At 36.9% G+C, this 72,089-nt stretch overlaps 3 protein-coding genes and 1 long non-coding RNA gene across 4 annotated transcripts; 3 read left to right on the forward strand and 1 right to left on the reverse strand.

Annotated features, from left to right (window-relative positions):
- On the forward strand, positions 10,451-40,016 carry LOC109830407 (ACT domain-containing protein ACR12). The gene is made up of 10 exons (XM_020397665.1): positions 10,451-10,686; positions 22,969-23,023; positions 24,073-24,195; positions 24,440-24,534; positions 25,512-25,590; positions 25,695-25,754; positions 26,921-26,976; positions 38,559-38,664; positions 38,742-38,810; positions 39,606-40,016. Exons 1-10 carry the CDS (start codon positions 10,511-10,513, stop codon positions 39,666-39,668), a joined length of 882 nt encoding a protein of 293 aa, XP_020253254.1. The 5' UTR covers positions 10,451-10,510; the 3' UTR covers positions 39,669-40,016.
- LOC109830406 lies at positions 28,559-30,516 on the forward strand. Its single transcript, XM_020397664.1, has one exon. The coding sequence runs from the start codon at positions 28,961-28,963 to the stop codon at positions 30,383-30,385; it is 1,425 nt and encodes a 474-aa protein (XP_020253253.1). The 5' UTR covers positions 28,559-28,960; the 3' UTR covers positions 30,386-30,516.
- On the forward strand, positions 51,293-55,790 carry LOC109830410. Its single transcript, XR_002244291.1, has 2 exons — positions 51,293-51,414; positions 55,529-55,790. It is a non-coding gene; the product is annotated as an uncharacterized LOC109830410 (long non-coding RNA).
- Positions 51,409-56,858, reverse strand: LOC109830408. The gene is made up of 4 exons (XM_020397666.1): positions 56,432-56,858; positions 56,142-56,353; positions 55,446-55,713; positions 51,409-53,872 (listed from the first exon to the last, which is right to left on the reverse strand). The coding sequence occupies exons 1-4, from the start codon at positions 56,681-56,683 to the stop codon at positions 53,552-53,554; spliced, it is 1,053 nt and encodes a 350-aa protein (XP_020253255.1). The 5' UTR covers positions 56,684-56,858; the 3' UTR covers positions 51,409-53,551.

Below are 72,089 nucleotides of genomic sequence, written 5' to 3' on the forward strand. Positions count from 1 at the left end.
CCTGAGCTTGATGAGTATTAAGGCCGAAAGCTTAGAGAGGACTACAATACAAGAGTTTGCAGAGAGCTAATGAGTCTCAAATCTGAGAGTTCAGATTGACCATACTTCAACAATCTAATCAAAGAGCTAGGAAGGTTCTACCAAGCAAGCCAATAAAGATATCTGTTTGAAGAGCATTGAGGGAGCCAATTAGCTAGTCACAAAAAAGAAGAAGCCAAGAGCCTCAAGAGAAAGTCTCCAAATGATCCAGCCTCTGGTTGAAGAGTCTTGAAAAAAATGCCAAGCTTCTTAACCAAATTGTTAGCTAAACCCATTTCACATTAGCAAAGGGATCCTATAAATGAGGCAAGGGAATACATGGGTCATCCATTGATTTATGGGATATGACCACTAATAGGAGTAAGGAGTAGCATACTCTCCCTATAGCTATGAGATGTGACCACTATAAGGGTGATGAGAGCCATGTCTCATTACCCAGGATGTGGGAAGTGGACGGCCCCACTCCCACAAGCAAGTTGTCACTCCCTGCTTCCAAAAATATAGAAGAATCGGGACGTGAATAAGCCCGTAATGTATTAGATTAAGAAGAATAAATAAAAATAAATATTTCTCCTCAACCTAATACGCTAAGCGTCAAGAAATAAATACGAATACACGGGTCCCCGATCACAATTAGCAAGAATATAATAGACAAACTCAAAACAAAACAATACATATCATAAAAGAAATATCATCCAAGACATAATATTCGTATCAACATGCCCTTATACAAAACTAAACAACTAAATGCTGAAGAGATACAAAAATACATCGATCAACAGAAAAAGAAAGAACTACAAAAGTAAACTAGGACTATCAACTAATAAAAAAAAGACTAGGCTTCGACTTTTTCTTCCGTTCTGTCTGCAAAGCACTCCTACTAAGAATACCCAGGCTCTGGCGTATCTTCCAGCTGGACCTATTCTTCCTCTAAGTCTGACGTACACCAAAGAAAACAGGTGTATGTCAGCGTGCATAGCACACGGCAAGACCCCACAAAAGAAAAGAACGAACAAAAATCCAAGCGGAAAACGATACGATAATGGAAATGACAAAAGGATGTGCAACTGGAAATTCAACAAAATCAAAATGCAATCTATCATTAAAACATGATACACATAAAGCTAACTCACGAAACCCAGCCGTTTTGTCAGAAGTTTCTGACCAGTCGACTCATGACTGTCATATGTCGACTCACGAAACCCAGCCGTTTTGCCAGAAGTTTCTGACCAGTCGACTCATGCCTGTCATGAGTCGACCCATGTGTCATGAGTCGACTCATATATGCACATGAGTCGACTCATCGATGGTTTCCTGGTTCGTTTGGATTTCTGTTTGCACAAATTCCTATGGAGTTTGGGCTTGGTTATTTATCACTTTGCCATCCACGTTGTTACACATATATAAGGGATTGTTTTAGGGTTTTAAAACAATCAAGGAAGATTAGATTGTATTTGAGAATTAAGAGAGTTTGTTCTTCAATTCTAGTGAGATTGTGAGAGATTGTAAGCTATTTAATTCCCATAATCTAGAGAATGTATTTTCCTTCGCCACCACTGAATTGTCCTTATGTTCTTGTTATTTTCTTCTCAACCACCTTTGATAATTCTGTGATCAAAGGTACTCGCACGACGACTCGTATCAAGTTGGTATCAGAGCGATCAAATCCTATGAAGGGGGTATCCTGTATATGGTCCTGACTCGATCGCAATACAAGAAGTTAAGCGAGATCCTTGTTTCATTAGAAGGGGTTCAAAAATTAAGGAAGAAGAAGATGACTGAAGGAGATAGTTCAGCGAGGCTAGAGGCATTGGAGAAACAGATAGAGACAATGAGTTCGACTTTCACACAGCTTGTCAATATCTTCCAAAAAAAGGACAAAAAGGAGGATTCTTCTTCGAAAGGCAAGAAGAAATTTATGCAGTCCATTGGAGAAGGTGAGGAATATGATTCTGATAGGGAGGCTGAGATTGTCAAAACTGTTCCGCATCAAGAGGGTAAATTATTTAAAATAGTAATTATGAGATTAATGAATACTTAAATTAATTTTTAATTTTCTATTTTTTATTTTTAAGTACTTCTAAAATTTAATTTTTATTCTTGGTTTTTTATTTTTTGAAATCATTTATGTTGATGCTCGTGAACAAATAGTCGATGGGGGTTTCCCGCAGTCAGATGCAGTTTCGATCCTGGCAACGATGAGAAAGAAGAAGATGATGAATGTTGGGGCCGACTCCTCCTCCGACTTTATACCTGATCCTGAGCGCGCGGGGTGTACTGATAACCTACACATTGGAGAAACACAGTAGTACGTGGCTAGTTTCCCCCGTGGTGCCTCTGATGATCAAGTCAGCTGATGAGCTTAAGGGAGGTTTTTTGAGAGGTCCCTGGGCCGTTGAGGTCCTTGCAGGGCATTTCTCTTTTAGGGTTGGCGAATTATTAAGAAGTGGAAATCAGGTTCGGGTATAAGAAAAAGTAGAGATCCCCTCGCTCTTACCTTCCTTACCTCCTTTTATAGCCCCGCCTCTGGGAGTTTGACCCTCGGCTTTTGTTGACTACGCGCAGGAGGCGGTTTGAAAGGTGAACAGACAGGCTGCTGAGTCATCTTTCTCCCTCTAGGTGTCGGCAGGCAACTGGAAGGGAAGTCGCTCAGTGTCAGGGGAAAAATGTCTTCTCAGTGTCCTGGACCTGACAGGTGAGGTGTGACAGTGGATAGACCAGCTACTTGGTCGTCCTACCTTCTCCAGATGGTGGCTGGTAAATGGCGGGGAAGTTATTTGAGGCTAGGAGAGCATCATGGCGATCTCTAGGATGTGACTTGTGAGTAGAATAAGCGGCTTATGTAGGAGATCCTTGTCAGAGCGTAGATCTTGATGGGACTGGTCAATGCTGTAGCGTCGAGTGACATTTGAAGTGAACTTGGTCGGATCTTATCCCTTTAGTCGATGCGGGTTGGTCCGTGAGTCATCATTATGATTCGCCGACCGGCAACCAAGTGAGTTTTGGGACGAGAGCACCATCGAGACGTTTGCTCGGGGAGTCGTCTTAATTGCGGGGGACCGACTGGTCCCGCGCTTCGAGTCTGTTATGACGGCTCTTGGTCGAGAGAGGGCTCGTCTGCTTGAATGGTCAATAGACTTGACCTCAGCTGGGCTTCTGAGTTTCTTGAGCTGGTTTGGACCATGGCTTTGTAGACCTATGCAGTCAATCTGTCAACATTTTTACCTTTAGATGGTAAATTACCATAACAATTTAGTTATGGATTATCAATTTTTAACTTGAATTTTGTATTTTTTTAAAGATAATTATGAAGATTTATTTTTATATCAAATTTAATACTAAATTATAAGTATAAGTTACTTAAATTATGTGTATTTTATATGCAAATAACATGATTTTCTTGATTTTCAAAATTTCTTGAATTCCAAATGAATGGTATTCTGAATAACCAATGTATGTTACTCAAATTTCCATATTTAATATATAATTATTAAACTAAAATTATATTCTTATTTATTTACTAATTTACTAAAAAAATTCTATTTCATTAATAATTTTTGAAATTTTTATATAATGTATATATATGATTATTTGTTAGTTGGCAACATGATCTATACACATAAAGGTTAAAATTTTTAATTTTTTATTATTTATCTTTGAAGAATAATATTTTTTATAATGAAAAATATGATTAAAAATTAACTATTATTTAGTAAAACAATGTAATTAATATTTTTTAAATAATTAAATAATTAATTTTAAAAATTAACTATGTATTAAATGTTATTATCTTCTTAATGATTCTATTATTTGATATATTATTTTGAAAATATAATATCATTATTTATTTTTTATTTACTGATTTATTTAATATTTTATGGCACTGTAATTTATAGGATTTAAAAGTAACTATTTTTTCCTCGTAAAAACTAAAATTTCCCATAAGGAATTTTTACTTATAATTTGACATATTTTTGTTTTTTACAAAATTTGTTGAATGTCTTATAGAGAGGAATAAAGAACCGGCACTTTCAACTTTCAAGAAGATGTTTAAGACGGAGAAAAAATAATTAGAAATTATTAAAGCTTTTCTCAATGTTTTGCTTATTATATCCTATGAGCGGTTGATTGATTGAGAACTTTTTTTAGCGATGCATCATTTGCGAATAATATTTTTGAAACATTAATAAACTGCCTTATATCTTAATTTCATTTAAGTTGCATTTAGGATATTTTGATTATCTTTATTTTATTCATTTGTTATGAAAAAATTAGTTTAAATAATCTTAATTTTAATTACAGCTTTGTATAAGTTGTTTAATGTCATTATTTCCAGGCGAGTACATGTTATCTAACCTCAATGGGGGTGGTGAGAGTGAGGTTCAAGTGTTTCGAAGAGGGTTGAGTCGTTAGATCTTTCAAAGTATATTCAGATAAGAGGGATTGAAATACGACGAAATATAGATGAATTGCGATAAGACCATGCAAAGCATGGCTAAAACACTAGTAGTACATGAAGTGATCAAGGGGTTCTCATAATCTTGCCGGTATCGCTATTTTTAAATTTATTCGATCTCCTTGCTAAGCTCCATATATAATTCATCCTCGAGTCGTTCCATTTTTCTCTTGAAACTTTGAATGTCTAACGACATCGTATAAAGTGTATAAAGTCATCAAGCTTCAGCATTTTTGAATGGTCATCCATGTCGAAAATAAGAAAGAAAGAAAGAAAGACACCTGTCGTGAGCATAGACACACGCTGTCAGGTTATCCAAATATTATATATTTTTCATAAGAATTTCCCAAAAAATCTATCATGTTGGTATGTAATAAAGCATTTGTCATGGAATTATATATGTTAAATAGAAGAGTTTATAGTATAAATATAAGACATACGTCTCACGCATGCATGACCATGTTTTTTAAAGTCACTATTTAACTATACTATAGACAATAATATACGCTTATACCGGTTGCAAACAATGTACCTTTTTACGAGTCACATTACCTTTTCATATTCCTGCACGTGGATAGACACACACGGATATATACTCATGCATAAATACTTGGTGTAAATGTGTAATCCTTTATTATCTATATCCAAGGCACACATGTATATACTCATACATTAATACGCGTAAATACTTCATTATCTAGATCAAGGTTTGCAGTACTAAAGAAATTCTCTTCTATAATTATCGAGAAGTATTTTTAGCATGTACGTTTGTTGTGATACCTTGTATTTACCACATTCTGAAAAACATTCCAATTATCTTATTAAATACATTTCCAAAGTATTTGGAAGATGCAGCACATTTGTAGATAAAATTCACATGTATATATAACAGAAGCACAACACAACAATGAATGATCCACTGTGTCACTTTAACTTTTATACTTTCAAATTCTATTCAGTAGTTATATATTATAGTGCTATAAAGCATTTTACTTAGCAAAAAAAAAAAAGACATTTTCTGTTGGTTATGCTTATTGCTTGCCAATTATAGGATAACACTTAATTAATTGTTGGGAATCGATCCTTGTTTAAACCTATATAAGGAGATGAAGTCGCCCTCTAATTGCAACCATCGATATGATTATTGAGTATCTCAATCACATATTTAAAATTTTTTTAATGACCATAAAAAACACATAAATCAGCTAAAATGCGTAACTAGCTTACAATATGCGCGCTTGCTAAAATTTGAATATCTGTAACGTGGCACATCATACTTTGTATGGATTTCAGGGATGCCCCATGAAATACAACAAACACCACGTTAAAAACAAAAAAGAAAAATGAGTTTTTTTTTTTAATATGGGAATCATAAAAAAACATGCTAAACATGATGCTTGCTTGCATACCTACACAAGTGTACATTTTTAACACTTTTGTTATACCATATATTGTTAATTTAAACCATCTATAATACGTTCAATTAGTCAATGTGGGACTAAAACTCACACACTATTAATTAAATACATTTTTATTTTTATTTATGGAATCCAACCATATGAATGATATCCTTTCGTCTATATCCTCCATTATTCATTTATATCAACAATGTTGTCTAATTAACATCACAAACATGTGTTGTCAAAAGACAATTTCTTTAACAACAAAGACAAAGGATGATTTATACGCCATGATTTGCATGAGACTGAATATTTGTCCGGGTTGCCTAACTTTCATTTAGGAGAATCAATGGATAAGACATATTACTTTCTTGTGCTTATGATGAACAATTTGGCTAATTTCTTCAGTATTGATGTATATTGCGGATACAAGTTGGTTGTTTCGACATCAGGTCCTATGCTTCATTGTATTGATGATTAATGTTATCCAAATCCTTAAACTATGCTTCCGTGAAATTTAGGTTGGTTAGGTCTGTAAACTTATATACGATGTAAAGTATCTAAAGAAGTTATAATCTCATTGTTATTGTATCCTTCCACAACCCTTTTAAGCTTTGCCCGTACTTTGCACCAGTCTAAATAATATTCAGTCAAAATTAGGACCTGAACAGTATGAGACCCGTGCTTTGCACAGGACCACGTACTAGTTCGGATTTAGAACAAATTTTCACTGTAGCCCGATTTTAAATTTTTATTATCAAAATCGACTGTATCTCGTTTTATTTGCTGAAATCGACCCGTTTTCTCGCCACGTCAGCGTCGTGGCGAGAAAGCGGGTCGATTATTTTTTAATCGGCTTCGTAAACTGTCGGGGTTGGCAACCCCGACTATTTAGTCGATCGCCTGCTAACAGCTTAACTAAATGGTCGGGGTTGGGAACCCCGACCAATTCGTAATGGTCCTATTTCGAATTGGCCGGGGTTCCCAATCCCGACCAATTGGCAGAGCCCAGCCAGCGTTGGGTTTTGCCACGGACGAAATGGTCGGGGTTGGGAACCCCGACCAATTCGAAGCTTATTTTTAATTGGTCGGGGCCCCAACCCCGACCATTAAGCAGAGGCCAAGGCCGAGGCAAAAAGTAGTCGGGTTTGGCAAACACGACTACTTATTCTGGGTCCCCTGCCCGTATAAAAGCCACCGCGACCTCATTCCCCCGATCCCAGCTCATTTCTCCGCCTCCCTCTTCTCTCTTCCGTCCGTTCTCCCAAAACCAAAGCTTCAGATCTCAAGTTTGAACTCGTTTCTTCGGTGGAAATTCAAATCAAAAGTTATCTACAACGTTTTTAGGTAATTTCTTCTACTCCTCTCCTCTTTTAACATGTAGAAATGTAGGATTTTTTCCTTAAAAATAATTTGCTAGGGTCTTCTACTCCTCTCCTCTTTTAACATGTAGAAATGTAGGATTTTTTCCTTAAAAATAATTTGCTAGGGTTTTCATTTATAAATGAATTTCGTGGGCTAGAGTTATCGCTGAAATTCGTTTTTATGATGATTATTATTGATGTAATTAACTTTTAGGGCATATATTGTTCAATTGTTCAATTTTAGGGTTTAGGATTTACAATTTGGGAATTAGAGTTTTTGGTTGAAATTATATGAGATTATTTGTATATTAATTTAATTTTTTATATTTAAATGATATAATTTTCTTTTGAATAGGTTGAACAATATGATGTTTATTGCTTGTTCTTATGGTGGGCAAATTAATTATGGGATGAATAATATGCCAATGTACGTCGGAGGGGTAACAACGCCATTAATGATCTCGGAATCATATAGTTACTACGACTTGGTTATGGAATTACACCGAGTTACGGAAATTGACCCACGAGAATACCGACTGAAAATTATATGCAATTGGCCCATAGCTATTGATAGAACATCCGCAGTGGAGATCTCAAACGATTATCATATGAGTATTATGTTTAATTTGGGCAAGTCGCAACAAAAAAGGTAGAATTATTTATTGAAAAGTTGCCACATAATTCGTGCCAAATATTCAAACCTCCAGGAGAATTCTCACGCATGTTAGATATGAGAGTTAATTCCGATGGGTTTCTTTCTTCTTCGAATGAAATGGAGCGGCTTAATTCGGTGGAACGTCAAATGTCATGAATAACGAAGTCTCTTATGGAAATATGGGGCCGTTAAGTGGGGCATCAATCGAAGAGGATGAAAGAAGCAATGACTCGGGAGGTGAAGAACAATATAGTGCACCAGTTGATAGCATACAATTTGTTACCCAAGATGTCGAAGATAATCCGGAATGGCCTGATGAGATCATTTAGAGCTATGCCCGTGCATATATTTTACATATGATCGGTACTATTCTGTTTCCGGATTCCACTAAGGATTCCGTGCACGTGAGATGGTTACCGCTTCTTAGGGACCTATCGGAGTGTGGCGAGTTATCTTGGGGGAGTGCAGTGTTAGCCTATTTGTATAGGGAGATGACAAAATAGCACTCGTACAAAACAAAGAATTGAAGGGCTGCCTCACTTTGCTACAGATATGGTCATGGGAGCGATTGCATTTGGGAACACCTGATTTGAGGGAGGCCCGCGCTCTCGATGGCCATATTCCTTTAGGCTGCAGGTATTATTAAGATGCATGTAACGTTAGTGTTTTATTTCAATATATACTAACCCGTTGTATATAAAATAGATGGAATGTGTCCAGATCCTGGCAAACCTCTCCAAAGGGGATATGCTTTGAGATTGTCGAAATGCACGTGCCTGACCGTGTGCTTCGACAATTTGGACTACGACAACATATTCCAAGGCCTGTGGAGAGAATAGAGAGAGCTTGGATAAAAGGTGCACATCGTGCTAATTGGGAAATAATTCGCCAAAATTACATCAGGAGGTGGGATTTAAGGGAGGAACAGGTAGTGATGGAGAGGGCTGATGCACCTGACCTAGGTGTGTACCTACGGTGGTATTGGGGGATTACTCGCCAGTGGATATTTCAGGAAAACAAAGCCCCGAAGGAGTACATACCATGAGGCCCAGTCGAGAGAGAGTTGGTAAGTGTATAAGAATAATATACAATTATTTTCTAAGTTTTATTTTCTCACCATCCACTTGATACTAATTTTCTTTCGGTTTTTATTTTATAGGTACAAGAGCTCGAAGAGCTTTCCGGAATGGCACATGACGCATTGTGCACGACTACCGAGCAGGCGCCGAGGAACACGTTCCTTCGAATGATAAAAAAGATACGGTCGGCTCTTCAGAGGACGCGTAATGCAAGCAGCGATGGACGGGAGGAGCGACCAATTGAGTACGGTCGGCGACGTCGACGAGGACACACGGGGGCAGGATCAAGCCGTGCACATGATGATGAAGCTGGCGGATCACAGGCCGGATGTTCACAGGCGGATCGAGTCGACGCGGATGTCGTGCGCTCCCAACTTCACACACAACCGAACGAGGAACTTATCCGAGCTCACGTCGAAGGTGATCGAGGAAGGGGGAGAGGAAGAAGAGGGAGAGGGAGAGGGAGAGGGAGAGGGAGGGGAAAGGCCGTTGTTGATATTTGTTAAGTTTCGATGGACTTGATAGGATGTTTGCGTTTGAGTTGCAATTTGGACTTGATATGTTGTTTGTGTTGCGATGGATTTGATATAATGTTAAGTTTGCGAATATGAATTGTACGTATGATATTTGTGTTTGCATTGTGGATTGATAACAGGAGTATGATTACATTTTAGCATGTGTTATTTGTGATTATATTTTGTACTACATGGTCGGGGTTGGGAACCCCGACCAATTCGAAATGGGCTCCGAATTGGTCGGGGTTCCCAACCCCGACCAATTCGTGCACTGGTTAAAACCAGCGGGGCTGGGCTCTGCCAATTGGTCGGGGTTGGGAACCCCGACCAATTCGAAATAGGACCATTACAAATTGGTCCGGGTTCCCAACCCCGACCATTTAGTTAAGCTGTTAACAGGCGATCGACTAAACAGTCGGGGTTGCCAACCCTGACAGTTTACGAAGCCGATTAAAAAATAATCGACTCGTTTTCTCGCCACGACGCTGACGTGACGAGAAAACGGGTCGATTTCAGTAAATTAAACGAGATACAGTCGATTTTGATAATAAAAATTTAAAATCGGGCTACAGTGAAAATTTGTTCTTCGGATTTAAGTTGGCATACTAGTATAATAACGGGGTGTGAAAAAATTCAATATAGAGACCTTGGGTTTATTAATGATTATAAAGGGAGAGCATCTAAAAGTAAGCCAAGCAAAACTTTGGTTATGATACTTGGGCGGAAAAATAATTCAATGTAGACATCTTGGTTTTAATGATGACTTTATAAAGCGAGTGGAGTGGGTCTCAGAGTATACCAGAGAAAATCTTTGGGTTTAGAAATAAAGTCGACATAAAAATACGGACAGCTGGAATCTTGTGTCAGCAATCCGAGTCAGCTCGTCACGTCACCCGCGATCATATAAAATCCCTCCCTTTCCCCATTTCCTAAAAAAGAACTGCGTCTCCTGTACTCTCAAGACGAGCCACCACCTCCCCTCGCGATTTCTAAAAACAGAAAATGTTGGTCAGCGCTTCTCTCTCCTCATCATCCCTCTTTCTCTCTCTCCCCAAATCTAGGGCTACAAAGCTAGGGTTTCTCCAATCGAGCTCTCGTCAGCTTGAGATCGCGAACGTTCCCTCGCTCTTCTATGGATCGTTCATCGCCGATCGCGTAACACGGGGGAAGATCCGAGGGTGAGCTTCGATTCGAGCTCGTAATTTATTGAATTCGCTTTCTTTAGTTGCAATTTGGCTTGTGTCTGGTGATATCTTGAAGGATTTTGTTCTGTGGATGCTGGGTTGGAGTTTAATGTGAAGCGATGAGTCGTTTGATGTTGTTTTTGATTTATTTACAGTAACGCATTACGATTCATTGTCTGGATTGATGTTTTCGTTTGGTTTACTCGCAATTAGGCTTGTCTTTGTTGATATTATGAAGGTTTAGGTCTGCAGTTGCTGATCTGGAGTTTGAACGGAAGGATAGACTCATTTATTGTCATGCTCATGTTTTTTTTTTGATATATATATATTTGTAGTAATATACTAAGATCGTGTCATTTTGTCCTCTATTTCTTGATTCTTTGCCTGGATTGATGTTTTCATTTTCTTTACTCGCAAAATGGTTATATATTGAAGAATTTGATTCTATGGATACTGATCGGAGTTTAAACTCAAGTGATGACTCATTTTCAATTCTATACTTGTGTCTTTTTTATTTATTTATAATAAGTTAGTTCGATCCTTTGTTTTGTTATCTTGTCTTGCTTCTTTCTATCGTCCACTCTTAAAAGTTATTTCTACGGTCTACTTTTATGTTACCCAAATTAGCTTTATTCGTGCACTGGCTTCTGCCTTTGTTGGTATTGGCTTTTGGTTTGTGGCTACTTTTTTGAACAAATTTTCAAAATAAACCCATTTAATTTTTTTTATTAAAAAAATCGACCCACAGCCATTTTATTTCTTAAAACCGACCCATTTCGTGGCCATGTCAGCAGCGTGACCACAAAATGGGTCGGTTTTTTTAATGACGCCTCTAAATAGTCAGGGTTGTCAACCCCGACTATTTAGCTATGTACAAGCTAAAATAGTCGGGGTTACCAAACCCGACTAATTTAGTGTCCTGTCTTATAGGTCGGGGTTGGCAACCCCGACCATTTCGAAAGCAGTATTTCGAAATGGTCAGGGTTCTCAAACCCGACCATATGGCAGAGAGCTCAGCCCAGTCGTCGAATGGAGCTGAAAACAGTCGAGGTTGGAAACCCCGACCATTTAGCAAAGGAGAATTTTTCTACGACAAAATGGTCGGGTTTGGGAACCCTGACCGTTTCTTGTACGTGCACAAAATGGTCGGGGTTCCCAACCCCGACCATTTGACAGACTCTACTTACACCCACTTTCACCTGGAAATGCAAACTTCTGTTGTTACATATCAATCCATAATCAATCCACAATGCAATCACAATCACAATAATACACATACCAATCAATAATCTTAAATAAAAATCCATAATCAATCGGATACAACCATGCAATTCACATACTAATAATCAATACTCAATCGAATACATAAAATTTAGTTTCAAACGCAAACATCCTATCAATACTCAATCAGATACATAATATTCAGTTTTAATCAGATACAACTCCCTTTCCTCTCCCTCTCCCTCTTACCCTCCCCCTCCCCCTCCCCCTCCCCCTAACACGTTCACCTTCGACGTGAGCTCGGATGAGTTCCTCGTCCGGTTGTATGTGAAGTTGGGAGTGTATGACATCCTCATCGACTCGAATCGATTGTGAACATCCGGCTTGGGTCTGCTGTGAGCCGTCAGCTTCATCATGTGCACCGCTTGAGCCTGCCCCCTTGTGTCCTCGGAACCGTCGACGACCGTACTCAATTGGTCGCTCCTCGCGTCCATCACGTCTTACATTACGCGTCCTCTGAAAAAACTAACTGTATGAATCTCTATAGTGGCTTGATTGATACCACTCAGAAACGTATGTGTAATACAATGTATTTGCACTCCCAAATTGCTTGGTCGTAACCGTTTTAACATGTGAACATGACAATTTTTGCAATTCTGGTATGTTACATGTGCATGTGCATTGTGTTCCTCGTAAATTGACGGTGTAATTATGATCATGATTGTCTGTAACCTCCCATTTATCTATAGCAAATCTAACAATCTTAGTCAATCTATCCTGCTTGATACGAGCTCCTATAATCTCTTTATTTTTTGGGGTGAACAATGTCCTCCACTTTGCTCCATCATCTCGCCGCTTGACAAAATACCGATTTAGTCTATAAAATATCCTCGCAACTAATGCCTGTATGAGCATTGTTCAAGCCCCCTTAAGTACACCGTTGAAGCTTTCAGAATAATTAGTTGTTTTCATGCAATAGCGATTACCGTCATCTTTACTTAGTACTCACCGGTCGACGTAATCGCTTCCCAAACTACTCTCAATCCAATCATGTGCAGCTTGAGATGTTGCCTTGATTTGATCTCGTATCCGATCATACACACATGTTTCGGGTGTAACGCTCGCTTGCCAAAGAAGGTTTTGTAGATGTACTTGACCAAAGCTCTTTTTAAAATTAGCTCTAATGTGTCGTAAGCAATAGCGATGATTATGATGAGAGCCAAATCTCCTGTACAATGTTCTTGAAATACCTTTTATTTTATCGGATATAAAAGTAATTTTCCTAGGAGGCAAGACATAAAAATATATAATTGGATGCAAGAAAAAAACCACTCCTAATTTTCACTGTTCTCGACCTCTACAACTGCAAAGGCCAAAGGAAATAAGCCCCCATCTGCATCTACTTCTGTAGCGACAAGCAATACACCCTTATATTTATCGTATAAGTGTGTCCCATCAATACTAAAGATCGACCGACAAAATTTATATCTCTCGATCGAAGGACCAAATACCCAAAATACAGAGGTGAATTTATGAACTCCCGGATTGACCTCGTTGGTTATGAGTTTGTATTCAGATTCATGATTGCTTCTTTTGATCGCATTAAGATATTGAGGCAGTGTCGCGTAAGGCTTCTCCCAATCACCAAATATTTGTCATCGTAATTCTCTTTGCATTCCACGCTTTGATATACGATATTTCAATCCACTTATCATGTGACACTATCAATTATGTCATCGGGCTTTAGTTTAAGCTTTCTTCTTTAATTTTGGCATAATCAACCGAGCTATATAAGAGGCGGAGGCACTACTGTGGTCTCTCTCGAACATTGGATTGTTACATGTGTGAATACCGTAGTATTTTATGATCCTAAAATACCCATTATGTTTTTTTCGGCAAATGCATATAACTTCTAAGGACATGCGTAATCAGATTCATTCCCCTCTGCCCGACCTTGCCTTTGTGTATTCATAAACAAATTGTCTCATGACTTGTGCGATTGTTTTTAATTTGCTTGAATTTGACCAATTTTTTGATTGAGTAATCATGAATAACATCAACCAATTGGTCTTTAGTCTCAAATAATTCACCAACTCTGAAAGGGACCTCATCATCTCCTCTATTGGATGAACTTTCGCCAATGCGCATATCATGTACTGTGGAAGAACGAACCCACTCATCATCCTCAAACTCGTCGGGGGTGGTTCTTCGTACTTAACATATTCATTATTAACATAAGCTTTATTTGGCCAATCCGGATTCTCTTCATCATCTTCACACACAAATTGCATGCTGTCAATTAGTGTACTATCTTCATCTTCACCATCAGAGGCGTCACTTCTTTCATCCTCTTCATATGAAGGTGGACCACTGTGATATTAAAATTGAGTCTGCTGTATTTCGCTCGAAGAAGAAAGAAAGCCTTCGGACTCAACTCCCAAATCTATCATGCGTGAGAATTCTCCTGGAGGGTTGAATATTTGGCTCGTACTATGTGTCACCGTTTCAATAAAAAATTCTACCGTTGGTTGTAACTTGCTCAAATTAAAAAAAATACTCATCGAATGATCGTTTGAGATCTCAACTGCGGACGTTCTATCACAAGTTATCGGCCAATTGCATATTATTTATAGTCGATACTCTCGTGGGTCAATTGTCGTAACTCGATGCAATTCATTAACTAAGTCAAGGTAACTATATGATTCCGATATCATTAATGGGATTGTCACCCCTCCGACGTACATTGACATATTATTCATTCCATAATTAATCGTTCCATCATAAGAGCAAGTAATAAAAATCATATTGTTCAACCTATGTAAAACAAAATTATATCATTTAAATGTAAAAAATTTAAAATATATTATCAATTACAACTCTAAACCCCAATTACAACCCTAAACCCCAATTACAACCGTAAACCCCCAAATCCTAAACCCTAAAATTGATCCCTAAATCCTAAACCCTAAAAATGAGTACTCTTATGTCCCAAATGTTTAATTTCAACTACAACAAGAATAAATTTTCTAAATAAATGATACGAGTTGCCGTGCGAGCACTTTTGATCGCGGAATTATCAAAGGTGGGTCGAGGAGAAAATAATAAGAATCACAAGAACAATTCAGTTGTGACGAAGGAAAATATCTTCTCTAGATTATGAGAATAAAAATAGTTTTACAATCTCTCACAATCTCACTAGAATTGAAGAACAATCTCTCCCAATTCTCCCATACAATCTAATCTCCTCTGATTGTTTTAAAACCCTAAAACAATCCCTTTTATATGTGGAACAACGTGAATGACAAAGTAGTAAATAACCAAGCCCAAATCCTACAGGAATTCGTGCAAACAGAATCCCAAACACACCAGGAAACCATCGATGAGTCGACTCGTGACTGTAATGAGTCGACTCACCCGAAAGCTGAACAAACCCCAAAATCAGTTATGAGTTGACTCGTAACTGAGATGAGTCGACTCATGACATATGGGTCGACTCGTAAACTGATGAGTCGACTGGTCAGAAATTTTTGACAAAACGACTGGATTTCGTGAGTCGACTCATGACAGTCATGAGTCGACTCAACCTGATGAGTCGACTCATGTACATGTATGAGTCGACTCACGAGCTAAAAACTGGATTCTTCGAATCTGTTGCTCGTCGTCTCGTTCCACGCTTCTACCTGCGTTCCACTGTGTTGTTTCACACCTCTATTCTCATGCTATCATGAGAACCATCTATCCTCAAGCTTCCATGAGGATCGTTAAGTTTCAAAGAGAAGATACACCCGTATCATAGGTCCTCCTTTTAGAAACTTAAAGTCTCGTTCAAGTTAGAACTTCAGCTGAGGAAACTCGCGAGCTCCTCATTCCCTGTTGAACCACTTAGCCTTGCAGGAACCTGACCTTGACGTCCAATGAGAAACGACTCCTTCGTTCCCCGCCTCGTCGTGGTTGTCTTCCGCTCTAATATGCAATCTTTCTTCAGCGGCTCCTCTCTATCAAACCACAAGTCCTCAACATGCGGCAAGATCACATTGTCGTCACCTTCATCATCCAGCAATGGAGGCTCAAACAACTTCAAATACTCGGCATTGATCACCGAATACATGCCTAAGTAAGGCGGCAAATCTAGTCGAAAAGCGTTGTCGCCAATCTGATCAAGAATCCGAAACGGACCATAACGAATAGACTTCAACTTCTTTCCTTCTCCTTTTAGCCTCTCCTTACCCAATTTCAGCCAAAGTTACAAGGAACCCGATGCTGATCATGCTTCGTCTTGTACTTGGTTTGTGATTTCTTCAATTGAGCTTCAACCGTGGCATGAATATGTGCAATCTTCTCTAGAAATCGCTGAGCACGTTGTCTCTCATTCCCCTCATTGCCGTCCGCCGTGGCTTCACATGAAAACACAAGATCGAACGGGCTCGGTGGTAAAAATCCGTAGCAAGTCTCAAACGGTGATTTTTCAGAAGATCCATGAATCGTCCGATTAAAAGCAAACTGTAAATATGGTAAGCTCTCATCCCAAGTCTTAGGATGCCTGGAATTGTACCCCCGTAACATGTGCACCATAGTTTGGTTGACTATCTCTGTTTGCCCGTCTGTTTGTGGATGAAAGGTCGTGCTCTTCTTCAATTTAGTGTCCATCAAACTTCACAAAGAATCCCAAAAATGCCCGAGAAACCGCCTGTCCCGATCCGAAATAATCGAACTCGGCAACCCAAAATGCTTCCACACATGCTCAAAGAACAACTGTGCTGCACCCGCTCCCGTCACGGTCTTCTTACAAGGAATCAAAATCACCATCTTACTGAACCGGTCCACCACAACGTACAAATAGTCATGCCCTTGGTAGTCGGCAATCCTCCTAGAAAATCCATAGAATTGCTCTCCTACGGTCTAGAAGGAACCGGTAGTGGTAGGTATAATCCCCTTTTCCTGTTAGAAGGCTTCAAAATACAACATAACTTACACCCTCCAACATACTTGGTCACATCATCAAGCATCCGTGGCCAAAATACATGTCGTCATAGATTGAGAAGCGTCTTCTGAATCCCAAAATGTCTTTGCACACGCGATGTATGTGCCTCCCGAATCCACTATAACCTATCACCATCCTCCGGAATGCATAGTGATGTCCCACGATACAACAAGTCATCCTCTCCAAGTGCATACTCTCCTTTTTGACCAGTCTTTGCCTGCTCGAACACACCACCAAAATCTCTACTGGATGCGTACAGCTGTACATACTCCAACGGAACCAAGGGCTGAATGCGTGTCGCCACCAATAAAACCCTTACCGGCGGACGAGATAACATATCGGCCAACTTGTTCGTCGCCCCCTTCTTGTACCTGATAATGATGTTGAAAGCCATCAAATAAGACATCCACTTCATGTGTTGTGCCTGCTGTAGCTTCGTCTGGGCATGTAAAAACTCCAACGGCTTGTGATCTGAGTGCACAACCACCTCCTTCCCCAACAAGTACACCCTCCAATGCTTAATTGCTTGATACAATGCATAAAACTCCTTGTCGTAGGTCGGGTAGTTCGCAATGGCACCCGAAAATATCTCAGTGATATTCCACTGGCTTCCCATCCTGAATCAACACTGCGCCCATCGCATAACTAGACGCGTCGGTCTCCATCTCGAAAGTCCGCTACAAATTCGGCAACGCCAACACCGGTGCCTCCGAGATCTTCCTCCGAGATCTTCCTCTTAAGCAACTGAAAAGCCTCATCATGTGCCCTTCCCCACTCGAACTGAACCTTAGCATTTGTGAGGCCATGTAACGGTGCCGCATAAGTCGAAAAATATCGAATGAACTTGCGTAAATACTGACAAGCCCCCATGAAACTTCTCACCTCAATCATTGTCTTCGGTGTCGGCCACTTCGTGATCATCGTCACCTTACTCGGATCTATCCTCCTCTGGCCTTTCCCCACGATAAAGCCGAGATACACCAACTCGTCCTTCCCAAACTCGCACTTCTTCCCGTTAATCTTCAGCTGTCCGTCCCGCAACACTCTAAATACCTTCTTCACATGAACAAGATGCTCCTCCCAGGTCCTGCTGTACACCAAAATATCATCAAGGTACACAATCACAAAATCCTTTATGAAAGGTCGCAACAAATCATTCATGAGCCTCATAAAAGTCGCCGGAGTATTGCAAAACCCAAACGGCATCACCAACCACTCGAACAGTCCCTGTTTAGTCTTGAACGTCATCTTCCAAGTGTCTTCCTTCCGTATCCTCACCTGATGATAGCCAGACTTCAGATCCAATTTCGTGAAGAACCTTGCTCCCTCTAACTGGTCCATAAGATCATCGATCCGTGGTAGTGGGTAACGATTCTTGATCGTTATCTTGTTAAGCGTCCGGTAATCCACGCACATGCGCCAACCTCCATCCTTTTTGGACACGAATAACATCGGCGACCCGCAAGGTGAACAACTCGGCACTATCACTCCCGTCTCCAAGAGCTCCTGAACCTGCTTCTTGATCTCTTCGGACTCCTGTACTGATGTGCAGTATAGGCCTATGTTTGGCAAGGAATTCTCGCCGGTCAACATAATCTCATGCTCTACACCTCGACGTGGTGGTAGCCCCGTGATCTCCGAAAACAAGCCCACATACTTGGCCTTCAGACTATCAAGATCTCCCTCCTGCAGTTTACTCAAAGTGGCCAAACATATCCTACTCAGCTGCTCTTCATAAGATTGAATAAACAACAAAACGAATTTCCTGCCCGCATTCACCAACCTCTTAGCCTGAGTCACCGTCACCAAGCTCGTCTCCTGCGGAAAAGATGCCGAACGAAGAATGACTTGCCCGTCATCCTTGGTAAACGTATACTTTTGGGCCCGCCGATCATATATCGCGTGTCTATCCCACAAGTAAGGATTGCCCAAAATAACTTGGCAAACATCCAACGGAACCACGTCACATGTGACCTCGTCAATATACGACTCATGGAGTGCAAATCTAAACGTACACTGGTTCACCACACTCAATCCCGCCTCCTTCTGAATCCACCCTAATGGATAGGGCTTCTGATGTTTCACCGTTTTTAATCCTAGCTTCTGTACTAATGCCTCAGATATCAGATTCTTCTGGCTTCCTGTATCTACAATAGCATCCACCAAACTGGTCTTGACCTGCAACTTTAGAACAAAGAGCTGCTCCCTCGGGTCGTCGTCTTCTTTAGTGGCCTGCTTCCCTGTCATAAGGTTGAGGCTGCTATTGGGTTCAATCATCCCGGGAACCTCCTTTGGACCTTGTGCTATCACGTACGCCTTCTTTTCCTCCTTCTTCAACCCTTTCGGCTTCAGATGAGGATACTTATCCCAACAACGATCAACTACGTGTCCTGTCTGCTTGCAGTGATTACATGTCAATCCTGCCTTCCCCGAGTCACCATTCTTCTTCTCATCCTTAGGTTGAGAGCCACCCGACTTGCTCCCCGCTGGTTTGGAGTCTCCCTTCGTCTCGTTGCCCTTCTTCTGCCTGCCCTCAATAGCGATGGCCTTCACGCTCGCCTCGGCGATCGTCTCCACCGAAAATAGCTTCATCTCCTTCCGGATGTAATCATTCAGACCCGTCATGTACTTCATGAAGATGGAGTACTCGTCCGTTGCGATGTTTAGGACCATCGCTTGTTATTGGAACTCCGTCGTGTACTCTTGAACAGTTTGATTGAACCTTTGGCGCAGGCCGTACCACTTATACCAACGCTCCTCAAGGAACCCCATCGGATAGAACTGCTTCCTAAGTAGCTCATTAAACTTGTTCCACGACGCCACCTTCTTTTCCTGTTTGCAATAGGATTTCCACCACGTCAACGCGTGCCCTGAAAGCTTCAATGTCGCGAACACTATATTTTTCTTGGATGAATATCCGTAGAGAGTAAAATACATCTTCATACGCTCGATCCAATCATCGAGCTTCTCCACATTGATACTCCCATCATAAACAAGAATCTCAACCTTGAATCAATCTTCAAATTCTTGTAATTATTCTTACCCTCTTAATGTCCAGCAGTCTTAACAATTTCGGCCTCCCCGTCTGAATCAGAGTTCTCGCTCTCTTCATCGGATTCGATGAGTTTCTTCTTACCATTCGAAAAAGATTCCTCCTTTTTGTCCCCATTGTTAATGAGACCTACGAGCTGACTGAGTGTCGAACCGATCGTCTCGATCTGCTTTTCCATTGCATCAAGTCTTGCTGAATGATCCCCTTCAGTCATCTTCTCCTTCCTTAATTTCTGGACTTCTTCTAATGAAATAAGGATCTCGCCAAACTTCTTGTATTGGGATCGAGTAAGGACCATACACAGGATGCCCCTTCACCGGATCTGAAGTTCTGATACCAACTTGATACGAGTTGCCGTGCGACCACCTTTGTTCGCGGAATTATCAAAGGTGGGTCGAGGAGAAAATAATAAGAATCACAAGAACAATTCAGTTGTGACGAAGGAAAATACCTTCTCTAGATTATGAGAATAAAAATAGTTTTACAATCTCTCACAATCTCATTAGAATTGAAGAACAATCTCTCCCAATTCTCCCATACAATCTAATCTCCTCTGATTGTTTTAAAACCCTAAAATAATCCCTTTTATATGTGGAACAACGTGGATGACAAAGTGGTAAATAATCAAGCCCAAATCCCACAGGAATTCGTGCAAACAGAATCCCAAACGCACCAGGAAACCATCGATGAGTCAACTCGTGACTGTAATGAGTCGACTCACCCGAAAGCTGAACAAACCCCAAAATCAGTTATGAGTCGACTCGTAACTGAGATGAGTCGACTCATGACATATGGGTCGACTCGTAAACTGATGAGTCGACTGGTCAGAAACTTTTAACAAAACGGCTGAGTTTCGTGTGTCGACTCATGACAGTCATGAGCCGACTCAACCTGATGAGTCGACTCATGTACATGTATGAGTCGACTCACGAGCTGAAAACTGGATTCTTCGAATCTGCTGCTCGTCGTCTCGTTCCACGTTTCCACCTGCGTTCCACTGTGTTGTTTCACACCTCTATTCTCATGCTATTATGAGAATCATCTATCCTCAAGCTCCCATGAGGATTGCTAAGTTCCGAAGAGAAGATACACCCGTATCAATAAACCACTACAAATAGAGTTCAAACACTATAAATTCGTTTTGGAGAAAAAACCCTAGATTTCTACGTGTTAAAAGAGGAGAGAAGGAAGAGAGTACCTGTTAGATCTTTCAAGATGAAATTCCGCACAAAAATGGTGTTGAAATGCGAGATGAACGAGCTGAGAACGTGGAATATTAGCTGGGAACGACCTGGGGGGTTTATATAAGTGGCGGGACCCAGAACAAAATAGTCGGGTTTGCTAAACCCGACTATTTTCCTTAGCCAATTTTGACTCGTCGGTTGGGTTGGGTGAATAGTCTTTGCCATATGATCGGGTTTGGGAACCCCGATCATTTCGAAATACGGCTTTCGAAATGATCAGGGTTGCCAACCCCGACCTATTAGACATGGTCCTAAATTAGTCGGGGTTGACAACCCCGACTATTTTGGCAACCCCGACCTATTATACAGGGCCCTAAATTAGAACCACGACTATTTAGAGGTGTCATTAAAAAAAACCGACCCATTTCGTGGCCACGCTGCTGACGTGGCCACGAAATGGATCGGTTTTGAGAAATAAAATGGGAGTGGGTCGATTTTTTTAATAAAAAAATTAAATGGGTTTATTTTGAAAATTTGTTCCTACTTTTTTAGTTAGATTATGTGACACAAGATGGAGTTGGCAAGAGAATATTCCTTAACTTTACTTTACTTCTTGAAGTTAGTTTCATCTGTTTAATTTTGAAGGAATCTTGTTCTTTGATGCTGATTGTTGGAGTAAGAAACAATGCGACAGTTGACGACTTTACTTTATAGGATGAAATTTGCTAGCTAATTGGCTGTTGTTAGTTAGTAATCAGCTTATTTCCCTTTTGAGATGAGATCATAGCCCTTATTTTTTGAATTCTTACTGGTTCCGCTTTCTTTGGTTCCTTATTTGCAGTTAGGTTTGCTTTTTTGTTTAAAGGAGTATTGTTCTGTAGGTGCATTTTGCTTTACAAGTTTGGAGATAGAATTGATTAGTTGATCTCCTTTCTCATATTTTGAGTAAATTAGGGTTTAGTATTTGCCCATGTTTTGAATTTTTTTCCAGATAGTATGAACTATTAGTTAATCGAATTAGGGTGTATTTCGGTTCTTTACTTGTAACCAGTTGATAGTTGAATTGTTGTCAAAGAATACTTGCTGGATAGTATGACCTAGTTAACTGCTAGATAGTATGCTTTGATGGGTCTTTTTTATTTTTGTTTTGGATACTATGATCAGGTGAATCTTAAAAATGTGGATGTATAATGCTAGTTGACAGTATGATCTTGTGGGAACTCAATTCATAGAACATGAGTTTTTGAATGAATTGGATATCATTTTTCAGTATTTTTCTTATTTTGTTTATTTCAACGGATATTCTGCCTTTTGTTTTCTTGGCTCTTTGGTAGCTATTATAATTTTTATGAAGAGTTGAATTGGGAGAATTTAGTGAGGAAACTTCATATGTTTTATGATCAATCTAATATTGTCTTTTGAGTTTAAATATTTTTTACTTTTATGATACCACTAGCTATACATAGTATCTTATAGTGCAACGTAAACAGTCTTCCCATTTGGTGCTACCAACCTTTTCAGTATATCTCATTGAATTTGCAGTGAGTATGCAGTTCATCGACATACTAAAATCTAGTAGTACATCAGCTGTAAGAACTTACGAGTAGGTTTATGTAAGTCTATTTCCAATGTCACATGATGCATATATAATTCACCACTTTCCATACCTGTTTCTTTCTTATCATGAGTTATTACAGGAACTTTAGCATTTCTGTAAAATTTGTCATATATGTTATGCCTTTTACATGCTGAAGGATTTTTCTTTTAATACAGTTGTTGCTATATAGTTTAACTATTTCAATGATATTTGTTAACTATCTGTTTGTTCTATGCCATAGGAGTGGTCCTCAATCTTCTATCAATTCAGCAGATACACTGGGGTCTTCATCCACAGTATGTTATCATTTTTTTTTCCTTCAGATGTAACATATCTCTGGATGCAATGTCCCATGAATGTGTCCATATTTCTGAATTATAGCTCAATAAGGAGTCAAATTTTGCACTCTAGCTTTTAAAGTTTGACTACAGATCACTTGAGTAAACAACTGCTGAACTGAACTTCAATTATCTTAAACATAGACAAAATATTCAAACACAATTCCTGTGAAATATGTTACCAAATAATGAGTTAACTTTCAAAGGCTAACACTGACCAATATTAGTAAATATTAGTTAATCATACAAATTGGTAATTACTAGATTTATTAATATTTACATGGAGGGTTGAGAGGGGACATGTTTCACTCTCTTTTCAGATTATCCTTCTTCCCAAAAGTGTCCTACTCAGTTAAGAGATAATTTGAGCATTGGAATTAAATGAAATTTGTTAATATAACTTAAAAAAAGGGGATACTTGTTAGAACTCATTCCATATCCAACTCCAATTGATTAACTGTCTAAAACTTTATTTCAAGTTCAGTTCTCATTGACTACATCTCCAAATATATATCTCCTAACTATCCTTGTTCTAGTTGAGCCCCATTGGCTAAACCCCAAGCATTTCTTTTATTTTTTTACTACTCATCTTAATTTTTCGGGAATTTCGATTGTGTTTACCGTATTCCTTGTGTCTAGGCAGAATAACACGTATAAGGAGTCTTACTTTAATTAATTGAGCCACCTTGAATGTCGGAAGGTTTCCTTGCATGTCTTAAACATGAAGTGAGTTATACGGGGAGAAAAGGAAAATGATGGAATATTGTAAACTGTTTCCAACTTGTATGAACCCACTCTAGTTGATCAATTAGATTTCTTGTTAAGACGGGTTCAGGGATCGACTATGGGAGCTGTAAAATAAAAGTTTTGATTTGAAATTTCTTTCATTTCATGAAACTTCCTTGGATGCAAAGATGCATCATCTATAGCTATAAGAAAATGTTTTTTCCCCTATAAATGGTTATGCGAATTGATTTCTTCTCACTTGACACATATTTTTCTTGTAGACATCTCCTCAGGATGAAGATTCAGTTCCAATGCCTATAGTTTTGATTGACCAGGATTCAGATCCTAGTGCAACAATTGTGCAACTTAGTTTTGGTGATCGTCTTGGGGCTCTAATTGACACGGTTTGACTCTCTTCCTCTCACGCATATGCCTTGTACATCTTTATTGTGTATTTTATTTTCTTTTGTTCATAAACTATGATTTCATGTTGTAATCTTTCTATGCTTTTTTGGGTGATGATGCACATACTTTATAAACAAAAAAACATGTCGGTTTATAGGTTGAAATTATTTGTTTGCTTTCTCTTATTCCATTATGCTTGTAATCATCTTTTTGCTTGTAGTCATCTCTTTCCTTTTTGTCCAGATGAAGGCTCTTAAAGATCTGGGACTTGATGTGACTAAAGGGACTGTAAGCACTGGTGCCTCCATCATAGAAACAAAGATATCTATTACAAGAATGTGAGTAATTTTCCCTTTTGTTTCTGTTTTTTTCCTATGTGAATTTCAAGACTAGTTTGTTTCATGGCAGACTAGAGCTTGTCCATACTTTCTAGAGCTGCTACTGTACCTGTAGTGGGAATACTTTAGATATAAGTCTCTTGTTCCGTAACCCTTAGCAATATATCAACTCCTGTTTAATGGATTATTGTTACTCATTTTCATATAGTATAGTGAAAAAAGGACATTACTCATGGTTTCTTGTATGGCATATTACTTAATGAGGTTGATCAATCTTATACAGAAGCCAACCTTTATATCCTGGTGTGTTCCTTCTTTTTTTAACCCAGAGCTTCCTTGACAGAGAGCTATACTTCTTGAATCAAATGTGAGGGCTTCTAATTTTTTTCCATACTGATTAATCAGTAAACATGTTTTCTATTCCGAGGCGCGTTCGGTATATTTGCCATGCAAAACAAACTTTTATTGTCCATAAATGACATCAGTAACATCCAAACCTGATTAGGCAGTCTGTTGGTTGGCATACTGTCTTAGCTACTGTTATTTATCATTTGTACTTGTTATGTCGTGAGCACACTTGAACCTGTCAGTGTTGGATTCATGTGATGAAGCTTATTTTATGTTTGTACTGGAAAAGAAAAGAAGCCTGTTTTACAGGATATGATTAATGGGTCTACTACCAATTAGTTCTCGCAACTTGCATTAAGGAATTAGGTATCAACTACGGTTTACATAGTAGAGGAAGTCTATTAGTTTGAATTTTCCGCAAAACACAATTTTGCAATAATTTCCTAGTAGCATTTGGATAGGTATGTATTGTAGCTGATTAATTCCTCATGCATTTTCATGAAGTTTCACTTTGCAGTGTGTTTAACCGAAGATTTCTCTTTATGTTAGAAGGTTACAAATTTCTTTCATACTTGACATCTTGAGGATAATTGATTGTGACCATTTGGTATGGATGTCCACGTGTTCAGGGGGCGCAAAGTTGAGAATCCTGACATGTTAGAGAGAATCCGGCTTACTATAATCAACAACCTTCTGAAATACCATCCTGTATGACATGATCTTGGTTCTTTGTTTTCTCTTGGTTCTTTTTGTTTTCAATTATCCTTTGCTTTAGTGCTTCAGTTTCCTAAAATGCCGTGTGTTTTCCTCAGGAATGTAGTGAGAAATTGGCGATGGGAGAAGCTTTTGGAATAAAACCTCCTGAAAAGAAGGTAACGTGATGTGCTTTTCTGTTATTTTTGCTAAGTTATATTGATAGAATAAAGATACAACAAACTGTTGCATTTCTAAATTTGGTTATACGGGATTATTTCAGTTATTGTTAGTAGTTTATATGAAGTTCTAAGTCACCTAAATAGGAGTTTCTCTATTTGAAAAATACTTTTGAATATCTGAATTCAGGACTCTGGAGTAAAGATTTCTTAATTTTGATTCTGTTCTACCTGACATAATGACAGATTATTAGAAATATAACTAGTAAAATTTAACATCTCTGCGTTCATTGTCCTTTGTACTTTTGCATAGTCGATAAGTTATCAAAGGGAAACTCTTGCACAGTTTATGAAATAGTGTTTTGTAATTGGATTGTGTTTCAATGTAAGGACAACCACACACATCAGAGCCACTCGTCTCTTTGAGGAATTCTGAAAAGAGAGAGGGCCACTGGATTAGTGCTCCCATATAGCACTTCTTTGAGAGGGAGAAAGAAAGGAAGGGAACAGAGATGACGGAAACATGATTAGAAAGACAAATTAGTACTTCAGTATGCAATTTAGTTGTTGGAATAGGTTTAAACTGCCTTTTTATAATTGTAATACTAATTGATGATACTATGTAGAACATAAAAAATACACAAAATACTGAAGCATCCAGAATCCGGATGTTCAACAACAGAATAGGCCGCAAGTAAACATATTGCCATGTACAAATCTACATTACACCTGAATATTTTTATCTTCTAAGCTAGCCTTATATTCTACAATGCCTTCCTGGGATCCTAAAAATAATACGAGTAAGATACCATTTGACAGTATCACATGAGCCACTGTACGAAAATTTAAATGTATATAGTGAACTCGACAACTATTTGGTCATCTTGCTGGCAAAACAGCTGCTTCAAATTTGTTCTTAACATTGTTTGGATCAGTATATTCTCTTAGCCTTGTGTGTAGTAATTCCTCTTGAAAATATGCACTACACTGTCGCACACGCACACAAAAATGAAAATATTGTATGGACAATGGATTAATATATCACATGCCAATTTCTGCAGTAATATTGTGATACAATGATACAACTGCATTGCAAGTTTGAACTTCACGGTGCTTTTGCGACCTCTTTCAAAGAGTAACCTTAACATTTCATTCATACTTGACAGCTTGATGTTGACATTGCAACGCATATAGAGGTTATAGAGGATGGGCCAAAAAGAAGGTTAATGTTTTCCCTATTTCATTAATCTTTTAGCAGTATGTTTGTCATTGAGCACCATCAAAATTATGATTTAACTTTGCTGCATACCTTATAGAAGTTCCTTTGTAAAACTGAAAATTCAAAAGCTCTTTTGATGTGCAAGTGAATTTATGAAGCATATGTTTAATTAAATGGAAACTATATTTTTTTTTCATGCTATCAGGTGTTATTTTTTGGGGCTGGTTGCAGATTGATCCCTCGTACTATCGCCCAATTGCTGATATTTTGTTGGAAAAAACCCGGTTATGTAACTCCGTATGTTGTATTACGTAAACTAGCATGCCTTAAAACGTAACCTTATCAAATAACTCAGACACATCATTTATAACTATATAATATGTGTAATTTCAATATAACTTACGGTGTTTCAACATAACATGCGTTATTTCAATTTAACACACATTATATCAATATAAGTTCTAGACTTGAGAGTATATCGTTTCGTAAAACTCGAAGTAGTTATATAATTTATTTTAAATTGTTTGTTGAGCATTCATGTCTTGTTTTGGTGACGTCATTATGTGATTGTGAAATTATGACTATGACGAATAAAATGACTATAATTATGAACAAGCTATAAATTTATGATTATATATTTGAGCATTCGGTTGTGACACTTCCTAGTAAATGTATGTGGCTTGTATAAAATTAAGGAATTTTTATTTAAATATTTTTTATTATGATATTTTCTTATTAAATCTTAAATTATTATGAACATCTTTTATATTTTTTAAATTAAACAGTAAGAAAATATTTTGTTCCTGATTGTGATGTTATGTTTGAAATTTTTGAGGATTCTAATAATTAAAGTCCTTATGAATGGTTTGTATTTATAAAATATGTAAATAATTAATAAACAAAAGAAACCTATGTTATGCATTACATTTTTTTGTGTTTTTTCCTTTAACCCTTAACAGGACGTAGAGTGCTATGTTATGCGTTATTGTTCTACTGTTGTAGATGGAGCTCCTGTACCATTGTCCAGTTGCGGATAGATCCACTGAGTGAATTTTTTTTTGACTTTTCTACCCCCAGAAGGTCTATTTGTCAATGCACAAATTTTCTCTCTGGGAGTAAAAAAGGAAAATAATAATAAAAAATCAATCTGCAACAATAGAACTACAGGGGGTATATCTGCAATCAACCTTTTTTGTATCGTGAGCGAGATAGTTGGGCGGCTGCTATCCCGAGGAGACTTCTTAGTTTGAATTTCTCAGGGGCACCATAAGATGTTTCCCTGCATATTATCTGTTATATGCCCGTGTTGGTGAGGGTTGGGGTGGTCTCTGCATGTCTAGAAGACAAGGAGAGATCTGTCATGCCCCGCTTCCCATAAGATGAGGAAAGGAGACACAACTTGGTCGGCGACGTATTTACAGAAAGCGATTACTCCCTCATAAATATGCTAAGCCTCTATAATCTGTACAATTATTAATGTAATTCTGCATATATAAACAATAACATTCATATCCAGACAACTAAGAGCATCTCCAACAGCTTCCCCAAAAATTTCTTCAAAATGGGGAAGCAAAAGTCATATTCTCCAAATTATTTTTGCTCCAACTCCAACAGCTTCCCCATTTTAAAGAATCCTGCATTTATTACAATAATAAAAACATTCACCATCTTTGACTAATAAATAATAAATTATTTTTTATTTGAAACTTTGAAATAATGGTTAGTTTCCAACGGCTAGATTTCATATTGATGATCCAAATCATTGATTTAATTAAGTCATCATAACGAGGAGTCTAGGCAAAAAAATCTAGAACATATTCATGTGTATCTTATTGGGAAGTAAAGTATTTTACGAATTCAAAATGAAGAAAGACAGAAAATCACAATATTTATTTACTTTTGCTAAGCTTGACTTCTGTTTTGTTCAAAATGAAGAAACGTCTAATTTACAACGGCTACTTTGACTTCTATTTTTTTATCTATATATATGAGAACAAATCTCGTCACTTTTGTTATCTCATTCTCTCATTCTTTGCTTCCTCATCTTTTTCTCACTTTGAAAATATATTTTATGGCTCGTCGTTCGTTAGCTAGTCGTTATCTAGTTAATACGTTCATGGATGACGACGACAATATTGATGACGAATATGAAGAATTGTTACATGCTCAAATAGAAGAAAAAGCGCGTGCCAACCAGAGTTCAAGAGGAGGTCATCGTGGTTCTATTATGGGTCACCATATTGTTAATCGTGATCTAATTGAGGGTCATGAAAGACTTTGTCGTGACTACTTTGCTAATCCTCCAAAATATGGGGCTTATCTCTTTCGAAGGAGATTCAGAATGAAGCAATCTCTTTTCATGCGCATTCATGATGCAGTCGTCGCGCACGATACTTATTTTGTTCAAAAGAGGAATGCTGCTGGGCGTCTTGGCTTGTCATCACTTCAAAAGGTAACAGCTGCTTTTCGACAACTTGCATATGGTGTTCCAGCCGATTATGTTGATGAGTATGTGCAGATTGGGGAAAGCACCGCTATTGAAAGTCTCAAAAAGTTCGTCACAACAATTGTCGAAGTGTTTGGTGATGAATACTTAAGGTCGCCAAATAGTGATGACCTTAAGAGATTACTTGCAATAGGTGAACGACGCGGCTTTCCTGGGATGCTTGGAAGCATTGATTGTATGCATTGGACATGGAAGAATTGCCCTACTGCTTGGCATGGCATGTTTACTGGCCACATTCATGAACCCACTATTATTTTAGAAGCTGTAGCTTCATATGATTTATGGATATGGCATGCTTTCTTTGGATTACCTGGGTCTCTTATTGACATCAATGTGTTAGAGCGGTCTTATGTATTTAGTGGATTGGATGAAGGTAGTGCCCCTCATATTAGCTATAAAGTCAATGGGAGGCCATATGATATGGGATATTATCTTGCCGATGGTATATATCCATCATGGGCAACATTAGTGAAGACTATTCCAGCTCCACAAGGAAATAAGCATCGACATTTTGCTAAAGAGCAAGAAGGGGCAAGGAAAGATGTTGAGCGCGCATTCGGAGTGCTTCAAGCACGTTTTGCGATTGTCCGAAACCCGGCAAGACTTTGGGATAAGGATAACCTAAAGCATATTATGATGGCATGCATAATTATACATAATATGATTGTCGAAGACGAGCGTGATGAACATGAGCGTATTCGTAGACTAAGGAAGATACATGATATCGATATTGAAAAAGAATATGACCATGTTGATGAAATTCCACGCATATCACTTTCGCTCGAGCGTACACCAACAATAATGGAGTTCATAGCAAATCGTCATCGAGTTAGAGATAAACAAATGCATACTCAACTCCAAGAAGATCTTGTCGAGCACTTATGGAAAACACATGGAGCCAATTAGTGATTTGCTTTCTTATATAAATCAATATTATGTTGTTTCAACTTCATTGTAATGTCGTTAAATTTATGAAGAATAAAATTTATATATCATAAGGCTTATCATACCAATTTCATTGAGTAGTAGTATACTTGGTCAAGATAAAGTTACTAATAATTTGTCGAACCACGTAAATCTCGTGTTTGTATTGTCTTATCTGTGAGTTGCCATAGCTTATAGGTTCCCTCGACATTTCAGTCTTAGAACTGATGAGAGGAAGAGTGTATATTTCACTTTGATGAAATATATCACTTTCGATTCTTGTTTCCTTTGAGAAATAAGAATTTCACTTTCTATTCATGTTTCCTTTGAGAAACAAGAATATAGAGGTTGACTTGTGCTTTTGTGACAACAAAAGCCAGGGCTCTCTCTCAGGTGATATCACTTTCGCGATGGTGGGCGTGACTCTGCGCCCAACAAAGAGCAATCTGCTTTTGCTCAATATCAATTAGCAACTTAAGTTGTTCTGCCTTTACGCGGTCACTTTCTAGTCTCCTTGCCCTAAACTCTTCCAACTCAGAACGGACTTTTGAAGATTCCTTCTCATCATCATCACCTTGCTCGTTGGATTTTGCTTTTTTGTTCGCTTCTTTTGCAGCCTTTCTTCCAATAGGCCTCTTCAAGGGTGCAGGTTCAGGAGCATTTCCATTATCATCTTCCAAGTTAATTGTAATTTGATTTTTAGCATGAGGAGGCTTGAAGATTCTAGTTGCTTCAATTTTTTTATGTTCAACCATCCATTTTTGCTGAAACCTCAGAAGAGTCCAACAATGGTCAAATCCAAACTGATGACCTTCCTTATCTTTGTAGACCGTTTTTGCCTCTTGTATCTGCAAAGAATAGCTCATGTAAATATCTAACAGAAAAATAACATTTGAGAATGCAACATCAGTACTAACATTTGAAAATATAAATAAGAAGTAGGATGCTTTGAAGATAATGAAGATAATAATAGTGTGCACCTTATCTGCCTCTGTGTATCCACTTTTCTGCAAGTGTTCAACTGCAGCATAATGTCCACAAAACCTACTCACACTGAAGCTTATTTTTGACCAGCGGTTCGTCAGTGATTTTTCAGTGCGTTCATCCGGCCAACTCTTATGTTCTTCAAAGTAATGAGTAATTCTTTTCCAGAATTGGTTCTTCTTTTGATCAGATCCTTTAATTGGATCTAAGCTTGTATTCAGCCATGCGGCTATAAGAAGTTTGTCTTCCTCAGGAGAAAAGTTGATAGTTCTTTGAGATTGTTTTTGTGATTTCTTGCTGCTAGGTGCACATGGCGTCTCTTGATCAGTGTGAGCTTCAGTAGTATATGTCTCTTCAAAAGTAGAACCACTGGAATGGTACTGACTCAATGAAAAATCATATGTCAGATGTGGTTCATTGAGATCATCAAGAGACGGTCCATTGTTGAGGATCTCGGTGAAATTCATCTGCAAAATCTCAGAATTGCTTAATCACCAGATATAGAATTACTAAATTGCATGTACATAGAACTATTTTGATCTTGTGTGGTATATATCATACTCAATAACAACTAGAATATTTTAGCTGGAAAAACCTATATAGGAAGTTCCACTTGGAATATGTAGCAGGTGCTAGAATCCTTGAACTGAACATTTCAACTCTATATGAAGATGAAAGTCGAGTAAAATGTGAGCGAGATAACATTTTCAATGAATATGACATCTTCACTAGTGGATCAGATATATATAACAAAATAACATAAGAAAACTAATAGGGGCTTCACGATTGCTAATGCAACAATGTAAAAGCTCAAGACTTTGTGTTCTACTTTTATTGTGATATATAAAAAAGCATCCTTGGGAAGATAAAGCAAACATACATCACATAGATGCATATTTACTGCTAGAAGAAACTTACAAAATTCACAGGTATCTTCTTCAAGGAAGTGGCCTAGACACAATATAATGGGCAAAATATTTTAAAAAACACTTTTCAAATGAGGAAGAACAATTTTGTCAGGTAAATAAACATGTTGATATGAGGGAGGTCACTTAGATGATTATAATCAATCCATTCATATAATACTCTCTGTTCTATCCACAAATACAATATATAAAGGTGATTCAAATGGACTAGTTCTATATGATATCAACAAGAAACTGGACACTGATAGTAATACTCACGAGCAATGATACAAATGAGAAGGAGGCATACAGTAAATTGCAGTTTATCGTTAATTTGAAAGTCTCAGCAAATATCACAAAATATAGAGTGGAAAGGGAACAAATAACAGATGTACATACAGGAGTTGATACAACAACAATATCAAAGCCTTTATCTTAAATTTGTGGAATGGGACATACGCGTGCACAAGTATATTAATATAGAGGATGTAATATGGTTGTAAATGTTAGAATTAAGGGTCAGTTTGACAACTCAAAATTTTCACTTGTAGATGATGCCAAGTAGATGAATGGTTGCAAAAACCTATATAGGAAAATCAAGTCATGCTCTAGTACGGTGAGTGAGTGAAAATAAGGGTGTAGCATATAACTTGTTAAAGAAAAATTGGGCATTCATTGCACATGAAGTTTTTGATCCATTAAAATACATGAGTGGTTGGACCTAAATTGTGCTAGGATTTTTATTCTCAAAACTCAATAAGTTTACCAAAACAGTAATGAGAAAAAAGGTTTATACATTGATTTGAACTAGGCAGGGAAAATAAAATGAGGATAGCCAAAGAACTACAAGAAATAACATCAATTACCTGTAAACTTCACCATGGAAAATGTTAGAGAATGCTATCTATTCAACAATCTACTAACAAACATAATATATTCTAACTACTCCATCCAATCTCTTTATTTAACAGAATGTGAAAATCTATTGCCTCCATTTTATTTAACAGAATGTGACTAGAAATAATTACTCAAGCAAAGAAGAAACTATTTGAAAATAGGCTTGGCTAATTCTCTCAGATATTATTGATAACAAGATCCAACTATTTGTCATTGTGTCAACCTATTAACCTGATGCATATTAATGTTCATGTCTATGCCTTATCTAATGTGTTTGTGTCATGCTCAACAAGATATTATTGTACTAAGCAAATTATCATCCAGATATTAAACTCCTCCAATGTCATCGATAATGATTTTCACATTTTAGTGTTCCAGCTAACTTTTCTCTTGAAATTGGATTCTTCATTGCATTCAACAAACTGGTTTAAACTAAAGATAGTAACCAAAGCAAAGAAAACAAATCCCTATGCTTCTACTTCAACTTTCTTTTTAAGAGTGTAACCAGTGAAATTTCAACAAGATGTATGTACACATGTTTCTCAATAATAAAGTCTAGTTTAGATAATAACCCCAAAAAAACAATAGATCAATTCATATCTAAAAAAGGGAGTTGTTTCATTTTGTGGGTCCTGTTTGATCAATCTCCTATCAAAAAGGGAGGTTTTATTTTGATCTCTTTGAACTTTGAAAAATAAGTGAAGGCATCATGTTTATTTATCAAATTAAAGAGTTCTGAGCAGCTGGAAGAGATTTCCTCACTTCAAAAATCACGTATTTTATTCGGGTTCTTTTCCGAACATCTTGGAAGAAAAAGAATCGCAAAAGAAAGACAAGAAAATCCCAAAAATTGAAAGAATACAGGATGAAAAAATCCCAAAATTGATAGAAGGCAAGATCAAAAAGCCCTAGTTAAGAGTGTACCTCAAAATCCAGTGATCAAGAGGAACTTGGCTCGATCAGAGAGAGGAGGAGGAACTATGGCTCGATGGAGAGAGGAGAACTCGAGAGCTCGAGAGGAGAGAGAGGAACTATGGTTCGAGGATCGCCACCGCTCACCGCCGCTCGAGAGGAGAGAGGGAAATCTAGGGCTTTGTTTGAGAGACGAAGGGGGTTCTGCCTCAACTACGAGTCGATCGATCGCTGGAGAGAGAGAAGTGACAAATATCTTCAATGGCTCTCTCTTTGTCCCTATTTTTTTTATTCGTTGGAGACTTGAAGAATGTGAAATATTTATGACAAAGCTTTCCCCAAATTTTTGCAGAATGCTGCAGATTTGGGGAAGGCTCCCTATTTTTTTTCCTCTATCCCTATTTTGGGGAATGGGATGGGGAATCTGTTGGACCAAAAAAAGGCTCAAAATTCTCCAAAAGTGAGAATTCCAATAAAATGGGGAAGCTGTTGGAGATGCTCTAAGAGAAAAATACAAAGAGATCAAGAATCAAACTTATAAGACAAAAGATAAGGCACATAGTCTCGAGAATAAACTACATGTCTCGATTGCAACCACTAAGGAAAATGATAGTCTTGACATGAAACTAAATAAGTCCCAAATAACAGAGTAGTCTCCAAGGGCTCACATGAATTTCTAAGGAATAAAAGAGGAAGAAGCTTGGAATATGCACTGTCCTGCCATGTCCTCAGATATACCTGATCCTGCTTTATAGACGGATCTGCAAAAGTTAAGCCTGGGTCTGGGTGCACATAAGTGAAAAAAATGACAATTTTAATATTAGTATGAGCATGGAAGGCATGAAAGTACTAATGTGAAATGATAATAGAAAATCGACAATAATAAGCACACATGATAATTAGCAACTGGAGATTAAGGTTCTTAATATGGGAATGCAAAACATCAAGTGTATGTATAAGACACCCTATCTTTCCATTTATCACTGTTTAATTTGGAACTGATAGGTGGAGAAGTCTATGTATTTTAAATGTACCCCGTGCATACCCGGGACCATGGCCAAGACCCCTGGCACTGAACCGGGATGCTTTGCTAGGAACTCAAGAAAATATGTCAAGATGAGCAGCTGCTCCGGATTAATATCCTCTTGTAAGTAGAAGTTATGACAGTAGTGTCAGTCACTACCCAGAACGCCCACGGAAGGGAACCTAGATTTGGTTGATCAACCTATATCCTAGGCCATCCAAAATACACGTGGATACACCTTTCAGTTCCCCCAATACCCCAAGTTAAATTGTGGGGTTTCAGAAGTACATGAAGGTGATTAGTAGAATCCATGAGTGCCGAACTGGGGCAAGAAATGTAAGGGGATCCTGTTAAGCATTAGTGCATGTAATCAAGTACCAGTTCATGTATATAATATCAGGTAAGACAATCATAAATCCTAGCTAATATGTTTCATGTACTGCGGCTACATTCTGCTCAAATTTCAAGCTTCAAGGTACAGTGTCAGGGAGTCAAGTGCATGCATCATAATGTCACAAGAATGTGGTGTAATAAAACAATAATATATGGAGAAAATCATCAGTAGAAGCCTTTTAAAAATAATAACAACATGAAATCTATAATGCCACAAATGCTATTCATACCTCAAGTTTCTTCACATCAACAACTAGTACTCAAGATTTAGCAAAAGCTATAAGCTAATACCATAGCTCTTTAGAATGAAAGCCCTAAAATTTTGACATTACAATATGTATATGAATAGAAAAAAGATTAATGGAACACATGTACGCATGAAGGCCATGTACACATAAAGGCAAAGCAAGCATATATATCCAAGACTTCAAAGACTTAGCTGTTATGATGGATAGAAAAAATAACAAATCTGACAATATGATACTAGCATTGAGAGGATGCATCCTAATCTCTAATATAGACAAAATTTACATCAGTTCATATGATGGCAGTATGTACATTCTACATTATGAAATCCTTATTTATTTATTTTTACATGTGTGAACTGAGATATACATACTTGGATGCATAAGATTGAATATGAATGATTGATCATTAGATGAGTAAGCCCGACTTATAAAGCATTTAAATATTCTAGAATATTGGTGATATGGCCTATTTTAGTGGTCAAGGGAAAACTTGCATAAGTCTGGCATATAAACGCAGATACAAGTAATATACAAATTACACTCTCCAAAATATAACAGGTTGACAGCAGTGTCTAGTAGAATACCTGAACACTGGTAACTGGCTATGAAAGAACTTAATTATACATAAGGTTTACAACATCCAAAATACATATATTACATTTTTCCGGTGTTTTGTTTATACTACTAGCAAAAATGCACACACGAAACACTTGTAAGCATCTACCTAGCGGTCCCCTCTACCTGCGAATCCTTATTCTTGTTTGGGTCGCTGCCTGCGAACAAATGCAGCCACAAAATAGGTGGTGAGTGAAAGGCCCAGTAGGCAACACAAAGAAAATTAGGGATGAATCAAGAGAAACATCAAATATAGATGAACATTAAGATATTAAAAAGGAGAACCAAAATTTTAGAAATGTCGATCACACTGGATGAATCATCTTAGGAAAAAATCATTCAAACATAGAAAATACTCTATAATTAGAAAATGGGAGAAAGAAATTGAAAAATTGACAGGATCCAAATTACACTTGCGTAGATCCAACACCAAAATCCGAAAATATGTTGTTTTGAGGATAAGAGAAACCTAGGGACTTGCAGCTGCTTATGATAATGAAAATAATTGGGGTTTGGAGAAGGGAAACTCCGATTATATATAATTAAGATGTACAGATCTGATCTGCCTTGTAACTGATCCGTTAGGATCTGAAAACTCAAGTTTCTCCAAATATCCTGGAAAAATACCGGAAAATTCGAAAAATTGAGAGGAACAAAAGTCTCTACTGGATTGAGGTCAAATTCTCAATAACCTTGGAGTTAGGGTCATATTACTACATGATGATCTTGTATTTTCAGTTTATCAAACAATTTCAATTAGACTTGGAATTAATTCAATATGAAATTTTGAAGTTGGGCATTCAAGGATAGAGAACATTACAAGATCTCAAGAAGCTTGTTGTCGTCTTCACACTAACTCTCAGGGCAAACTGGATGAAATATTCTTAGATATGTTTTTGGTGCCTAGTCAAAAAGGAAGCTGGCTTGTGCGCTCATAGTTGCAAGCGTGTACATGCTAATGGCAGATGTATGCATTCTCACACTCGAAATTCACGGGTATCTTTTGTGTAGTTTCATTCATAATCTCATCTTTCATCATTTCTCCAAATGTTCTTGCATTTTCATCCCGTTTATCTCACTATAATATACATATTTCACCTAATAACCCTCCATTCCTATATAATATCATAAGTCTCTTTCTACTTCTCAAGTTGCAAAATAGGGAGATCTTAATCTTCATTGATATTTCATATGTTAGGACCAATTTGATGCCATGTATTTGCTTATATATAATTCAGAGCATTACGTTATGCATTATCGTTATTTCAACATTGCGGATAGACATCCTGTAGTTCTATTGTTGTAGATGGACCTCCTGTACCATTAGCCAGTTGTGGATAGACCCACTGAGTGAATTTTTTTGACACTTTTGCCCTCAGGAGATCTATTTGTCAATACACAGTTTTTCTCTCTTGGAGTAAAAGAGTCAAAGATAACAATAATAAATTAAAAAAATTATGGTCTATCTGCAACAATAGAACTACAGGAGGTCTATCCGCAATCAACCTTTTTTTTTATCGTGAGCGAGATGGCTGGATTGCTGCTATCCTGAGGAGACTCCTTAGTTTGAATTTCTTAGGGGCACCATTGGATGTTTTCCTGCATATTTTCTGTTATATGCCCATGTTGGTGAGGGTTAGGGGAGACAAGGCGAGATCTCAAGAAGCTTGTTGTTGTCTTTACAGTACCTCTCAGGGCAAACTGGATGAAATCTTCTTAGATATGTTTTTGGTGCCAAGTCAAAAAGGAGGCTGGCTTGTGTGCTCATACTTGCAGATGTGTGCATGCTACGGCAGATGTATGCATGCTCACACTAGGAATTCATGGGTATCTTTTGTGCAGTTTCATTCATGATCTCATCTTTCATCATTTCTCGAAAATTTTGTTGCATTTTGATACCATTTATAGTTTCCCTCACTATAATACACATATTCCACTTAATAACCTTCCATTCGTATATAAATATCTTAAGTCTCTTTCTACTTTACGAGTTGCAAAATAGGGGCATTTTCATCTTCATTGATATTTCATATGTAAGGACTGATTTGATGCCATGTATTTGCTTATATATAATTCATGCTTGCTGTGAAGTGGCATCTCTTTTTTCTTATTTTGAAGAGAGATCTAATTTTGGTTTACATTGTTCAAATATATTTTCTTGAACATGCTCTTCTCAGTTTACTATACATAGAGACAGCTGATAGAGCTGGATTACTGCTGGAAATCATCAAGATTTTATCTGATATCAATGTGAATGTTGAATCAGCAGAGATTGACACTGAAGTATGTATGATTTGTATATTTTTTAGTAAAGCCTAATTATTTCTTTTAGCATTAATTTATAGATATTTTCTTTACAGGGTTTGATTGCCAAGGATAAGTTCCATGTGAGCTACAGTGGCGCTGCACTGAATGATTCTCTGTCACTGGTAATCACAATATGTTTTAATTCAATGGTCATTAGTGATTCATTTGGTTCATATCATCATCATGTCATATGGTCTCCAGTATTTAAAATTATCTGGATATGAGAACTTAAAAAGTATCATATATCTGTGTGCCATCACGGATACCATTCCTTAGCTTAATTTGATTTGTTCCAAAAGTACTCATCATATATCTGTGTGCTATCACAGATACCATTCCTTAGCTCAATTAGATTTGTTTTGAAAGTACTGAACTTGAATTCCACAGGCATAACATGCATAATCTGGGATTTCAATGATGTTTGCCAACAAGAACACTATCTTTTTGGTGTAGATTTTAAATGTGGCTTTTAATGAGTTTTATGTTCTATTTCTTATCTCCATTTTCTTTTTTGGGTCTGTGTGTCCGTCGGCCCCAGGGTGGGTTTCTTTTTTCTTTTTTCCTTTTGTGTTGGGGTGGGGGTGGAGGTGTAATATGTTGTGGGACGAGGTTTGGGTTAGGTTGATATATAAATGACCTTGAATTTGTTGAGGTAGAATGCCAAGATTTCCGAGTCCATCAATAATTAAAAGAAACAGAAATCTATTACATTCTGAACAAGATAATTGTTCTTAATGAGCTTGCTAAATACCATTATTACTAAACTCTTTGCGCTGTTTTCCTACTTCTGCTATGCAGAACAGCTAACTTCTGCTTTTGAGTCTTCGAGGCTAACTCCGCCATGAGCCTCTATTTACATGCAAGTCTGTTAAGTGATTACCATGAGATTTAACTCCATTTCTCCTCTTTCAATGCAGGTTTTGGTCAACTGTCTGCGCTACTACTTTCGAAGGCCTGAAACAGATGAAGATAGCTATTAGCATTCCCTTTCCAGAGCAGTTTACACCCAAAAAATTGCTTCCCATTCGCTCCTTATTACTGAACAAATTGTCTGTAAATATTGATGGGTTGGCTAATCTCTGCTACCCAATGCCATTGCAGCTCCCCACCCATTCAAGAGCTGTACATGCTCTCTGTTGCTTATGCATCTGTAACCGGACTTTCTGGGAAACTTGACACCGTCAATGATGGGCGTTTGGCTGAGAAAAATGCCGCACATGTGTGTGAACCAAAATTAAACTCTTTTGGACGTTTGCAAATACTCACTTGAAAAATGAAAGGTGGTAAGGTCAGACTACCCTTCATCTTGATCAGTGATTTTACCTGGTTATCATTCTTGTCAGACTTTCTTTGATCATTTTGAAATTAGGAAACCTTGAAATATAAGTTGAAATCCCTTGAAATCTAACAGCATTACCTTAGCAGTATGCAAGGTGCTATTTGAATGTCCTCGTGAATTTCAGAGGAATACTATAAATTGAGGGTAGCTGTTAATATGCCATGAAAAAGTTTCGTTCATATTTAGAAGAGTATGAGAATCACCTGGTCTTCGTCAAAACTCATTAGCAAGGAAACTGATCCCTAAAAAATAGAAGCCGGAGGAAGAAAAAGATGGATAAATCAGTGATGGGGTTAAATTCGGACGTCAGTACTGCATTTTCAGTATGTGAATAATGAGTATCATTGTCATAGGAGAGGATTTCCTCCTTGAAAATGATGTGGCACAATCCCTATCATGTGATATTGTCTCTCTTACTTTATTCATATGATGAGGATTGTGTCACATCATTTTCAAGGAGGAAATCCCCTCCTTGACATAGGACACCCATTATTTTCTTTCAGTATACGAGGAAGTGTATGTTGCATTGCAAAATCAGCTACAACATAGGATACGGTAATATCTTCTACATAGCATCTAGCTTTATAAATGTATAATCACGTCTTTTTGATAACATTTTTTTAGCAATACGGTTCTCTATAAGAAGTAAGACATAATATAAGATAAATTTTGCTTAATAGCTCTGAACATAGGAGCATCGATCCAGTACTAAATATTTGGTACATCCTGTAATGGAAAAAGAACAACATGTAGACGTTGCATCCCATTAGACCCATTACGCGCGCTGTAACGATCAAATCCGATTTCATTGAAACTGAGTTCTATCGGAAGTCGGCTCCCAGACCCAAGCTATTTTTAACACTTTGATACCCTCTAAACTTTAACCTTTATAAACTTTGATACGGCAATCTATTTTTAACAGTTTGATACTTCAATTTTACACATTCTATAACTTTCTTACTCCAAAAACATCCACATTTTAGAACTTTGATACCTCAAAGTTTACACATTTTTTAACTTTGATACCCTAAAGTCTGGGTATCAAAGTATCAAAAATAGAACTTTGGGGTATCGAAATTAGAAAGGTATAAGCTTTGTTGCAATAAAAGTGCCAGAAAAAACTTCAAGATGTCAAAGTTAAAAAACTGTAGATGTTATGGTGTTAAGTGTCAAAAAACTTTGAGGTATTAAAGTTAAAAATGTGTAAACTTTAGTGTACTTTTTTTTGAACAAGATGAGGAAATCATAACTAGGGGGTACTTTGGTCATTGAGTGACCAAATTGGAAGACCTCATAGTCTTTGAGAGACTAATGACCAATTATTGAGATCTAAGGAACTAATATGATATTATTGAAGGTTTCGAGAGGACTAATACCTAACTAAATAAGCCTTCTAGTTTCAGGAACACCGAGCTCTGGGGAAGGCCAGCTTTGCTGCCTCGCATAATCCTCAACTTTGCGTGCCTAAATATTAATTGAAAGGACAAATGTTTAAAATAGTCCCGTTCAGAAACTTGTTTGTAAAAAACGATCTATTTCGAAAATAAATGTCAAATTTGACTCACTTTTAGCCAGTTGGCTGAAACTGGGTCGAATTTAGTAAAAAAATCTAAGAAAACTTCACGAGACTTAAAGTCCCGTGAAGTTTAACCTCCTAATTAACTTGCTTATGGGGCTTAAACTTCACGGGACTTCAAGTCACGTGAAGTTTTCTAAGTTTTTTCGTCAAATTTAACTCAGTTTCAGCCAGTTGGGCTGAAAGTGGGTCGAATTTAACAATTATTTTCAAAATAAATTATATTTTGCAAATAAGTTTCTACAGACGTCTAAAACGAAAATTTGTCCTAATTCCCTCTTCCTCCATTAATCAAAACCGAAAAAATCAGATCCTCAATCTTAATGGCAAGAAGACGTAGAAGGAAACCCTAATAAATCCTTCTCCCTTCTCCCCTTCTCTCCATGCCCCTTCGTCGCCATCACCTCCAAAACCCTAGTTTCTGCTGTCAAAAGTTAAAACAATTATTATAAAACTGAAAATAAAAGAGTTAGAACATCAGGCTTGAACGGGTGCAGTCGTGATTCACTGTCCTAGAAGATAGAGGACTCGCCTTTCGCCCTGGCGCAGTCGATCCTCTCCTCCTAGCGGTAAAAGCCCCTGAAAACGGCTGGCCTCTGTACTCGGGCGCCAGTGGCAGAGCTTCTGCTCAGATGAAGACGGTTGCCCAAAAATATAACAATTATAATATTAGAGAAATTTTTAGAGGACGATAGAGGATTAGAGGATTCTTCTTGTTTTCTGTATCTTCTCCGAATGAGCTTCAGCTCTTTATATAGCCTCTCGAACTGATAACCGATGCTGATAGTCCGCACACGTTACACGTATATCCCGCGTCCGTTATATGTTTCCATAACTCCCGCGACCGTTACAAGCTTGTGTAAAACATGCAAAAAATAAAACTTGAGAGGCAAAAAACTTGTGCGAGTGCGGCGTGGCGCGCGCGTCGTGGCGCGTGCGCGCGCGCGTGTGGAGCAACATCCCAAACAATACTAGGCCCAAAATACTAACTCAAAGCCCATTGAGATGTGAACCATTATAAACTTCTTGAACTTCTTCTCATTTTCCGATGTAGGACTATTCACAAAAGCAAAATTGCCTTTTCATGAACCAAAAGTCCAACAGTCCCCCCCAAAAGGCAATATTGACTGAAACAAAACAATAAGTAAATCAGTAAATCATAAAAGATATAGGTTGGGCAACCTTTCGTATCATGAATTCGGGAGAGGTAGCTTTCGGCTTTGAACCTTTCCTTAGTGAGTTTATCGCCACCTGAGGGATATAATGGACTAGGCCTTGAATTAGGCCCATTGAATCAGGTATTGACAAAACACACACACAATACGTCTTCATCTATTGAGCAAAGCGGGTTGAGCGTTAAAGGCTATGCTCACAAAAAAACGACTCATGAGAGTTTCTAGGGTTAGCCCACCCCCCCCCCCCCCTCCTCTCACGTTGGTAAGTCCTCAAAGGGTACTACAACTGTTTATTTAATACCCCCCATAATAAACACGTTGGATTTATTAAGAGTAAAACCCAGCCTCGTCAGCTGTATCATAAGAGCATCGTCATCATAGAGAAGGGGTAGTAGCACAAGCTACATAGTGATATATGAATATATCTGGGTCGATGCTCCACACGAGTGTCACTAGTCCAACTTGTTTCTACCATATTGAACCAACATTAGGACTAAGTCTCCAAATAAGGATTGGGTTACCACTGTCAGTGACCTCTCTTATGGGCTTAAACCCATCTCCCTCGATGAATCCAGAACCACACTCCTTGATAATCCCTTAGTCAAAGGATCAACAATATTTTTCTTAGACTTTACAAAGTCCAATATCACAACTTTACCTATCAGGCGTTGTATAGACTTATATCTTATTTGAATATGTTTGTTGAGTTTTTTTATTTACATGCACTTGCTTTAGAAACTGTATGGTAGATCTAGAATCAGAATGAATGGAAATTGGAGGAAATGGTTTAGGAACCAAAGAAAGTTCAGAAAGTAGATCTTTTAACCATTCTGCTTCTGTGCAAGTAGTATCAAGAGCAATCAGCTCAGATTCCATGGTGCTCCTGGCAATTACTGTTTGCTTACATGATTTCCATGATACAGCAGCACCACCAAAAAGAAATACATACCCAGATGTTAACTTTATACTGTTGGAATCTGTGACCCAATTGGCGTGACTATACCCTTCAATAACATCAGGGTATCCAGTGTAAGTTAAGCAATAGTCAACTGTCCCTTTCAAGTATTTGAATACTCTCTAATGATCTAGGTTAGGGTTACTGGTATACCGACTCAGTCTCCCTACAACATAAGCTATATCGGGTCTGGTTCGGTTTGATATGTATAGAAGAGATCCAATCATCTGAGAATATTTCAGTTGGGATACAGGTTCACCTTCATTTTTCTTCAAGGATATAGAAGAATCATAGGGTGTGGAAACATGTTTAGAGTTATGATAGTTGAATTTGATCAGCATTTTCTTAATACTATGAGAAAGACTCAAAGATATTCCTCTGGTATCTCTAGAGATTTTTATTCCAAGTATCATATCAGCAAGACCCTAAGTCTTTCATGTTAAAGTTCTTGGAAAGATAATTCTTGACTTTTAAAATTAGTTCAAGAGTTGTTCCAAAGATAAGAATATTATTAACATAGAGACAGAGGATGACATAGTCATTATTTATCACTTTTGAATAAACACATTTGTCGTGTTCATTCACTGTGAAACCATAATGAACAATAACTCTGTCAAATTTTTGGTGTTATTGTTTAGGAGCTTGTTTAAGACCATACAGAGATTTAATAAGTTTGCAGACTTTGTTTTCCTGACCCTTGGCAATGAAGCCTTCAGGTTGGTGCATATAGATCTCTTCATCTAAATTATCATTCAAGAAAGCAGTCTTGACATCCATCTGATGTATGATCAGCTTATGGATAGCAGCAAAGACTAATAATACTCGGATAGTTGAGATTCGGGCTACAGGAGAATAGGTATCAAAATAATCAATGCCTTTTTATTGAGTATAGTCTTTAGCTACTAATCTAGCTTTAAATTTATCTATGGAACCATCAGCTCTAAGTTTCTTCTTGAATATCCACTTACAACCAATAGGTTTACAACCTGGAGGTAAGTCGGTGAGTATCCAAGTATGGTTTTCTATGATAGATTTAATCTCATTATCAATGGCTTCTTTCCAGAAAGGAGATTCAGGTGAATCCATTGCTTCTTATCAATGGCTTCTTTCCAGAAAGGAGATTCAGGTGAATCCATTGCTTCTTGGAATGAGCTTGGATCACATTCAACAAGAAATGTAAAGAAGTCTTCTCCAAAATTCTTTTGAATTCTACCTCTTTTGCTTCTTCGAGGTTCAATATCAAAAGGCTAAGAAGAGCTGGAAGATGGTAAATCAGAAGGAAGAGATGAACTAGGATTTTCTAAGATTTTGGATTTGAAAGGAAAGGTATTTTCAAAAAATATTGCATCTCTAGCTTCAATTATAGTGTTGTTGGATATGTCACTGATTTTAGAGTTAATGACTAGAAATCTATTAACATTGCTATCTAGTGCATATCCAATAAAAGAAGCATCAACAGTTTTGGAACCAATTTTCCTCTTCTTAGGTTCGGAAATAGCTACCTTAGCCAAGCAACCCCAAACTCAGAAGAAGTTCAGATTAGGAGATCTCCCCTTCCAATATTCTAAGGAGTTGTATCAGAATTTTTCCGAAGAATCCTATTGAGAATAAAACAAGCAGAGAGAAGAGCTTCACCCCAGAGATTTTTAAGTGCTCCTGAACTGAGTAACATACAGTTTACCATGTCCATTAGGGTTTTGTTCTTTCGTTCAGCTACCCCGTTAGACTGCGGTGTATAGGGAGCAGTAACCTCATGAATAATACCGTGTTCTTGGTAATATTCAGTCATATGATTTGAGGTATACTCCTCTACGATCAGATCTTAGAATCTTGATCTTCCTGTCAAGTTGGTTCTCAGATTTAGCTTTATACACCTTAAACCTATCTAAGACTTTATCTTTAGTTCTGAGAAGATAGGTGTAACAATATCTGAAGTGATCATCTATAAAGGTCACAAAATATCTCCTACCCCCTCGGGTGAGAACTCGGTTTGAGTCATACACATCACTATGAATTAATTCAAGGGGTTCAGAGTTTCTAGTTACAGACTTGAAGGGTTTTTTAGTGTGTTTCCCTTGAACACAAATCTCACACTTGGAAGAGAGGTCAAAAGATGATTTAGGAATAATATTTAATTTGATCATTTTCTGTAAAGTTTAAAAATTGACATGTCCAAGTCGTCCATGCCAGACATCACAAGATTCAACAATTTGTATAACAGAAGACTCAGAAATTTCATTAGAACTGAAATTGATTACATTGAGTTTGAAAAGGCCATTACAGATAAAACATTTTCCTATGAAAACATTACTCTTTATAATCACAAATTCATTGGATTCTTTTACAATCCTATAACCAGCTCTAAGAAGAAGAGATTCACTAATCAGATTACGATGGAGAGAAGGAACATGATAAGCGCATTGCAGATGCAGAGCTTTCCCAGAAGTCATGGTGAGCTCTATACGTCCACTTCCTATTATTGGTTTAGTGGAGTCATCTGCTAAGCTTATGCTTCCTCCACGCGATTCCTGATAATTTGAAAACCAAGAGCGATCATTACAGACGTGGATATTTGCTCCGGAATCCAAATACCAATCAGTGGAAGAAGTTAAAAAATTTACAAGATGAGATGAGGAGGCTAACCTGAAGGAGGTTGGATTCTCTTCAATCATATTAGCTTTGTTGAATCCATTTCCTTTAGGAGTAGGTTTAGCCGGTTCTTTCTTCCGAAAGAAACAGTTGGGAGCCATGTGGTTGGTTCTACCACAGACAAAGCAGAATTTTCCATCAGACTTATGACTGGAAGAATTAGGATTTGATTTGAAGGAAGATTTGTTGAAAGATTATTGGTTTTTCTTGAATTTCTTCCCTTTGGGTTTGAAATTCCTAGATTTAGGCTTATCCTCTACCAAGTTTACTTTAGCTTTTGATTCATTCTTGGTTTTGGAATTTTGCATATGCTGGTCTTCAATACGAATAACTTTGAGGGCTTCAGTTAAGATTAGATCTCCTTACTTGTGTCGGAGATCTCCAGCAAATCTAGACCAGGAGGGAGGGAGTTTATTAATCAAACAGAAAACTTTATAATCGTCAGTAAAAATGTTTCCTTTTGATTGGAGATGACGGAGGAAATCTAGGAATTCATGAATTTGTTTATTAATGAGTTTGTCATCAACCATCATAAACTTATTGAAGGAGGAGGAGGTGAAACGCAGAATTCCGGCATCATCATAGCCATATTCTGCTTCAATAGCATTCCATAGGTCTTTTGCACTTTTGAACTCATAATATATGTCATAAAGGTTATCCGCAAGTGCACTAAGAATCCTGACAACAATGATAATTGATTTCTTTAGGTTTCATAGAGCTAGAAAAGGAGCTAGCACCAGAACCAGAAGTGGAAGGAGCAGACTGTTCAGGATCAGGAGTCAAAGGTTAAGAACTACTAGTAGAAGACTCAGGAGTGTCAATAACAGACAAGAGGCCTAAGGTAGTGAGCCAGTATCTCATCTGATTAGCCCACCGTTTATAGTTGACACCGGTGAACTTCTCAGGTTTGACACTTTTGAATGATCAAGAATTGCCATAAGTCCAATTCAAGTTTACTAGTCTAGGTAGATGGAATCTGAACGTGTAAAGGATTTTGTCAATACTACTAGACCAGAAACTTAATTAAACCTGCTCTTAACCAAAAACTCTGAAAGTGAAAAGATTAATATTTTACTCGCGTAGTTTGGCCAGGTAAGGATAGTACTAGAGGTTGATCAAAGATCTATTAAGTACATTGTTTCTTGCAGAGCGCTTTACACAACACTTAAACCTTGCCTTAGACACCAACTAATCCAAGAAAACTTGAACCGGTTCACTTAAAGAATTTTTGTTTCTTTATTGTATATATATGTATATAAAAAGTGATAGATACATAAATTGTGTACAGAAACAGCAAAATAAATTTTTTAACTACTAATTTAGATGCAAAATTAGTTAACAAATTAAAACAGTTAACTATAGGTTAAAAAAATACAGATTTAAATTAACAGCAAAATTATTTTCTATCTTCTAGATTGCTGTCAAAAGTTAAAATAATTATTATAAAACTGAAAATAAAAGAGCTAGAACACCAGGCCTGAACGGATGCAGTCGTGATTCACTGCCCTAGAAGATAGAAGACCCGCCTTTCGCCCTGACGCAGTCAATCCTCTCCCCCTAACGGTAAAAGCTCCCGGAAACGGTCGGCCTTTGTACCCGGGCGCGAGTAGCAGAGCTTCTGCTCAGATGAAGACGGTAGCCCAAAAATGTAACAATTATAATATCAGAGAAATTTTTAGAGGATGAGAGAGGATTAGAGGATTCTTCTTGTTTTCTGTATCTTCTCCGAATGAGCTTCAGCTCTTTATATAGCCTCTCGAACTGATAACCGATGCTGATAGTCCCTGTATCTTCTCCGAATGAGCTTCAGCTCTTTATATAGCCTCTCGAACTGATAACCGATGCTGATAGTCCACACACGTTACACGTATATCCCGCGTCCGTTATACGTTTCCATAACTCCCGCGATCGTTACAAGCTTGTGTAAAACGTGAAAAAAAATAAAAGAGACAAAAAACTCGTGCGAGTGCGGCATGGCACGCGAGTCGTGGCGAGACGTGGCGTGCGTGCGGAGCAACAACCCAAACAATACTAGACCAAAAACACTAAGGGGCTGTTTGGTTGTTGTTGGTAAAGTTGTGTATTTATGACACAACTTGAAAAGTTGTTGTCTAAGGGGCTGTTTGGTTGTTGTTGGTAAAGTTGTGTATTTATGACACAACTTGAAAAGTTGTTGTCCACTTCATCAATTTCACTTTTATACTTTTCTTTGTTTGTTTTTGATTCCATTGGAATCATAAAACACTTGTTTGGTTTGCAAAATAAAACTTTAATTGTTTGTCTGGAAAGTGTAAAAAGTGGTCCCTACTCAAATGATCATATTGGTTGGAATTATTTTTTATTATTATTTTTTAACTTCAATGTTAGCTTTCTCCTAAAATCATGTCTTTTTTTCATGAAATTACTTTACGAGCCACATCAGCATATGAAATCACTTTACACTATTTTCACAACTACAAACAAACAATTGGATGAAAGCTGACATTGAGACCCACTTTTTTACACTGTACATCCTTTTACATGGTAAAAACATACAACCAAACAGCTTCGAATGCGTTCAGGCCTACACAGTTTTGATTCATGCCTACAACTCAAAAACCCATTAACATGTGAACCATTATAAACTTGTTAAACCTTTTTTTCATTTTCCCATGGTACTATTCACAAAAGCAAAATTGCGTTTTCATGAACCAAAAGTCCAACAGCTTCATCTTCATCCTCGTCAGCCGCCATCTCCGAGGCGCGTTCTCCTCAAAACCCTACAGCTACGCCCCCAGTATCGAACCCGAACCATCCCCAACCCTCGACCTCCTCCAATCCAGTCCCAAAGCCTTCGGCAAGCGCCCACTTCCTCCCCTTGATCTCCGATCGATCCGAGATCGCCTTCTCCGCCATTCTGGAGATCTTGGCCGCGGGCGATCTCATGAGCGCAGCTCACCCCGTCACGCAGCGGGTCTTGGTCTTGAATCTCCACGAAATCCTCAACCTTTTGGTCGATGGGGAAGTTCTTTTGTTGCATCTGCACACCGAGTGTTCGGTGGTTAAGCGCGCGGTGGCGGTGGCGTTTTATCGGATGGGTGGGCGTGGGTCGTTGCCCGATATCAAGAATTGCAATCGGATTCTACAGAATTTGAGAGACAAAAACTAGTGGGTTGTGGAAGAGCTTTATAATGAGATGGTGAAGGCTAGGGTTCGGCCTGAGTACTTTTTATATAACACGGTTTCGATTGCTTTGTGTAAAGAAGGGAAAGAGGAAAATGGCTAGCTGAAAGTTTTGCGTAGATGGAGCAGGATAAAGGAGGGTTTTCGCCGGATGATGTTACTTATAATGTCGTAATTAATGGGTTGTCTAAGAGTGGAGAGTTTGATGAAGCAGAGAGGTTGTTGGAGAAGCTGAAGAGTTTGGGGAAGGCTACATCAAATAACACCCTTTGATTGTTGAATCGTTTAGTCGAGGGTTTGTTTGTAGGGCGTTGGAATTTAAGGAAGATATGATGGAAACAGGTGTTATGCCGAGTGTTGCAACATATAATTCTATCATCTTTGCGTTGTGTAGGAGTGGTAGATTGGATGATGCGAGGGAGCAGTTTCTTGAGATGGAGAGGACGCACTTGGCACCCGATGTGATCTCTTATAATTCTCTAATTTATGGATATTGTCGGCAAGGAAACTTAAAGGAGGCCCGTTGCTCGTTTTCTCGCTTGAAAAGGATGCACATTGCTCCTACCACTATAACATTCAACATACTAATAGACGGATACTGTAGGTTGGGAGAGTAGGAGGAGGCTCACAAGGTTAAGGAGGCTATGATTGTATCTGGGCTTCATCCAGATGTTTATACCAATACTACTCTTGTACATGGATTTTGCAAATTGGGAAATCTTGATATGGCGATAAATTATTTTGATGAGATGTCGAGAAGGGGTTTGGACCCAGATTGCGGTGCCTATACTGCAAGGATAGGTGCTGATTTGTGCCTTGGGACTTCTATGCCTTGGGACTTCTACATGGACTGTCCAGCTACGAGAGGAAATGGTAAGTAGAGACATTTCCCCCAATATTATAACTAATAATGTCTTGATTGATGGGTTATGCAAGATTGAGGGTCTACAGGAAGCAGATAGGTTGTGGCGGGGAATGTGTATGATTGGTTATTGTCCTGATTGTGTGACCTATACTTGCATAATTCATGCCAATTGTAGGGAGGGTAATCTGAAAATAGCAAGAAAGTTGTATAACACCATGGTTTCCAAGAATATATCTCCTTCGGTTGCTACCTACACAGTTTTGATTCATGCCCACGCTACTAAGAAAGACTTCGAATGCGCAGATTTATAGATTCGAAGGATTAAGAGGAAAACTTTTTGCCAGATGTAATAACTTATAATGCCCTTATAAATGGGCTTTGCAAAAGCGGAAGGGTCCAGTTGGCCTATTAGTACTTCCCTCAAATGCAGGAGAAAGGGTTACCCCAAATGAGTATACATACACTTAATCTTATAGATCAGAACTTCACTTTAGGTAACTGGAATGAAGCATTGAGGTTGTATGGTGAGATGCATGCGAAAGGCATTCAGCCTGACTCTTGTACATACAGTCTCCTATTCAAGCAGTTTGGCAAAGACCATGAATTTCATGCTGTGAGGTGCTTGGAGAAAGATGTGCTCAGCAGTTAGTTGGAAAATTTCTCAGATGCTGGCATTATAAATGGCCAGAGACAAGCAAGTAAGCATACATTTGTATGTTGTTGACTTCACTCAAGTCAAATAACAGCGGTAGCTAGGTCAGCAATGCAGAAGAGTGTGTAACTATTTAGCTTTGGAAGATATTGAGATGGCTTGTTCCAAGGCCAATCAGCATTTCTCTTGCATTTCTCCTTTCCATGTTGTGGTTTGACTTGGAGAGTCCTAATTTAGTAACAGTACAGCTGAAGGAAATATAGGAAGCCTAATAGCATATTCTTTTTTTAATTGATCGATAGCAAAAAGGATAAGTTGGCATCTTGCTGCTGAGATTTGCAGTATGGTCAGAGGTAAATTTTGGCTATACCTACCAACCATTCTGCATGGTGAATAATTCTTTTATATATTGCATACAGTCATATCTCGGTGATGCAAGGTGTATGCTGCTATGTGAAACGTGTAACTGTATTTCGATTCATCGAGTTGCATTTAATGCAGTAAAATTCAATTTTTTACTATCTTATTTTTTTTGGGTAGCAGTAGCGGTTACTGGTTTCCTCGGTGATATCAAAGGATACAGTCACGTGCAAGCTTACTCTAAAATTTCACTTAGCATATTGTTGTCGATCATTAAGCCAGCATCTTGTATATCTATTTGAATGACACTTGATATTTATTTGTGAACATTATTGGGTGGTGATAACGATGAAACAAAATCTTAGTGGCGAAATAAAAAAGGTCATATACCTAACCAGACAGGAAAGAGACATTCCTTGCTCTAACTTAACCTAGCAAACATGTACAACATATCTAACTACTTATCTTAAAAGGTAGACAATGCGAGGTTTATTAAATTACTGTCAGATAACAGCACACCCATCTGAAGCCAGCATTAGCCTTTTTTATGCTTTCTTATTTAACAAACAGTTATCTCCCATTTCTTTGATGTCTGCTAGATGAATCTATTTCTCAGTTGCTCTTTCCAATATTTCTTCAGAACAAAATATGTTATCATTGTGTTATAGCCTTTGTTAAAAAAGTAATCATCAAACTTGTGACATGTCAAATAGGTTACCAATCTGCTTTTTAGTTTCCTTGTTAAACATCTTAGATAGCATATATAGTAAGTTACAACTAGAATAGATAGCCATATCTACTCTGATTTATAACAGACCTAAGTTTTTTCTGCTGTCAGTTACTGTGCATATTAGTGTATTGTTATTTTTGTGCTCTTAATGGTATAGAATTCCTACTTGTATGTATTTACTGTGCAGCTTCTATCTTTGGGAAACTGTTGTGATCCTTTAACCTGAGAGTAACTATTCCTGCCGTCTTATGCTTAAAAATTTTACTTCTTGTGCATTAAGCCATAAGAGGATTCTCTTCCTATAGCTAGAAGCTGATGAGTTCAGTTCCAAAGTTTCTATTTGTTGTTACAGGTCTTTCAGCTGATAATATCTTGATACATTTATAATGTTGCATGTTTGCGAACTTGGGTTGCACTAGATTCCCTTTTTTATATTAGAATATACGCAAAAAAGTAGGTATTAACTGAAGCGAGAAAAATATCTTTTGAGCAATTCATTAACAAAATTACACAGTTTGTATCTTCAAGTTTGATGGAATTGTTTATGACAAGAAGTATCTATTAACATATCACCAACAAATAATACTATTTCGTGTTTAGTTTGGGTCTGGTTGTTCAAAATGTTAAACAGAACCTAACCTGGAAAATTTTCAGTGAGGCTCTGTTTACCCATGCATAACTTTCCTGCTTACGAGGTTAAATAATTGGGCGACTACGAGTCAGATTCAGGTTAACCTGACCCATTTTCACCTTTATTCATGATGATGATGAGGAACCTCGATGAAATTAATGACGGTCCGAAGTGATCAGCTTATGCTTGGTACACTACTTCTATACTTCATGAAGTGAATTTGCTTGTTTCCATGGCAAGTGGTTTCTGATTTCATATCAAGCTGACAGTTCTCTGTAAATTTTTCTTGAGATTACTGCAGATGTTTCTTGATTATAATTGTGAATACGAATGATATATCTTAAAATCATAGGAATTAGTTGCTCTTTTTTCTGTATTATGTAAGCCATATCTATTTGTCAAAAACTGAAAATTAAAGCTATATATTTCCAGAATTTCATTCAACCATTGTGGTTTACTACCCAGAATACCTTCAACCCATTTTACTCTATCTCATTCTTCTTAAGTGCATTTTATAATATTTTGGTTTTAGGAGATATTAGGAAATTGCATTTTTGGTGTGCGTATTTGTGCATTCATGTATACTTATGCACACACTATCAATATAGTTATTACGAATAATCAAAGGAGCATAACTTCTCTGGCAATGATTACTCTTCCAGAGGTACACGTGCTGGTTCAAATTCCTCTGATGTCAGGAATAGTTCCCAAAAAGATAGAGACTAGAAAATATAAAACTTATGACATGACGACAAAGTGACTTCCCAGACTACTCTTTTATCAATCTGGGTTCCTCCCCAAGAAGAAGTGCCTTTAGGATAATGTCGGTGAAACCGTCAACAAACAAAAACAGATGTCCTCCTTCAGGATACTCATGGTATCGAACCCAAGGAAGCGCCTTTGAAACATAGTGTTGTAGCTGAACTGGGACCATCTTATCTTCAGACCCATGCCACAGATGGACAGTGCCCTCATTGTTAGGGAATGGATTGCTCATATGCAGGGGGTCAAAGTCCCACTTTCCAAAGATTACCATTACATCTCGAAGCAATGACTCAAAAATGCCTTGTTGTTGAGCCTTCTTCTCGCACTGAACAGAAAATTTTTATTAGTTTGTCAGGAAGCATTTGACAGCAAAGAAGCATGCTGTTTATGCATGGACTGCATGCAAATTAATTTAGACACAGATAACGTATACATGAGGATATCTGTGAGTTTTCTTTTTCGAAGTACCATTTGCCAAAAGCTAGCCTACTGTCATGAAGTCTGAGAGGTGCCTTTGATGGGTATTCTCATTTCAGTCTTTACCACATGGGTAATGCAGTATTTATTAAATAGAACTTCTACTAGTATATGCTTTTGTTGTGTATTAGGAGTACGTTATTCAGATAGAGCCACTTACTACAGTATGCCTTTGATATGTTCTCTCATTTGGTCTTTACCACATGTCACTGTGTTGCAATTTTGTTGAGGTCTGAGGGCAAATCACAAAAAGTGGCACATATTGGCAAATTGTGTGCTTAGTTATTTTGTTTCTGTTTAGTTGTGTTTGATAAAAAGCATATCGGAAAATTGTCACTGCAGTAAATTGTTAATGATTCAAATGAAAGATCAATGTTTCAGAAAGTGCTAGGCGGACTAGGCGTTTGAGCCAGCACCTAGACGCCTAGGCATTTGACTAATTTTTAAATTATTTAATTATAATAATTGATAAAAATATGTATTAAATTCATATAAATATGCAAAAAAAAAAGATAGCAATCTTAGATCCACAATAAACTATGCATACTTAAATACTAAATAGCCAAAATAATAACTAACATGGTTATAAAAAGCGCTAGATAGCCTAACCGTTGGACCCGACGCCTAGAGCCTAGGAGATTTTCTTTTTTTAGTTTTTAACTACAATAATTGATAGTAAATGTCAATGTTATGAAAAGCTTAGATGCCGGACTGTTGTCTAGACGGATTTCTTTCTTCATTTAAGTGGTGGTCGAGGAGGTTTTGCTGAAGGTCGGAGGAGGTAGTGGAGGTGTTTGTATTTGGAGGTTAAATGAGTTTGAAGGAGGTTGGAGGATATGAAGGCTGCAACACAGAAAATCACGATCAATGCCTAAAGGGTGCAGTCCACGTAAGCAGACAATGATTCCCTAAACACTCCCAAAACTTAGGTGCCAGGTGGGTAGCCTCGGTACCGCTCAGGTGTTAGTCGCTAGTTAGGCGGTCAAGGTACCGCCTAGACCTAGGCGTACACTTAGGTGGACTTCGCGGAGGTTTTTTAAAACAGTGAGAAGGATATGACATCTAAATATTACCACTTAAGGCAAACCTTTTAGTATTTAGTATTTGTTAAAAACATAAAAAATGTATTCGGAATATTTATGCATACACACGTGCGCGCACGTGCATGTGTTTTAGTGTATGGCTTAATAAATATTGGTATTTAGGTGAATTTAAGTGTGCGATAAAGTCTTGGTCCCTTTGCTAACACTGGCCTGCAAGCAAAGCAATATTAGGTTCAGAAATGCTGTCGAGAGGCTTAAGTAGTATCTATTATGCAATTTGGATGAGGCAGATTCAGAAGACGAGGAATATCAGGTGGAGCTCTAGCCTTTATTGTGTTAACAAACCTTCATCTGAAATTTGTTATAAGGAATTATTACCTCAGCTATTATTGGCATCGTCAACTTTTTCTGAAATATTTCCTTGTCTTGCCTGCTTAGTAATTCAGGGAATTTATTGACAGGAATCCTTGAAGCAAACCACTGCTGGGTCATCCACCAATACAGGAAGGATGGAGCATTGTGTGCGATCCACAACACACGCTGATCTTCTACCAGTTTTTTCCGGTATGCTTCTCTTGATAAATTGGCTGGTAAAGAGGGCCACCACAAGTTGATGGGAGGTCCTATAAGCGCTGCTCCTTCCAATCTGCATCAATGTAACCTATGTATACTGTTTATTTCATACAATTTAATGAAATTTTGTCAGATTCAGTTTTTTTTTGCGGGGCTAATTGTGCAGATTCCCCATAGTGTTACAGTTTTGCGCTTACTACCCCTGTAGTTTCAGTGTTGCAGACAGACCCCCTGGGGTAATTTTTTTTGACTCTTTATATCCTCAGATGCACTCACTAATTCCACCAGGGACAATATCTGCGAAATTCACTACTGATAAAAAGATTAAAAAGATTAACCTAGGGGTCTGTCGGCAATAATAAACTGCTGGGGTGGTAACCAGTAAATGCAAAATAGCAGTACTACATAGGATCTATGTGCAAGTATCCTGTTTTTCTGGCGTGGGGTGGGGACTTTTGTGGACAAGGAAGATGGGAGGAGGGCTTCAGTTGGTAATCGTGCCTGTGTGGTATATACTTTAGGAAACCCCAGAGCAGGCAGCCTCCTAATGAAGGTCCGAACACATAGAACTTTGACCCGATCTTCAGCTGATCAGCAAGTTCCTCAATATCCATGGCATCAGTCTTGATAGTACGCCTGGGATTTGGGTCGCTCTCACCATATCCGGGTCTGTCATAGGACAAGAAGTAGATTTGTAACTTTTCCACTAAATCCTGAAACATACAAGGATACTAGTTAAGGGAGGAATGGAAACTGTTTGCCAGTCTAAAAGAATCTTTCATATCTTTTACCTGAGATGCAAATATTCCCAGTTCTTTGCATTCATTGAAGGCATGCACGATGATGATTCTGTAGTTTGCTTTCTCTTTGGGAGTTCCTGTTTCCATGTAGGCTAGATGCCTTCCATCTCTTAGTTGGATTCTTGGAGAGGTGAGGGGAGGACCGTTTGGTGAGCCACAGAGCTCTGGTGCTGGAGGCTGAATGAACTGGTAGACCAATCCCAGGAATACTACTACTAAGATCACTGATATTTTGAACAACATCCTTTTCCTTGCTCTTTCTTTGGATTTTCACATTAATGGTTCTTCTCCAGAGTTTCAAATGGTTTGAGAACTAGGTGTTTGAATAAGTAAAATTGGTGGTGGTGGTGGTGTTAATGATTGGCAGTTTCTGCAGGTTTTTGCATCGATTTAAAGTACGGAAAGATTCTTTTGGGAAAATGAGTTGAAGGGGGTGGGAGACCTCCCAAAACCTCTCAAATCCTATAGAGAGACGTCTAGCTATAGAATATATCTTCTTGAGAGGATCAGGAATCTTGGTGCACGAGAGATGAGGGAGGTCTGTGCATCAAGGTTCCTGAATAGACGGGCGACAATCTCTATTTACTCCCTATTGACAATTGTATGGAGGACCCTTGGTAGGATATTTTCCCCAACCTAGGGCTTTCCAACTTCTCAATGCATGTGCTTTGAGTTGACTATGGATCTTTAACTTCTCCATGCATGTGCTACGAGTTGATTATGGATCTCTGTTTCTGGTGCTTGGATCAAGTTGAGGAGTTTTAATGTGTAGTCAATATGTTATCTACTTGTTGCAAACTTGCAATATATACAAACCTTAAAATATAGGGTTCATTGCTGATAGACCCTTCAAGAGTGAAAAAAACAGTTCACTCAAGTGGTCTATCTGCACCATGTGCAATAGACCAATGTTACAGGGGTTCTATATCAATTGAGTGATAATACAAAGGGTCTATCCACAATTAACCCAAATATATATGATTGCACTATAGTCTCTTTTCCAGTTTTATTCTTCTTCTCTTTCCTTTTATAAATGAATAAAGTGGAGAGTTCCCAGCCTTCATGAGTGGCTAGGGAGTTCCTTTCATTGTTTGGTTGGATTCGAATTTGTGACTTCCCTTATCACAATCAAGTTCCTTCACCAACTCTTCAGGGTTTAAGGTAGTACAACTGATTGTCGTATGTCGCTTGAATTGTTTATACTCGAAATCATGTATTGTATTTTATGTTAACTGACAGGCACTAATCTAACAGTTAAGACTTACTTCCTGAATCATTCCTTCTTCAAATTTCGGCCCTTTATTTTTCTTCCATTGCGAGCTCGAGGTTTAGTGCATGTTGCTCATTCCTTCTTCAAATTTCGGCCCTTTATTTTTCTTCCATTGCGAGCTCGAGGTTTAGTGCATGTTGCTTGCATATATAATTCCGTTGTTGTGGGAAGTGTAAACATAGAGCTGATGATAGCTAGCTGTCTGCCTTTCATTTGCCATCAAGACTCAAGTTATATCGGTTACTATGGACTCTAGCTTCTAGTGACTCCCTTTAACCTTTCAACCATTTTCTGATAAATCTCCTTTTCTTGATTTCTTGGTACATCAGAGTTCCTCTCAAGAGAAGCTGATGTGCAAAGCCATTTCCGAGTCATTGATTCATATAACAAAGGACCAGCTGAGCTATATCCGCAAGCCCTGAGCAATAGCTGACATGCATTCTTTCAAGTTATTTGTATTGTATTTAACATTTATATGGTTAATTTTTTCAGAATATCTTAAACAGAATAGTTTAGGATTATTTATAGTTTCAAAGGATGACGGAGAAAAATGTTTCGCCAAACTTATAAAATGCCCTTGTAAACGGGATTTGTAAAAGCGAAAATTAAGTTTCAGTTGGCCTACGACTACTTCCATCAAATTACAGGACGAAGGGTCGGATTGGCGAAGATTACAAATATCATGCGGCGAGGTGCTTGGAGATTGATGAGCTCAGCAGTTACTTGGACAATTTCTTAGCTGCGCGGGCCATTTACCCACCCGGCCCACCCATTAGTTGACCCGCCCAAAACCAAGCAAGCATATATTTTATTTTTTAGGGTAAATTACACTGAACCATATGACCTTTTAGCATTTTGCAGTAAACCCCCATAAACTTTTAAAATCACATTAAACCCCCAACAACCTTTTGGTATTGCAGAAAACGCCCGGTAACTTTCCAAGTTTTTTAGATAACCACCACAAATTAGAACCCAAAAAAAAAAAACATAAAAATACATTTCGAAAGTTATTGGGGGTTTAGTGTAATCTACCCAAAATATGTTGGGGGTTTACTGCAAAAGTTGTTAGGGGGTTTTGTGGATTTTTTCACCTGAGGGTGTTAGACTACATCCCGCCTGTTCTTAAGGTAAAGTTTCTGTATTGTGCATTTGAGCTAATTGAGGAGTCTCTTCCTATAGCTAGAAGTTCATGAGTTTTGTCCCATTGTGTACCTTGTACTCGTTATTTTAGGTCTTTCAATTGATAATATCTTTATGCAAATATGATATTGCATGTTTGCAAAGTTGGATTGCACAAGAGTGCCTTTCTAAACTGGGATATACACCAAAAACTAGTTACCTGAAGTCAGAAAAGTATCTATTGAACAATTCATTAACGAAGATAAAAAATTAGTATGTTCATCATGTTTGACGAAGGGTCGGATTGGGTCTCTGGTTGCTCAAAATATAAACCCGGATCTAATAAACTGGAATATTTTTTATTGGGCTCTTCTTACCCGTGCATAACCCTGTTGAATAATAGGTTCCTAATATGTTTCCTAATTTGTTTTGATAACATGTTATTAAGATTCCTAATCTGTTTTGGTAACAGGTTATTGGGATTCCTAATCTGTTTTGGTAACATGATTCCTAATCTATTTTGGTAACATGCTATTAGGATTCCTAATTTGTTTTATTTTTGGTTTTAGAATTCCTAGTATATTTTTGGTTTTAGGATTTCTATATATATGGAACGTTTTAGAAGAGAAAATTAGTAAGAGGAATTTGAGAGATTTCCGAGATGTATGTTTGGGAGATTTGGTGAGAGATTTGAGAGCTTTGTTTCAGATATTAATTTGTGAGGTTTTGAGTGATTTTGTAATCTCTATTTGTACTCCCTCTAATAGTGAAAACCCAACCCCTTCTTACCCCGTGGACGTATGCAACTTGCCGAACCACGTAAAATTAGTTTGTTTGTATTCGTGTCATTATTGTGAGTGTGTTTGGTCTTCTCTCTTGACGTTTGCGTGGATTTCCTCGAACCCAGCAAGTGGTATCAGAGCACAACAAGTGGTATCAGAGCCTAGGCTACGCTTGGGGATTGGTGGAGGAGTAGATCGCTTTGAAGCTCGTCTAGAATTTCAATTGGAGACAAAGGTGAGATTTTTATTATTGTGGATCTTGTCTTCCGTTGTGTGGGAGTGAGATATTTTGGAGGCTCTTGTTAGAGTTTCAGTTGGAGGTAAAAAGCTACCTTTCTCGCAATTTGAATCTATTTCTTTCAGTTTGTTTAACATTGGTTTGTTGGTGCTTTGAGGAAGATGGCTGAGAAACAAGGAGTTGTGGGTGATACCTCTGGCATGAAGACCGTCCAAAGTTTGAATATTCACTCTATGAAGATAGACGTGGAGAAGTTTAATAGCACGAACAATTTTGGTTTATGGAGATGAGAAGTCCTGGATGCGTTCAACGCGCAAAATTTGGAGGATACTTTGGAGTTGGACGGGAAACAGGATGACATTAAAGAAAATGTTTGGAAGAAGATCAATCGAACGGCGTGTGGTGTGATTAGGTATTGTCTAACTCAAGATCTAAAATATGATGTGATCAATGAGACTTCGACAAAGAAGATTTGAAAGATTCTAGAGAGCAAGTATTTGACAAAAAGTGTTAAGAATCACTTGCATTTGAAGAGGAGGCTTTATCATTTTCAACTGAAGAAGGGAATCTCGATTAGTGATCACATGAACCACTACACGAAGCTTCTTGTGGATTTGACGAATATGGGTGTTATGATTGAAGATGAGGATAAGGCGATGTTGTTATTTGTTGAATATCATATCTCCATGATAGTATTTTGATGATAACAATTTATACAGTGTGTGCACTAACTGTTATATGCAGATTTCAATATCAGAATATGAACAAGTGCAAGATGTTTTCAAGGCATTATGAAGTGAAGAAAATGAAGAACAGATGAGATAATGTATTTTATAATTTCTTTACTTAGAATTATTGTACAAGCCTTGATCACACACACGCACACACACACAATATTAGAACACACTAACACAGGCTTAGTGTGTTGGTTAACTATAGAAATCCCCTATGTTAACCATTAGAATTATAGTTAAAACTTAAGTATAAAATATTTTATTTCATAATTTTTACTCTTAGTAGTCGACTAATTAGAATAGTAGTCGACTACTCGTGTATAAAACTCAAATACATGTTTCTGTCAATTTACAGTATAGTCGACTACAATGGATTATAGTCGACTACTCAAGTGTTTGACATAAACATAAGTTTCTGTTGTTTTACAATATAGTCGACTAATCAACATTATAGTCGACTACTGAACGTAAATTTCATTTTATCAGTTTCTGTCAAAAGTAGTCGACTAATCAACATTATAGTCGACTACTGAACGTAAATTTCATTTTATCAGTTTCTGTCAAAATACAGTGTAGTCGACTAATGAGCTTTGTAGTCGACTACTGAGAAATTTTCTGAATACACAGAGTGTGTTTGAACTCAGTGTAGTCGACTAATGACAATTGTAGTCGACTACAGATATAGTTTTTTCAGATTTTAAAGTTTGAATTTATGACTGTTTATAGCCGTTTTTAAACGTTTTTAAAGTTCAAAAATTTGTCTTTTCAAGGGCTATAAATAGGTTATTTGTTCAGAAAAATTGCAGATATATACATACCCATAAGCTTTGATATTTGTGCAATTTTTCAAGTGAAAAATATTCAGATTTTGAGAAAAAGAGAAGTTTCTGAAATTGCCTCTGAACATTATTCAAAAACCTATTGTTTAGGCAATTTACAGAGATTAAAAGAATCCTAAGGCACTGCTGCACTTCACTACACATTCAAGGCTTATAAGATTAATTGTGTTCTTGCTTCAAAAAGGATTCCTCTCGGGTTTGAGAGGGTTGATCTCTTGGTTTAGAGATTGGTGTTCATATTGGCAAGGTGTTTGTCAATTGGTGTTGTAATTTGTAAGGATTTGCAAATTGGTCAGGTTTGAGTTTGATTTTGTAAGTTTATTCAAAATCATAGTAAAAACTCTCAAGCGGGATTTGCTTGGGGACTGGATGTACACCGGATTGGTGGAACTAGTATAAATCCTTGTGTTTGTGATTGTGAATTTCTGAGATTGCCATTTTTCTTTGCAATTTATAATATACTTTGCATAAATTTTAAAATAACACTATTCATCCCCTTCTAGTGTTCAAGTGTATCTATTTCAGATCCTACATTTGGTATCAGAGCAAGGTGAAAGATGGCATCTATAAATACATCACAATTCAAAGAAGGTCACTCTACAAATCGTCCACCAATGTTCGATGGATTGAACTACAACTATTGGAAGTGCCGAATGAGGATTTACCTTCAATCAATTGGCTACGAACTTTGGAACATCGTGGAAACAAAATATGAGAAGCCAACAACTCCTTTTGAAGAATGGACTACTTCTCAAAGAAATAATGCAAATTTGGATTCAAAAGCAATGAATGCATTATTTTGTGCACTTGACAAGAATGAGTTCAATAGGGTGTCATCGGCCACATCTACATACGATATTTGGCATACACTTGAGGTAACTCATGAAGGTACAAATAAAGTTAAAGAATCTAAAATTTTTGTTCTTGTGCACAGATTTGGATTGTTCAAGATGAAGAAAAATGAGACTATTGGAGAAATGTTTACAAGATTCACCGACATTACAAATTCTCTTATTGGTCTTGGAAAAACATATACTCAAGTGGAGATGATAAGAAAGATACTTCGTTCACTTACTCCACAATGGGAAAAGAAAGTTACCATAATTGAAGAAGCCAATGATTTGTCAACTCTTACAGTTAAAAATCTTATTGGTAATCTTATGGCATATGAAGTTCAAATTGAAGATAGAAAGAATGATGAAGAATCAACGAACAAGAAAGTTCTTGCTTTCAATACTATTTCCGATAAAAAAGATTCAGATGATGATGATGAAGAAATGGGCATGTTTGCACGAAAATTTTGGAAATTTATAAAACGAGGTAATTTTAAATCTAAGAGTTCAATTTCAAATAACCCTCTTTGTTTTAAGTGTAATAAACCAGGACATATGAAGAAAGATTGTCCAATGTTGAAGAATAATCAAAAGTCAAGTTATTTCAACAACTTCAACAACATTCAAAATAACAAGAAAAGGAAAGCAATGACAATCACTTGGGATGATAGTGATGAATCATTTTCAGATGAAGAAATTGAAGAAAAGGAAAGTGCTCACATGTGTTTCATGGCACAAGATGAAGTAAGTGAAAATGAAGAACTTTTAGATGCTTTCAATGAATTATATAAAACTTTTGTGAGATTAAAGACATCACATAATTTTCTTAAAGGTGAAAATAAAAGATTACTTGAAAAAATTTCTGATTTAAATTCCTCTATTTTTTCTAATTCTCAAATAATTGAATTGAAAGAAGAAAATTTTTCTTTACTTAAAGAAAATAAATGTTTATCTAATGAGAATAAATATTTAAAATCAAAATGTAATAATTTAAATATTCGTATTAATAGTTTAGAAAAAAATATTTCTTCTTTTAAATCAAGATATGAAGATATATGTCTAAATGTAAGCAAATTTAATAAAGGTAAAGAAAATCTAAATAACATTCTTTCTTTTCAAAAAGAATCACAAAAGACAAAAGGATTAGGTTTTTAAATTAATAAAAATAAATCAAAGAACATAATTTTTGTAAAACCTTCTTGTGATTTGTATGAATATAGAAATGAAAATTTGTGTAAAAAGAAATTAAAATTCTTTTCAATTTGGGTTCCAAAAGAATTATCTTCTTTACATAAGAATTTTTATATTTCTGATTTTATTAAAAATATATGTTTATCATCTAACTATTTAGGCAAATCAAACTCATCATGGGTTTGGTTTCCTAAAGGCTAATTTAAAGGACCCAACATAGTATGGGTACCAAAATATAAATGTTTATTATTTCAGGTACCCAAGAAAGATAGGTGGATTTTGGATAGTGGTTGCTCCAAACATATGACTGGAAACATACAATTGTTATCATCTTTTCAAAACAAGGATGGTGGTACCGTTACTTTTGGAGATAACAACAAAGGAAAAGTCATCGGTATTGGATCCGTCGGTAATCCAAACAAACCTATCATTGATAATGTTCTATTAGTTGATGGTCTTAAACATAATTTACTAAGTATTAGTCAACTTTGTGATAAAGGTTATAAAATTGTTTTTGAAAAAGAATCATGCTTTTTTTGTGATGCATGTCAACAAGAAAAAAAATGCATAAATCTTCTTTTAAATCTAAAAATGTAATATCTACAAATAGACCATTAGAATTAATTCACATAGATCTTTTTGGTCCATCTAGAGTAGAATCTTTAAATGGAAGTAGATATGCATTTGTTCTTGGATTATTCTAGATTTACATGGGTAATTTTTCTTAAACAAAAAATGATGCTTTTAATGAGTTTTCTATATTTTGCAAAAGAGTTCAAAATAAAAAATCTACTTCTATTATCTCCATACGTAGTGATCATGGAGGTGAATTTGAAAATGAATTATTTGCAACAAAAATCTACTTCTATTATCTCCATACGTAGTGATCATGGAGGTGAATTTGAAAATGAATTATTTGCAAATTATTGTGACAAACATGGTATATTTGTGACAAACATGGTATATCACATACTTTTTCTTTTCCTCGTGCTGCTCCACAAAATGGAGTTGTAGATAGAAAAAATAGAACTTTACAAGAATGTGCTAGAACCATGTTGTGTGATAGTAATTTACATAAATATTTTTTGGGCAGAAGCTGTATCAACAGCTTGTTATGTATTAAATAGGGTTTTATTAAGACCTATTTTAAAGAAAACCTCTTATGAATTATTTTATAACAAAATTCCTAAAGTATCTTACTTTAAAGTTTTTGGTTGTAAATGTTTAATCTTAAACACAAAGGATAACTTAGATAAATTTGATTCTAAATCCGATGAAGGAATTTTTGTTGGATATTCTAATCATAGTAAAGCATATAGAATATATAATAAAAGAACACTAGTTATTGAAGAATCTTTACATGTTTCTTTTGATGAAATTTTTTCAAAATCACCTATTATATTAAATAATGATGATGATATAATTGATACTATTCATGATACTCCAATGATAGATATTAAAAAAGATGAAAATGTACAAAATGAATTACCTAAAGATTTTGTAGAAGTTAAAAATCATCCACATGATTTAGTTATAGTAAATATTTCTGATAAAGTAACTACTAGATCTCATTTTAATTTGATTGCTCATAATGCTTTTATTTCAATTATTGAACCTAAAAAATATAAAAGAAGCACTTCTTGATGATTCATGGATAATTGCTATGCAAGATGAACTAAATCAATTTTCTAGAAATAATGTTTGGTATCTTATACCTAGACCTCAAAATAAATCCATTATTGGAACAAAATGGATTTTTAGAAACAAATTAGATGAATTTGGTCAAGTTGTTAGAAACAAAGCTAGATTAGTTGCTCAAGGTTATAATCAAGAAGAAGGAATTGATTATGATGAAACTTATGCACCTGTTGCACGATTAGAATCAATTAGGATTTTACTTGCATTTGCATGTTTTATGAATTTTAAATTATTTCAAATGGATGTTAAAAGTGCTTTTTTAAATGGTTTTATAAATGAAGAAGTTTTTGTAGAACAACCTCCAGGTTTTGAACATGAAAGTTTTCCAAATCATGTTTTTAAACTTAAGAAAGCATTATATGGTCTTAAACAAGCACCTCGTGCATGGTATGATAGATTAAAGAAATTTCTTTTAACTTCAGGTTTATTCAACATTATTTATTAAGAAAATAAATAAAGATATTTTACTAATTCAAATTTATGTAGATGATATTATTTTTGGTTCTACTAACAACAATCTTTGTCAAGAATTTGCTAAGATTATGCAGGATGAATTTGAAATGAGTCACATGGGTGAACTAAATTTCTTCATTGGACTACAAATTAAACAATTAAAAAAAGGAATATTCATCAATCAAAGCAAGTATGCAAAAGATTTACTCAAACGTTTCGGATTGGAAAATTCAACAAGCAAATCAACACCAATGAGCACCACTATATCACTTGACAAAGATGAAAATGGTAAGAATGTTGATCAAAAGCTCTATCGAGGTATGATTGGATCACTTCTTTACATTACTGCTAGTAGACCTGATATTATGTTTAGTGTTTGTTTATGTGCAAGATTTCAATCTAATCCTAAAGAATCACATCTTAAAGCAGTAAAAAGAATATTTAGATATATTAAAGATACTACAAATTATGGTTTATTTTATCCAAAACATAGTTCTTTTGATTTAATATCATATAGTGATGCTGATTTTGCCGGATGTAAATCTGATAGAAAAAGTACAAGTGGAACATGTCATTTCTTAGGACATTCACTTGTATCTTGGTTTAGTAAAAAACAAAATTCAGTATCATTATCAATAACTGAAGGTGAATATATTGCTGCAAGTCTTGCATGTGCTCAAATATTATGGATGAAACAAACATTATCTGATTATGGCATAAATTTTCCCATATCATCCATTATGTGTGACAATTCTAGTGTAATTAATTTATCTAAAAATCCTATTCAACATTCACGTACAAAACACATTGATATTAGACATTATTTTTTACGTGATCATGTGTTTAAAGGTGACATTTCATTAGAATTTATACCTACAGATAAACAAATAGCAGATATATTAACAAAACCTCTAAAAGAAGAAATATATGTTAAATTAAGAAGGGAATTAGGTATATGTTCAATTGAAGATTTAAATTAATTTAAAAAAAACAAACAAATATGTATTTATATTCTTAATAGTCGACTAATTTGACTTATAGTCGACTACATGCACAAATCTTGCATATAAGTTTTCTGTAAATTACAGTGTAGTCGACTACTTGCCTTTATAGTCGACTACTCAATATTAATATCTTAAAATCAACTTTCTGTTGTTTACAGTGTAGTCGACTACAATACAGATTAGTCGACTACTCTGAGTTAAAAACTGATAATCTTCTCTTTGTCAATTACAGTGTAGTCGACTACTTTAACTATTAGTCGACTACTGATCCTGATTTTTTTCAGTTTTACAGTTTTAAAAGCTTATTGGATTTCTACCCAAAACCCAATATCCAATACCCATTTCAGTTAAGTATAACTCATCTCAACCATAGATTTTCATCTATATTAATCCTAAGCACACATTTAAGATTAAATCTTAACCATACACTCAATTTACTATCAAATCTCAACCATACATTGTTTTTTCTTCTTAAAAGATAAAGTAAAAATCAAAAACTACCCACTATCTCTACCCAAAACCGAAACTTCATCTTCCTCTCTTCAGTATCAATGAATCCAGGTTAGGGCATCTTCATTATTCTAAATTTTTCTTCATTTTCTTCAATTCTCTTTCAAATCTGTCAACCAGTCAAGAACAGTAGTCGACTACTCCAGGATCTAGTCGACTAATCTAGGGTTTCAACAGTTTGGGGTATTGTTTCTAAACTTGATCTTTATATCTTTTGTTATTTATCTATCTAATCATGTCTAGATCTAAGAAAGCTAAGCAAACCCATACTTCTGTTAATGATGAAATCATCATCTATTTAAAAAGTCTTGATTTATTAGAAGAATTTAACAAAATATCAAAATTTGAAGTTCTTCCAGGACGATTTGTGAAATTTGATGATTTTATACCCTGGAATTTTGGGTCATATTTTGAAAATGTGGGCTTGCTTGAATTATTCTCTGCTGAAAATAAAAAACCCACATATCCATTTCTTGTGCAACTGTTCTATACAAATATAGAACGTGTGGGAACTATAAGTGGTTCTGAAAAACTCAAAACTCTTGTTAAAGGAATAGAGATTGACTTAACTACAAAGTCAATTGGTAAATTTAATATTCCTTATCAAGGAGTTTCTCTTAGGTCTGTTAGGATGAATGACTCAGATTTGCTATCTAATCATATTTTTCTTCCTGGATATGGCAAACCTTTAAATAACTCAAACAAACTTCGTCCAATTCCTAGGTTCATTGCACGAATCCTAGCCTATAACTTGTTTCCAAAAACTGGAAGTTTTCATTTCATTTCCCTAGATTTAGCAAAAGCTCTATATGCTATAATGGGAAATATTCAAGTTAATTGGGCTGAAGTTTTCTTTGACAATCTTCTGACTATTCCAAGAGGATTTCTTCCTTATGGTGCATTCCTAACAAAAATCTTTGACAAATTCCATGTCGATCTCCAATCTAAAAATTCTGTTGTCCGTTCTATTGAATTTTTTGATTACAATGCCCTAACTAGGATGAAATTGACTAACTTTGAAATTCAAGTACATAATCCTCAAAATGAACCTGAACCTCATCAAGAAGAAATTCCACAATCTTCAACTCAAGCAGGAGCTTCTTCAAGTCAACCACCACCATTTCCTACAGAACCCTCATGCTTTTCAGACGTGCAATACAACACTTTAAGTGCACGTATTCTTGAACTTAAAACTGGTCAAAGAGCTCTATATGCACAGAATTCATATATCATTAGTAATCAAGAAGAGCTAATCAAGAAGTTTGAAGACTTGGACACAAAGCTTAATACGTATTTTCAAGGACAGCAACCTCCTCCAGCACCTTAAGATGTTTTTATGTTAAGTGTCAAAACAATTATGCAATTCTGTTTAAGTTTCAAAATGTTAGGACATATGTAATATGTTATTTATGTTGCTACTATGTTAAGTATGTTGATTGTGTGTTTAATTATCTATGATGATGTTTGGTTAGATAATGCATGTGCTACATATTTTAAACAGATCATGGTGATGAACATTGTGGAACTTTTGGTCTTTATGGCAAGTCTTTGCCTACCTATTTGGATGGGTGAAGTTATGGACTATGTTCATAACCTGGATGATTTGTTTGAAGTTTTAGCTCATGTTGAAGAAATAATATCATGTTTAGCATAGATGTTTTTCCTCTTTTTGTTGATAACAAAGGGGGAGAAATAGTATTGTTATGTATTGTTATAGATTTATATATGACTCACATTTGCATATATGCAGGGGGAGTAAGTATTGTTATTTCATTATATTTTAATCTGATTAGAAAATATATACTTAGGCATAAATTATTTGTTATCATCAAAAAGGGGGAGAATGTTGAATATCATATCTCCATGATAGTATTTTGATGATAACAATTTATACAGTGTGTGCACTAACTTTTATATGCAGATTTCAATATCAGAATATGAACAAGATTATGAAGTGAAGAAGATGAAGAACATATGAGATAATGTATTTTATATTTTCTTTACTTAGAATTATTGTACAAGCCTTGATCACACACACGAACACACACAATATTAGAACACACTAACATAGGCTTAGTGTGTTGGTTAACTATAGAAATCCCCTATGTTAATCATTAGAATTATAGTTAAAACTTAAGTATAAAAATATTTTATTTCATAATTTTTACTCTTAGTAGTCGACTAATTAGAATAGTAGTCAACTACTCATGTATAAAACTCAAATACATGTTTCTGTCAATTTACAGTATAGTCGACTACAAGGTATTATAGTCGACTACTCAGGTGTTTGACAGAAACATAAGTTTATGTTATTTTATAGTATAGTCGACTAATCTACATTATATTTTATCAGTTTCTGTCAAAATACAGTGTAGTCGACTAATGAGCTTTGTAGTCGACTACTGAGAAATTTTCTGAATACACAGAGTCTGTTTGAACTCAGTGTAGTCGACTAATGACAATTGTAGTGACTACAGATACAGTTTTTCCAGATTTCAAAGTTTAAATTTATGACTGTTTATAGCCGTTTTTAAACGTTTTTAAAGTTCAAAAATTTGTCTTTTCAAGGGCTATAAATAGGTTATTTGTTCAGAAAAATTGCAGATATATACATACCCATAAGCTTTGATCTTTGTGCAATTTTTCAATGAAAAATATTCAGATTTTGAGAAAAAAAGAAGTTTCTGAAATTGCCTCTGAACATTATTCAAAAACCTATTGTTTAGGCAATTTACAGAGATTAAAAGAATCCTAAGCCACTGCTGCACTTCACTACACATTCAAGGCTTATAGGATTAATTGTGTTCTTGCTTCAAAAAGGATTCCTCTCGGGTTTGAGAGGGTTGATCTCTTAGTTTAGAGATTGGTGTTCATATTAGCAAGGTGTTTGTCAATTGGTGTTGCAATTTGCAGGGACTTGCAAATTGGCCAGGTTTGAGTTTGATTTTGTAAGTTTATTCAAAATCATAGTGAAAACTCTCAAGCGGGATTTGCTTGGGGACTGGATGTACACTGGATTGGTGGAACCAGTATAAATCCTTGTGTTTGTGATTGTGAATTTCTGAGATTGCCATTTTTCTTTACAATTTATAATATACTTTGCATAAATTTTAAAAGAATACTATTCACCCCTCCTCTAGTGTTCAAGTGTATCTATTTCAGATCCTACATTATTGAGTTCCTTGCATGACAATGAATATGAGACTTTCGTTCTTCCTCTTATTAATGGGAAAGTATCACTTTCGTATAGTGAGGTCACCACTGCTCTTGTGAATTATTAGCTTAGCAAGAAAGATAAGGAGACTACAATTAATACAGTAGAAAGGGCATTAGTCACAAGAGGGAAGAGTCCAAACTGAAGTAGGAGTCACAGTCTAGAGGAGCACATCCTGCAGTTGGTAGGAATCAGTATGTTTTTTGTAAAAAAGATGGACATTGGAAGTCTGAATGCCCAAATTTGATAGATCGAGCCGGGAAGAATAAGGAAAAAGCTATACAAGCTTCAGAGGTGAATGTTGCCAAGACTAGTGGTAACAATTCAGATTCAGATTCTTCAGGCTACTCGTGCCCTGCACTACTGTCAGTTTGTGTTACCGACTCTACGGAGTGGATTGTAGATTCAGGTGCTTCATATCACATTTGCCCTAGGAGGGATTGGTTCTCCAGCTTTGAGGAGTTGGAAAGAGGGGATATCATACTAATGGGTAATGATCATGAATGCTCTATTGATGATATTGGTACAGTTCGGATCAAGATGTGTGACGGGGTGACTAGGGAGTTGGAGGAAGTGAGGTTCGTTCCACAGTTGTCGAAGAACATCATTTTACTTGGAGCTTTGGAGGCAGTAGGATATAGGGTGATCTTAGAGGATGCATCTCTGAAGGTCACATGGGGTCCATGATTGTGATGAAGGGTGTTAGGAAGAATAACAACTCATAATTCGTGCTCCTTAACTCCTCAATCCAGCAGCACCTCCACGTCTTGATAATAATTCGCCCCCGCTGAAAGGAGGCCCTAGGCTTGTATTTATAGGGCTTCGGATACATGTATGTGGATGAGAATGAGTGATTTGGCCTTATCTTCAGTCAATAACGGCCTAACCACGTTTGTAGATGATATCTAGGCAGTTAAGAACCCCTGGAACAGATAAATCCCAAGAAGACCGCTCAAAACCGTCGAAAAACACGTCCGGGGTCAAACCTACGCGAAACACCCCGCTGACCCGCTGGGGGCGCGGGTCGGCGTGGTTTGACTCGCGCGGGTGCGAGTAGTTCAGCCTTTTTGCTGAACTGTTTGGTGTTTTTCGACTTTTCCGGGACTTGTATCTTCCACCGTTCTGCGTATTTATCCGTCATGTTGACTTTTACGCTTCGTTGCGGTACTGATCGTCGAACGCGCACGAACTGATTGATGCGTGCGTGTTGACCGACATGCGTGAGCAGACCGACGGGCACGTTTGGACGCTTTGAGTTGATTAACACGTGTGAGCTGATTGACGTGCACATCTGGTCACTTTGAGTTGATTGACATGTGCGAGCTGATTATAGTGTGCGCATTGACCAATGCACGCGAGTTGACTGACATACACGCATTGAATGGCGAGCACGCAGGCCACATGATGTTTGCCGTGTCATCAACGGTTCACCGATTCGCTTCATGCGCTTATCGACGTCAGATAATCCTCTTCGACTCGGATAATGGCGTTCATCACCTTCTATTTGTCTCGAGCTGTGTTCGGGGACCTATAGGCAATTTTTGACTTCTACACTGTGCGATCTCAAGGGAAGTGGATGAACGAGGCTGAAGCGACTACATATCTATCGAACATTCCTCCTTTTTGTTGAAGAACTCGCGAAGAACTTTCTTCCTCCTTGTTGAAATTCATGCTCCCCACTCCCCAATTCAACAGGGCTTCATCGTTGCTCCGAAATTCTCCACCCCCTTGAATAAAGGCCCTAGGGCTATATTTATAGGTTTC

The sequence above is a fragment of the Asparagus officinalis genome, chromosome 2 (genome assembly GCF_001876935.1).
Source record: "Asparagus officinalis chromosome 2, Aspof.V1, whole genome shotgun sequence".
Classification (NCBI taxonomy): domain Eukaryota; kingdom Viridiplantae; phylum Streptophyta; class Magnoliopsida; order Asparagales; family Asparagaceae; genus Asparagus; species Asparagus officinalis.

Bases quoted from the DNA above. Each gene is read 5' to 3' on its own strand.
- LOC109830407 (XM_020397665.1), top strand. From the start codon at position 10,511: ATGTTGGTCAGCGCTTCTCTCTCCTCATCATCCCTCTTTCTCTCTCTC. The intron at 23,024-24,072 runs GTATGTTATCAT...TTTTTCTTGTAG, and splicing joins CACTGGGGTCTTCATCCACA to ACATCTCCTCAGGATGAAGA. The intron at 24,196-24,439 runs GTTTGACTCTCT...CTTTTTGTCCAG, and splicing joins TTGGGGCTCTAATTGACACG to ATGAAGGCTCTTAAAGATCT.
- LOC109830406 (XM_020397664.1), top strand. From the start codon at position 28,961: ATGAGAACAAATCTCGTCACTTTTGTTATCTCATTCTCTCATTCTTTG.
- LOC109830408 (XM_020397666.1), bottom strand. From the start codon at position 56,683: ATGTTGTTCAAAATATCAGTGATCTTAGTAGTAGTATTCCTGGGATTG. The intron at 56,354-56,431 runs GTAAAAGATATG...TGTATGTTTCAG, and splicing joins TGGGAATATTTGCATCTCAG to GATTTAGTGGAAAAGTTACA. The intron at 53,873-55,445 runs GTAATAATTCCT...TTTTCTGTTCAG, and splicing joins CGATGCCAATAATAGCTGAG to TGCGAGAAGAAGGCTCAACA.